At 47.2% G+C, this 70,577-nt stretch overlaps 1 protein-coding gene and 1 pseudogene across 15 annotated transcripts; both read left to right on the top strand.

The window, feature by feature from the left end:
• Positions 1–20,611: 20,611 nt before the first annotated feature.
• Positions 20,612–61,348, top strand: Zfp217 (zinc finger protein 217). 15 transcript variants are annotated; one of them, XM_087652496.1, is made up of 8 exons: positions 20,612–20,674; positions 20,754–20,907; positions 37,488–37,581; positions 48,481–50,216; positions 53,478–53,594; positions 54,264–55,769; positions 57,261–57,390; positions 59,336–61,345. In XM_087652496.1, the coding sequence occupies exons 4-7, from the start codon at positions 48,830–48,832 to the stop codon at positions 57,368–57,370; spliced, it is 3,120 nt and encodes a 1,039-aa protein (XP_087508622.1). In that variant the 5' UTR covers positions 20,612–20,674; positions 20,754–20,907; positions 37,488–37,581; positions 48,481–48,829; the 3' UTR covers positions 57,371–57,390; positions 59,336–61,345. The 15 variants fall into 15 exon arrangements, with proteins under 15 accessions (XP_087508622.1, NP_001421092.1, XP_087508631.1 ...); NM_001434163.1 differs by having other exon boundaries at positions 20,615–20,907; positions 59,336–61,348; NM_001434164.1 differs by lacking the exons at positions 20,612–20,674; positions 20,754–20,907 and adding an exon at positions 25,304–25,367 and having other exon boundaries at positions 59,336–61,348.
• On the top strand, positions 25,850–26,053 carry LOC120102108 (U2 spliceosomal RNA; annotated as a pseudogene).
• Positions 61,349–70,577: the final 9,229 nt, after the last annotated feature.

The raw sequence follows: 70,577 nt of genomic DNA, 5'->3' as shown, positions 1-70,577 counted from the left end.
ACACACACACACACACACACACTTAAGCTCATGGGTGCACACACACATGCATGTACACACACTCATACACATGCACACATACACGGGCACACATGCACATACTCATGCACATGTGCCTGCTTGTGGAGACCAGAAGAAGGTAATGGATCCCCTGGAGCTGGAGTTACAGACAGTTGTGAGCTGCTATTTGGTACTGGAAAGCAAATTTGAGTACTTTCCAAGAGCAGTCAGAGCTCTTGACCACAGAGCCATCTCCCAAGCTCAAATACTATGTAGCCCAGCTCAAGGTGGCCTCAAACTCTCAACCTTTCTTCCTCAGCTTCTCAAGTGTGTCCTTGTATCTGGCCAGCTTATTCGTAAACACAGACGTTTAAATAAGCCCAGTTACCACACATATAACATCTTTTATCTCAAAGCTGCTGGGCTCCATTTAGGAGGCTGTGGAGCTGATGCTCTGAGGACTGGTGCGGTCTCGTCCCCTTCTGCTTTCCTTCTCTGCTCCGCCAAGGTCGTAGTGAGCTCCCCTGTCTTGCTAGGAACATGGACTCGATCCTACCTGAAGCCTCACAAACCTGCTGGGACCTCACTTGAATGTGCCTCCCACCTAATTGCTAACCTTGCTCGCTCACTTAAACTAAATCTCTTTTCAAACGACCCTGAGGACAGTGTTGGCAAGTATTTCCATCGATATTCTAGACTTTTCTAGACTCTTCTGTGGCACCGACCCAACTCTGAGATGGCAAAATCAAGTACAGAAAAATAACTAAATCTGGCATCCGCAGAGCCGTTTTGGATGTAACTCAATGTTTGGATACCAAATGGAAACTTACATGATGCAAAATTACGTTTCCTTTGATTTTTTTTCCCTCAATTAGAAAACACAAAGGCCGAACACCACCACCTCCAGGCCATAAAACCATTCTTCCAGGGAGCTACAGAAAACATCAATGAGGCAGGGTATAGATCAGGGCCGAGTGCTTGCCTGTCATGTATGGAGGCCCTAGATTCCGTCTTGAGCACCAGTATGAATGGAGCATGGTGGTTGGTGCCGGACACCCTTGAACTCAGAAGAAGGATTGCTCTCAAATTCTGTTTTGTTTTTTAAAGGTTATTTGTGTGTGTGTGTGTGTGTGTGTGTGTGTGTGTGTGTGCGTGTGTGTTTCCTGGAAGAAGCCAGAAGAGGATGTTGAATCCTCTGGAGTTGGAGACCTGAACTCAGGTCCTTTGGGAAACAGTTCATGTTCTTAGCTAAGTGACTAGCCATCGCTCTAGCCCCTGCTGCCAGTTCTAAGCCAGCCTGGACTACCTGCTGTACCCAGACTACCAGGGCTACATAGTAAGACCCTGACTCAAAATAAAGGGAGGGAAGGAAACACACACACACACACACACACACACACACACACACACACACAACGGGGCGGGGTGGGGTGGGAGAGGGGGAGAGAGATCTTACTAAGGACATAGTTCAGTAGCAAACCCCCTGCCCAGCCCATGCGAAGCGCTGTTTTAGATCCACACTACCAGATAAAGAACAACAAAAACAACAGTAACACCAGGGGGAGGAGTGCTTCAGTGCCTGCCTAGCTTGTGTGAAGTCCCACATTACAAGCTGGGCTTGGTGGGATAGCTTTGGAATCTTAGCATTGGAAGTCCAGGCAGGAGGATCGGGAGTTTAAAGTCATTCTCAGCTATATAGTGAGTTTGAGGGCTAGCCTGCACTACATGAGACCTTGTCACGAAACCAAACAGAGGTCTGGGGAGGTGGCTCGGCAGTTCAGAGCAGTTATTGACGAACCGTGACCCACTGAGTGCATGCTGGGAATTAAAGGTCCTCTGGAAGAGCATCCAGTGTGCTTAACCATTGAGCCATCTCCCCAGCCCTGGTATTTCTTTAAAATTTTATTTGTGTATTCTTAAAAGTATGTTTACGGGGATGGGATGGAGGGGTGGGTTATGGGCAGGAAACCGGGAAAGGGGATAACATCTGAAATGTAAATAAGTAAAAAAAAAAAATCCAATAAAGTCAATAAAAAGTCAATAAAGTGAAAAAAATTATGTTTGCGAATGTAGGTAAGAGAGGAAGCCAGAAGAGGTCATGAGATCCCCCAAAGTAAAGGGAGTAACAGGCAGTCGTGAACTGCCTTCTGTGGATGCTGGGAACTGAACTCCCGTCTTCTGAAACAGCAGTCAGTGCTCTTTTTTTTTTTTTTTGGAGCTGAGGACCGAACCCAGGGCCTTGCGCTTGCTAGGCAAGTGCTCTACCACTGAGCTAAATCCCCAACCCACCCCCCCCCCACCCCCCGCAGTCAGTGCTCTTAACTGCTGAGCCATCTCTCCAGCCCCATGCTGATATTTATAAATGGAAGACCATCATTATAAAAGACAAAAGTGGGCCTGGGTTCGGTCCCCAGCTCCGGGGGGGGGGGGGGGGGATGTTTAAAAGACAAAAGTGTCCTCAGTTTTCACTTGCTTGCTTTTGGAGTCTCAAGCCCTCCAACCCAGGATGGTCTTGAACTCCCTACAGTGCACTGTGACGCAGGATGTCCCCATTTCAGAGTGCTGGGATTACAGAAACGCTCTACCGAGACAAGCTGGGCATGGCTTGGGATGCAGCTCAGCGTTCTGCGCACAGCAGGCAAGCACCCTAGCGATTGATCTATGGCCCCAGCGCTCCCCATAGCTGTGCTTCCCAGCTTTCTCACTGCCGTGGCTAATTGGACACAAGAAACTTAAGGTAGGAAAAGTCTATCTTGGCTCACAGTTTGAGGGATCCAGTCTGTTCCGATGCAGAAGTCATAGCAGCCAGACGCACTGCATCTCCAAGAGTCAGGAACTAGGGAGAGCTCGGGAGAGCTTCCTTTCTTCTTTTTATCCATTCCTGCGACTCAACCCAGTGGGGAGGGGGGAGACGATACTCCCACGAGGAATGTCTTCCATCAATTGTCACACAGCAACCCCCTCATAGGCGTGTCCAGAGCTTTGTCTCCCAGGTGACTGTCAGTACCGGCCATCACACAGGTTCAAGAAGAGAGAGAATATTAAGGCTTTCACAAAGCTCACGCCAGGGTCTGCTTTGCCAACGTGATGGTTAGGATCAACTTCAGCTGGAATCCCAGGAGAGACAGCATCTAGGCAAACGTGGAAGGGATTATTTAGTTTAGGCTTGTGTCAAGGGAGGCCTGTTGGGAGGGACTGTTTTGATTAGGTTAGTTGACTTGGGAAGACCGGGCTCAACTCCTCAACAGCGGGTGGCACCATTCCCTCTGCAGCGATCCAGGACAGTTTAGAGAAATCAGCATGTGTCCATTGTTCTCCTCCGAGACACTGCAACCTGCAGTCTTTAAGCTCCTGCCTCCCTAGACCTCCCCTGGAAGAATTGTACTACCGAACTGTGAGCTGAAATAAACCCTTGGTCCCTTGAGTTACCTTTGCCAGGATAGTTTATCACAGCACCAGAAAAGAAACCGAGACACCGATTTCTCTTAGGAAAGAATCCCAGCTGGAGAAGCCAGAAGACCTGGGTTCGATTCCCAGCACCCACACGTGGGCTTACAACCCACTGTGACACCAGACCAGGCTCCCTGATTCTGGTCTCTGCAGGCACCAGGCTCCCACAAGGTATAAAAACACACATCCAAATGAAACACGATCTCAATCAATCAATCAATCATCAATAGAACCTGCTTTACACATTTAGTATCATTTGGAAGTCTGAAGCCAGTGAAGTGGTTCGGTTCGTAAGGGTGCTTCCTGCTATGTTTAACAATCTGAATTTGACCGGTTGGGGATTTGGCTCAGTGGTAGAGCGCTTGCCTAGCAAGCGCAAGGCCCTGGGTTCGGTCCCCAGCTCCGAAAAAAAGAAAAAAGAAGAAAAAAAAAAAGCCAATCTGAATTTGATCCCCAGAGCCCACCCAAGTGAAGATCCTCAGACCACCACATGCTCTCTTTCCCCCCCCCCCCAATACACACGCGAAACGAATAAATGACTTTTAGAAAGCTTTTGAGAATCTTCCAAATTACTGTGCGGGTGGCGACAACGTGATCGTATTAATTCCTATTTTCCCACATTATGACAAAATGCTCGACAGAAACAGCTTAAGAGAGGAAGCATGTGTTTGCTCTGCTTCTAGCCGTTTCGTGGGTCATGGGTGGGATGGGGTGGGGTGAGGGGGTGGAGCCGAGGACTTCCCATCGTGGAGACAGGAAGGACCAGGGCTTAATGCGGGGAAGAGGGGCGCGTTGCCTGCCACTGCCTCCCAGTAGCATTTCGGATGAATCTGCTTGAGGATTAAGGTATCCGTGAAGTCCGTACTGAGCGTCACATGGGAGGTGTGATGGACTAACAGTCTTCGCCGTATTTCTCAGGGCGGGAGCCAGTCTCACGCCAAGGCCCGAGGTCAAAGAAGACCAGGAGGGGCTGGAGATGCGGCTCAACTGGAAGAGTGTGTGTAGAGCGTTCAGGAGGCCCTGGCTTTCATCCCAGCACCCCATAAATCAGGTGTGGCCCATGTCTGCAACTCTGTTACTTGAGGGGTGAAGGCTGGAAACTCAGAAGTTCTAAGTCATCCTCTGGATTGGTAGTGAGTCAGAGATCAGAGGTCGGAGATCCTGTCTTAAAAAACAAACAAAAAAACAGAAACAAAAACAAAAATCCTGTCCAGCTGAGTTAAAAAAAAAAAACAGAAAAACAAAAAAACAAAAATCCAAAGATCGAGGAAACCATGGAACACAGAAGCCACTTTGGGCCAGATGAGGAAACATACCGAACATTCTTTTCCCGAAGCCATTCCTAAAACCTAACGAATACGCGAGTGAAGAAGAGAAGGATTACAAACATTAAAAAAGAATAATTAACAGGCCAGATGTGGTGATGAACACATTTAAATCCCAGAACTCAAGAGACAGAGGCAGGCAGATCTCTTGTCAAGATTATATAGTAAGACCCCATGGATGGATAGATAGATAGAGAGATAGAGAGAGAGAGAGAGAGAGAGAGAGAGAGAGAGAGAGAGAAAGAAGACTGGTAGACAAAGTAGACAGACAGACAGACGAGAGATGAGTGCAATAGGGCAAACCTGAAGTTCCAGCACTTGGAAGGCTGAGGCAGAATGGTGACAGAAATCCTGAGGCAATCCCGAGCTACAAGGAAGGAAGAAAGAAAAGGATAAGATCCCGGGACAGGGTGCCTCAAACCTAATCCCCATACTTAGAAGCCTGAAGCAAAAGGATTACCTCTAGTTTGACACACTGTGGCTAAACAAACAAGAAGCCAACAGGGCCAGGGAGAAAGCTCTGTTGGTAAGAAGTTAACTTTGCAAGCAAGAGCTGAGTTCAGACCTCCAGAACACGGTCAGCAGGACAGACAAACAGACCCCACCACCACACATACGCACCGACCAGTCTGGCCTATTCAGTGAATTCGGAGCCAGTGAGAGACCCTGTCTCAAAAATAAGGCACACAGTTCCTTAAAACAAACAAACAAACAAACAAACAAACAAAAAACCAACAACAAAAACAAAAAACAAAAAATCGGGGTCAACCTTTGTCCTCCACACACGGGCACATGCACTTATAAACAGACACATGCACTCACACTTGTACACGAACACATGCACAAGCACATCCGCATGCATACGCTCAAGAAGAAAATAAAATAGAATAACAATTAGTAGTAGAATGTGCCTAGGACTGGAGAGATGGCTCAGCGGTTAAGAGCACTGACTGCTCTTCCAGAGGTCCTGAGTTCAATTCCCAGCAACCGCATGGTGTCTCACAACCATCTGTAATGGGACCCGATGTCCTCTTTTGGTGTGTCTGAAGACAGCTACAGTGTACCCACATACATGAAATAAATAAATCTTTTTTTTTTAAGTGTCCAAAAACAGCACAGACACCCTTTGCAGTAAGTAACATCTGAAAGATTAAGACCCTTCTGGAAGAAAGCTAGGAATCAGGAATAAAATAAAATAAAAAGCAAATAACTCCACCTATCCACCTCCCAAAAAAAGCAGGACCAAACCCATTTCTTTCTGTCCACCGCAGGTTTCTGCTTCTTTCTCATCTGTCTCCCTTGCTGTTTTATTCACTTATTTTTAGACATTTTCTGTCTTCATTTAGTTCTCCAAAATCTCCTGCTCCTTCTTAGCCCAGGGACTTTGCATATTCTGTTCCCCTTCCTCAGAAAACTCCTCCTGTCTCTGCCTCCTCCCTGATTGTCCTGCTCTGTCCTGTGTTCAGTAGAGCTTGGCTTCTCGTCTCCTGTGAGATCTCAGCTCATCTACAAACCCTGGTTTTCTTTCTTGTTTTGTTTGCTTGTGTGTTTTCTTGCTTTCTGTTTAATAACTACACAGTATAAATTAATTAATCCTGGCAGAAATCCCTTTCTACTGCCAATGTAGTCAGAAAGTACTACCCAAGGTCTAGTGTACCTCAGGCCGCCGTCCACTGTTGTAGAGAAAAATGCCCTTGAAGCCTTTCATCTTCCTGTTTCTACTTCAAGCGCTGGAATCTCGGGCCTAGACCCGAAACGTGCATTCGAGGTGGGCATTCTACAAATTGAGCACAGCCCCTCCTACTTCTGTTTAAACCTCCAGGGTCTGGAAGGCCATTTAACAGAAGTGGACAGCACCAAGGGGCACACATTTTTGTCTGTGTGAGCTCTTTCCCTCATAGAAAGAGACTAAAGATTTTAAGTCAGACCTGGTGGTGCATGTGTCTAATTTTCAGTATTTGGGAGTCAACAGGTTCAGGGGTTCAAGAGTATGCTCAGTGCTTAGTGAATTCAAGGCCAATCTAAGTCACACGAGGCTCACTGTCACAAACAGAAAAAGAGGATGGAGAGAGTTCAGCAGTTGGAACCACTGGTTGCTCTCCCAGAGGACCGGAGTTTCGGTCCCAGCACCCACAGCCATCTCTAACTCCAGTTCCAAGGACTCCAACTCCCTCCTTTGGCCCATTCCAGCATCAGGGACACACATGGTACACAGTCATACATGCAGGCAAAATGATCACACACATAAAAGATTAAATCTTGTTTTTAATTGTATTTACATGTTTATGTGTGTATATATACAGAGACCTGCCTACCTCTAAAGTACTTCAATTAAAGGTGTGAGCCACCATGCTTGGTCAAACAAAACAAACAAGCAAACAACAGCCCGAACCTTTTTGGTTGTACTGGGCAGGAGAGATGGCCCCGCAAGCTAAAAGACCTGAGTTAATCCCTGGAAACGACATAGAGATGAACAAGGAGAACCGATACCACAAAGTTGACCTCTGACCTTCACATCCCTTCCTCCAAAAACAAAAGCAAAAAACATGGCACTTGCGTTCCCATTCACAATAATTAATTGGTTGATTTAAAATTATCATCCAGCTGGGCTGGCAAGGCAGCTCAGTGGTTGAGAGGAGCACTTGTTTCTCTTGGAGAGAGCTGGGTTCAGTTTTCCTTATTCAGCCACTTTCGACGACAGTTCTGGGAATCCGATGCTCTCTTCCGGCTTCCGAGGACACCAGGCGCGCATATAGAGTACAGGTATGCAGGAAAAGCAGTCACACACATAAACATACAATAAATTAATCTGAGGGGGGAAATTATCATTCGCAGTGTTATTTCACCGTGCGGGTGCTTTCCTTTTTAAACGCGTGTGCCAGCATGCAGATCCTTAATCATAGCACACAGGAGGCGGAGACAGAATGTGAGTCTGAGGCCAGCCTGGTGAATTCCAAGCCAGCCAGTCTACACCGGGAAACCCTGTCTCAAAGAAGGGGGAAAGAGTGTGAGGGAACTCCAGACAAAGAAAGCTGGGGGTGTGGCTTAGCGGCAGAGCGTTCGTAACAGCCAAGGTGGTGGGTTTATCCACAGAAGCCAGAACAACGGGAACAAAATAAACAAAAGATTTAAAAGAACAGGAAAGCCTCTGTGTGTGTGTGTGTGTGTGTGTGTGTGTGTGTGTGTGTGTGTGTGTGTGTGTGTACTGCTCACTTCCTCTTCAGAAGGCGGTAGGGATGAATCACCAGAGAAGTGATAGGAGGATTTGGTCCAGAATAAGAAGTTTCCGGAACATTATCAAGTCTTTGTGTATGAAGCTGGGCTTCCTCCTGTTCTGCGTCCACCAGGAACAATTATGAGGATTCAGAATGAGAACACTGGAGGCTCGTAAAGTCTCCACGAGAAACGAGATGTCGATCAGCCCGCAGCTTAGCTGGTTAGCCTCCAGCTTGACCTCAGAACAAACAGCACATTCGCCATATCATGGGTGGTTAAAGACTGAAAAGCATTTCTTATATATCAACAGTGCATGAGAGACACATATACGCCTGTGAATAGGCTTTAATATATTTAAGATGTATAGAAAACAAAACAAGACTTTTGAGAATTATTTATTTTTCTGTATATGCATTTAGTCTGGATGTCTGGATGTCTGGATGTCTCTGCTCCACATGTCTGGTGTCTGACAAGGGTGTTTCATTCCTTGGGACTGGAGTTACAGGTGGTGTGAGCCACCATGTGGCTGTTAGATATGAATCCTGGGTCTTAACCAGTGCTCCTCGCCACTGTATCCCTCGTCTCTCCAGCCCCCCAGTCTCCCCTCACCTCAAAGAAAAACTTACTTGTGGCCAAGTGAATAGAATTTGCAACTGAGAGAAATCTTCCTCCAAACATTAAGGCTAGAGTTGAGGTTGGTTTTATTTTTTTTTTTTAAAGATTTATTTATTATATGTGAGTACACTGCAGCTGTCTTCAGACACACCAGAAGAGGGCATCAGATCTCATTACAGACGGTTGTGAGCCACCATGTGGTTGCTGGGATTTGAACTCAGGACCTCTGGTCCGTGCTCTAACCACTGAGCCATCTCTCCAGCCCAGTTTTATTTTTTTATTATTTTTTGTCTCTTATTTTGTTTGATCACTGCTGCTTTAAAACAAACAAACAAACAAAAAAACAAAAAAAACAACTTTTTTTTTCAGCCAGGTGTGGTCACACACGCCTTTAATCCCAACACGTGGTCTTTTCGAGTTCAAGGCCAGCCTGATCCACATAGTGCATGCTCCAGGACAACGTAGAGACCCCGTCTCCAACAAACACATACGTTACACTTTAAAACTTATTTGCTGGGGTTGGGGATTTAGCTCAGTGGTAGAGCGCTTGCCTAGGAAGCGCAAGGCCCTGGGTTCGGTCCCCAGCTCCGAAAAAAGAACCAAAAAAAAAAAAAAAAACAAACTTATTTGCTGTGCGTGTGAGTGGACACATGTGCTGCGGCTCAAGCGTGTGGGTCAGGGCATTATTGGGGAGTCAGTGCCTTCCATTGTGTGGGTTCCGGGGATGAAACTTAAGTTGGCAGGCAAGTGTCCAATCACCGTCCTGGCATCTTGTTGGCCCTCTCTGCCGTTTCTTAATATAGGAACCGCAGCTTCTCTTCTGGCTGACCTGAACTTGCTAGAGAGACACTGTGAACATGTGATACAACCGGCACATGGGTTCAAAATTAATCAGATTTTAAAAAAAGAGAACCAGGTGGGTTGCAGTTCCCTGCTCAGTCTGTTTTAGAATGGACTCTCCCTGACTTCCTAATGCTTTTTCCCTTGAGATGGTGGGAGGCAGAAAGGGAGAGAGAGAAGAGGGAGAAAGAGGGACTGATTGTGCCTCGGAGACAAGGTTTGAGGGGCGAACTTTGGCAAACCCAGCCTGGAGGCATCATTGAGGAAATAGCTCCATGCAGCAAAGTTTAGCTGTGTGATTCTGGGCATGCCGGTTGCCATCTCTGTGCCCCAGATTTTGCCCATCTGTGAGTGAGGACATTCATAGATCTGTCCCACTGGGGGCTTGTAGTTAGGATTAAAGAATACGGGGGTGACACTCAGAAGGTGTTGCCAGGAATGAAGGAGTTTACACAAGATGTTTGCCTTCCTCTTCCCTGCCCCTGAAATGCCTGGTGTTCTGCAAATGGGACCCAGAGAAACCCAGCACCAGAGAGAGGGATTTGCCACCTCAGAGGGGAGCATCACCCAGCAGAGAACAGGGGTTCCTTTTACAAGGTTTGAAATGAAATTGGGTCAGAAGACAGCCTGGTACAATGCCAAGGGCAGGGGAAAAGGCTGACTCCGCCCAACACAACCCAGCCCAGCAGGAGGGCAGGGCACAGGGACTTTTAGCTGAGTAATTCAGCCGAATTCCTCCCCACATGGCCTTCCTCCTCCTTCCTCAACAGAAATGTCCCGTCCCTCAGGTGTTCTAGCTACCCACTTGAGAGGGCTTCCCTTTCCCAATTGTCCCCCTAACACCAGCCTGAGTTTGTCATCAAACGCCACATTGTGTTTCCCATGGTACCAGTATAACCACCCACTGAGTGAATTACTAGAAAAATGATAAGATTTAAAAAGAATAATAATAGTTTTCTCCCTTGGTGACAGGGGGGAAAAGTCCACACTCTTACATCATTGTTAAAATTGTGAAATCAAAACACACAACTAGCCACACAAAGGAAATTAAAACACAGTGGGGATCATTAATAAAATGATGGGGTGGGATAGAGGAGGGGAAGGGGGAGGGGGGAAGGGCTGGGATAAAATGATACCAGAATGCACTCTGGGAGAAAAAAAGAAAGAGGAAGCCATTTCACAGAAAACCCATACTTTAGACCACTTCCTTCTCTTACAGGTAATCTGTGTGTTGAGAGAGAGAGAGAGAGAGAGAGAGAGAGAGAGAGAGAGAGAGAGAGAGAGAGAGAGAAAGAGAGAGAGAGAGAGAGAGAGAGGCAGGAGGCAGGAGGCAGGAGGCAGGAGGCAGGAGGCAGGAGGCAGGAGGAGAACAGGAAGCTTCAAGGCAGAGAGGGGCAACTGGCAGAAACCCTGTTTGTGGATTCTAGAAGTTACAAACACGGGATCCATTGGAAAGCAGGACACACAAACTCCCCGTGTCTCCCGTTCAAGATAAGAGCGTGTAAATTCAGGGGGAAATTGAACTAAGCTCTGGAATCCTAAGGGACCGATTTTTTTTTTTTTTTTTCTTGTCTGAGCCACTGATTTTCAACCTATCAAATGGGACATTCTCCTTTCTTCTGTGCCTTGAAGTCACCTGTGAAATCCTCTTAACACTACAATGCAAACAGAAGGCGCCATTTGAGGGAGGGAGGGTTTCTGCAGTCCTAGGTGAAGGTGAACTGTGGGGAGTTTCCAACACCAAGCGTTCATCTTTACTGACTTTTTACCCCAACTCACTGATTTTTACCTTAAAATTTATAATTTTATACACTTTAAATTTTTATAAAGTTTTTGTTTTGTTTTATACAAGATCTCACTACGTAGTCGTGGCTGGCCTGGAACTTGCAGAGATCCATCTGCCTCTGCCCACCCTCTGCTGGGATCAGAGGGTCATGCCGCCACATCTAGCCTAAAATTATGTGTCAAGAATAAATGAGAGTTGGCACATGGGTTTGGCTCCCCAAAGCCTTGACTGCTCACAGCTGTAATTCCATTTCCTGGGATCCGATGCCCTTTGACCTCCTCCCTAGGCAGCAAGAATGTATGAGGTAGACGAAGGCAAAACACTCACACGGATAAAATACAAACAACCTTTTAAAGAATTCGTATAAGGGCTGGGTGTGATGGCGTATAGCTCTCATCCCAGCACACCAGAGGCAGAGGCAGGGGGATCTCTGTGAGTTTGAGGCCAGCCTGGTCTACATAGCAAGTTCTGGGTGGGCAGCCAGGACTATATAGAGGCACCCTGTTTTAAAAAGCAAACTCTATAAGTAAATAATGCTGGGGATGTGGCCGAGTGGGTGGGGCGATTGCTCAGCGTGTGTATGAAACCCAGTCCACAGCATTCCACGAACCCCCAATGGAGGTGAAGGCAGAAGGATCAGGAGTTCAAAGCCTGCCTCAGCTACAAAGCCAATTATAGTTGGCAGCCTGGACTTTCATGATAGCTTGTTTCAAATATATATTTGTTTAATTTATATATGCATTTGATATATATGTATATATATGTGTGTGTTAAATATATATCATATATATTTGTTTAATTTGTATACATACTTGGGATATATATATATATGGATATATATGTGTGCTAAATATGTGTCATATATATTTGTTTAATTTATATACACACTTGATATATATATATATATATGCTTTTGGGATATTTATATGTTTCTTATATCACACACATGCATATATCATATATATATACATATATACCTATACATATATATCATACACACACATATGTATATCCAAAACCAACAATCTCCCCTTTAAGAGAAGAGATAAGATGAAGCTGTTTTAAGCGGAAAAACCAGCTCTCTCGAATTTATAGCTTGAGCTCAGTACTGAGAAACGGATCAAGAAGTCAGTATTCCCTAGCCAACACACTCCTCTCATCTGTAACCCGTCTCTAGCCAAATTCTGCAGGGCTGGGGCTGTATGTAAGGCTTCCTAGGAACACAGGGCAGCCTATCTGGGGTCCACGCCCATTTACAGTTCCACATGAAACTTGGAGGCCGGCCAGGGCTATGGCCAAATAGTTACTGCACCAGAATTAGTTAATCAGAGGCCCCGGGGGAGATCGCGATAATCCCCTCCACATGGACCAGCAGGGTATGGGGAGGTTCTGAACTTCTGTCTTATTCGGAAGGATACCCCCAATCAGCCATGCCCACTCTGCCCAAACTCCCCAGTCCTCAGCAAATCTGGGACAGCCTATGGGTTTGGGCCACCGACTGCTTTTGGCAGAGGAAAGAGAGAGAGAGAGAGAAAAAAAAAATGGTGTAAGCAGGTTTCGAAATCTTGATGATTTCATGAACCAGTCAGTGTTTCCTTTCAGAAAAGCGCCGCGGTTGGCGTTGGAGAAGAACTGGCTTTGAGAAGCTTTCTACATCTCCAGGAGCTCCTGGAGCGGCCAGGCATCCCAGCCTGCCTGTTTACATCCTCCAGAGGGAGTTCATTCACCTGATAACAAGACTCTAGAAAATAAACCGTCACGCACTCGCTCCGTCAGACTTCCTGCTTGCTCTCTCTGGCAAACGCCTCGAGGTTGTCCTCCTCGCTTCTGTTTCCTGTTCGGCTTTTCCATTGCATTTCTCTAGTTTTCTTGTCTTAGAGCTGTCCACTGAACTTTCTTTACGGTTGGCATGTGTGGATTGTTCACACGAATGAGTCGCATTATGGCTTTTCCTGACACGTACACGGTGAATTTGGTACTGCTCGCCCACCCCCCGCCCCCACCTTCCAAAATGCTCCCCCTGTATTTTTTTTTTAAAGTTTTTTTTTTTTTTTTTTTTTTTTTTGAGACAGGGTTTTTCTATGCACCCCTGGCTGTTGTGGAATTCACTCTGAAGACCAGGCTGGTTGCCTGTCTCTGCCTCCCAAGTGCTGGGGTTAAGGGGAAGAGCAGGCATCGCTTTTTGTTTTTAAAATGACCATTCGACTTTGTGCATTACCCAATGAGTTTAGCTAGGGTTATTTGCAGGAGGGTTTGGTGGGAGGTGTTTGGCCACCTTAAACTATTCAACATATAGAAGTCTACCTTTTCTTCAAGAAACTAGTCGTTTTTAACCTCAAAAGGAGAGTAGTTGTATTCATCGGAATGGCACGCTGTATGTTTCTTTAGCCTATGAAGCTACATGAATAAAACTATTTCAAATGTTACCTTGAAATCGTTTGGCCACGGTACCAATCTACTTTTTTTTTTAATTTAATAACTTTATTTGTGTGTGAGTGTGTGTGTGTGTGTCAAACAAGGCTGAGCATTCTGTGGCTGAGTCACATCTCCCCTCCGGCCCTCACTTCAATTTTAAAAACTTCCTTAAATATCCCTGAACCAATGAGAAGAGGTGTCATGGCACCGGGCTGTGAAAAAGCATCGAGGGGACCCAGTACTTTCTTTGCTAATCCGGAAAGATTAATCTTAAAAATGTAATACTACTACTACTACTACTACTAATAATAATAATAATAACAACAACAACAGTAGTAAGATAAAAAAACAAAACAAAACAAACACAACCCTGTCCCTTTTGTGTCTCTCCGTGTAAACAGCCATGCATAAACAGTCCTAGAGCTGACACAGAGGACGCCCATTGTCTCCGCTGGTGTGGATGGAAGCAGCTTTGGCGCGATAAACCCAGTGATTCAGACGTGGAATGTTGGTAACGTTGTAGGCATGCAAACAGAAATTAGTCGGCTCGCAGGAAGGCTCTGTAACTCGAAATTCAGTCAATAAAGTTAAAACTGAGAGCGCTTCTGAGGTTACCCGGAATCTATTTGCATACAGGCTTATCTTGTTTCTTAGGCAGAAGAAGGGTGGGGAGGGGAGGAGGAAGAAGGAAAAAAAAAATCCCAATTTTCACCACATGTTCTCAAAATATAGTCGCCTAAGACGACACCGGGTCGCGGGCCCAAGTGCTGACTGTAGAGAACCCAAATGCACCAAAACCGTCTCCGTGTGAGCAGCAAACACGCCGCTGGCCTCGGGTCATCTTACTGAGAAAATCGCACAACCACACTTTATGTCCGCGGGGACTGCCGGGTTGGGTCCGGACTGATTCTGTTCCCACTCGGGGTTCAGAAGTGGGCTTTGCCCCCGCGTGGGGTCAAGGTCGCAGAGGGTCCCCGGATCTTTCTGCAAGTCACACGGGGACAGATGACGCCCGGGAGTCCGCCCCGGTGCGTTTAGCTTTACACCTAGTGTAAAGTGCTTTAATCCCGGGAAGGAAAACCGGAATCGCTGGTAGTTTTTTTTTGGGGGGGGGGAGGGGGGGTAAGGGGGCGGTGAAATCGTCACGTGTGTGTTGGAAGTAGTTTAAGGACACACCAAGGATGAGTGAGAAGGGCCATACCTATCGGGAAGATACTAATTTAATTTTAAAAAGCATACTCAGTTAAATACATTTATTCATTTATTTGTTTGTTTATTCTGTTTATTTTCGCAAAGGGACAAACTTTATTCAAAGCAGAGGCGAAGGATTTTGCTTAGTTTGAGGCCATCCTGGTCTACAAAGAGAGTTATAAGCCAGCCCAGGGCTACATAATTAGACCCTGCCTCAAAAATGAAAGAAAGAAGGAACAAAACTTTATTTAAACACAAATCCACAGTACAGGTTGGTTAACTCTGCCAGGGAGCAGAGGACGTCCTGACTTGTTAAGCAACGGCAGGGCTGGTCTTAGGGTTTAGTGAGTAACGGGGGCTTCCTGAGGGGACAGATGAATTGAGTCCCTGGGACCCACATTTGGAAGGAGAGGGAAGACCTTTGACCTCACATGTAGGCTGTAGCACACGCATTGCACCCACACATACATAATGCTCAAGGACTTATTCATATTTTAATTCTTGCTGTGTTAGGGATTGAACCAAGGGCTTCCTACATGGTGGGCAAGAACTCTAGTCAGTGAGCTGTAACTCTAGCCCTACTTATTATTTTTGAGGCGGGATTTGATCTAGCCGGGATGGACTCCAACTTGTTATGTAACAGAGGATGGCTTTGAACTTCTGATTCTCCTGTCTTCAACTTCAGATTGGTGGGATTAGAGACCTTCACCACCACCCTTGTGGGTTTTGGGGGCATTGTTTTTTATTTGTTTGTTTGTTTGTTTTTTGTTTTGTTTGACATGGCTCTCTCTCTCTCTCTCTCTCTCTCTCTCTCTCTCTCTCTCTCTCTCCCTGGCTATCCTGGAATTTACTATGTAGACCAGGCTGGCTTTGAACTCACAGAGATTTGTCTACCTATGCTAGGATTATAGGCGTGGGCCACCTGGCTTGGCACATTAATTATTCTAACTGGGACAATCAGAAAGTCTGGTAGGGGCGAATGTCTCTGATCATCTTGGTAATCCATTTCCATTGTAATGGGAGTTTTCAATTCTCAGCCCGAGAGTGCTTTAAAACGTAGAAGGATACGTTGGGAGAGAAGATATTTTAATTGCTTTCAAATGTCCCAATAAATTGAGAGCCAGAGAGTGCTGCCGCAGCATTTCCTTGCCAGACCATGACAGGCTTGTTTGCCAAATCTCTCTCTAAGCTCTCTCCTCCTTTTTCTAATCTTGGGAAGTGTCGAAGATATTAAGTGCTGCTGGCTGGTCAGAAACGTAAATGTTTGCAGAAGGCTTAAACCTTCAAATGTCCTAGGAAAGACACAAACACCAGATCGCTCTTCTGAAAACCACCTAAAACTTAAGGGACAGGGGAAAAAAAACATAGGTCCTCAAAAAAAAAAAAAAAAAAAAAAAAAAAAAAGGAAAAAAAATATATATGGTGGACTTGTTTATATAATTTGTTATCTTTTAGTTCCTACTGACAGCCTCCGGATAAACTGCCAGTCTATGAGTAAGGAAATGACTCCAATTAATGAAGATAGGCAGAGAAATATCAGTAGGGCCAGGAGGCCCAAGGTTGCTATCTAACCGTCACGACAACATCTGCAGGGCTGGCAGGCACCTCTGCCAGGCGAGGGAGCAGCCGGTGAACCCAAACCTCAGCAAAGTTACTAAGACGGCTCCAGTTCATGTCTAGGAGCAGATGAGCAACTTCTCTACCCGTTCTGTATGAGCAGAAACGGAACCTACCAGCCCTGGTGAGTGTCCTTGTGTCCCAAAGCTTAGAATTAGGTCCCTTCAGGGGCAGGATCTCATGTAGCCCAGGCTGGCTTCACATACTCCAGAAAGTAGAGAGTGACCTTGAACTTCCGAATCTCTTCTTTCCAACTTCCCCGCAATGGGATTACAGGTTTGGATCACCTCGCCACGTGGTGCTAAGGGTAGAATGCAGGGCTATGCACACGATAGGCAACAATCTCAAGTCTCTGTTATTATTACTAATTAATAATAATTAATATTATTTATATTATTATTTTTCATATGAAACCTAGGGGCATGAAGGTCTCAAAAATTTGAATCATAACCAGCCTGCTGGTGCATGCCTTTAATCCCAGCCCCTAGGAGTCTGAGGAGGACTGATCTCTGTGAGTTCAAGATTAGCTTGGCCTACAAAGTGAGTTCCAGGACAGAGAAACCCTGTCTCAAAACACACAAACAAAGAAAGCTTTGACTCACGACCATACAGACTGCAGTGTCTCCCTGATGGGTTAGCACATTCTGCTTCATTGCTTGGATATGGAGAGAGGCCTGGCTCCTCCCCCTACAGAACCTCTTCCCCCACTTCAGAACACCTCCTTTCCAACCTTCATATTTAGGTGTAGCTAAAATAATTTCAATAGAATCCCCAACTACAATTCATTAAAAAAAAATGTTTTGTGCCATAGCAGGATTCAGGCTAGAGCCTGGAAGTGAGGCTAAGTCTCACAAAATACAAGATAAAAAAATGACACCACGCAGTGGGGGCGCATGCCTTTGATTTGGGCACTCAGGAGGCAGAGGCAGGTGGATCTCTGAGTTGGAGGCCAGAATAGTTTACAGAATGAGTTCCAGGGCAGTCAGGACTACACAAGAGAAATTCCGTCCGTCCGGGGGGGAAAAAAAAAAAAAACCCAACAAAAAAACAAAAAAGCAGAACAAAAGATGCTTTCCAATCCACAGATCCGGAAGGAGCTCTGAGAGTTAATTTAGAAGACCTTATCTTACTCTGACCCCATAGGTAGCAATGAATATCCTAGTAAGAGCACCAGTGGAAGGGGAAGCCCTGGGTCCTGCTAAGACTGAACCCCCAGTGAACTAGACTATGGGGGGAGGGCGGCAATGGGGGGAGGGTTGGGAGGGGGACACCCATAAGGAAGGGGAGGGGGGAGGGGGATGTTTGCCCGGAAACCGGGAAAGGGAATAACACTTGAAATGTATATAAGAAATACTCAAGTTAATAAAAAAAAATAATAATAATAAAAAAAGAAGACCTTATCTTTGTGTTGTTGTTTAAAGAGCTTAGTTTTTATTTTTTTGATTGTGTGTATGTGTTGTTTATATTGGAGGATGTGCACATAGGTACACCCAAAAAGCCCAGACTGGGTATCGAATCCCCTGAGATTGGAGTCACAGTGGGTTGCGAGTTGAAGGTTGTGGGTGCCGGGAACCAAACTTTGGTCCTCTGCCAGAGCAGTTCACGCCCTTAACCTTGGAGCTGTCTCTCCAGCATTTGAGTATTGCCCTTCAAATATTGGTGAGATCCATTTCACTTCACTCTGGATTTCTTTCATGTTGAAAGACTCGTTCACTTCTCTAGTTATGGACTGTGTCCAGTATTGGGCTTTATTTGCATTTTTTTCTTCTTGTTTTTGGCGTTTTAACTCAGGGCCCTTCCCATGTCCGAGGAGCGTTTTACCCTGAGCCACCTTCCCAGCATCTGCACCGTATTAAGTACCTAAGGCCTGTTCCAAGTAGGTCTGATTACAAAACCAATAAATGAAGAAAGCCCAAGTCTGTGACTTATGCTTCTCTAAGGGTCATAACTAAGTGGCGGCATATTTTTTGAGCATGTCATAATTCCGGAATACAGGAAGAAGCCACTACATTTGGCTTATCTTGTAAGCGAAACTGAGTCAGGGAAAACTATGTCTTACATGATATTACCTAACATAAAAATTCCAAGATCCATCCATCCACTCATCTATTCATCTGTCTATCCATATACCCATCTATATACATATTATTTATTTATTTTGGTGCTGAAGGCTGTACCAGGACTGTGAAAGGTCTAAACTGGCCTTGAACTACTAACACACATTCTTAGTTTGAGATCTAATTAACTCACCAAGGCCATTGGCTGCCCACAATTTGTGTGTTAAACCTCACGTGATTTTTTTTTTTTCTCAGAGCTGGGGACCTCACGTGATTCTTGTTTTAAATGGATGTATTTCGGAGGGGTGTGGAATCTGACGTCTACAGTCTCAGCATCGGAGAGGCAGAGGCAGGACAATTGCTGAGTTCCGGGCCATCCTGGGTTACAGTGTGGAACTCTGTAAATTAAGAAAAAGCAGATAAAACAAATTAAATTAAATGTATGTCAAGTTTGTATGTAAAATATATCTATATAAAACACATACATACATGTGTATTTTTTTCCTCCTTTGTTGGTTTGTATGCTTGTTTTGTTGTTTGTTTCTGAGACAGGGTTTCTCTGTGTAGCCTTTGACTGTCTTGGAACTTGCTGTGTAGATCAGGCTGGCCTGGAACTTGGAGATCTGCCCGCCTCTGCCCCTCAAGTGCTGGAATCAGGCATGCACCACCACTGCCTGGCATCTTTTTTTTTTTTTTATCTTGTATTTTGTGAGACTTAGCCTCACTTCCTGGCTCTAGCCTGAAACCGGGCATGCAGAAGATCCCCTAGCCACTGCTGGGATTAAAGGTGTGAGCCCTCATGCCCAGCCTGAAATTTTCTTCTTCTGAAGAAAAGATTTTTCCATTATTTCCCAGATGGTTGGTTTTATTTGATCTTGTGATACTTCTCACAAACAGGCATGTGTTTCACTGCCTGGCTTTCGTGTGTGTGTGTGTGTGTGTGTGTGTGTGTGTGTGTGTGTGTGTGTGTCTTTTAAGTGTGGAGACTACAGGCACAAGTCATTCTGTCTTATTTACAGTTAAAACAAGTAGGAACCTACCAGAAGGACTATAGACAATTCAAGGAATTGTGAGTCAGGGGATCACAAGTTTCAGACCAGCCGGGGATACCCTGTCTCTAAATAAAGAGACAAGCAAACACATAAGGATCATGGGATACAATACGTTGGGGAACAGATTTAGGCTTCCCCCACGTACAGAATGATACTTCTCGAAATAGTTTGCTAATAAAACCCTGTTGAATCAGCCGACTGTCTACTTAGAGTCATTCTCTATGAAAACCCTCTGGCAAGGAGCGGTGGTCCTTTCTGTGTAATATAGAAATTTCAAGGTCGAATATGATTCCATTTCAGGGGGGCTGAAACAGGAGAATTGCCAGGAGTTTTACTAGGCTACACAATAAGACCCTGTGGGTTTGTTTGTTTGTTTGTTTGTTTGTTTGTTTGTTTTTTTCCCCAGAGCTGGGGACCGAACCCAGGGCCTTGTGCTTGCTAGGTAAGCGCTCTACCACTGAGCCAAATCACCAACCCCAGACCCTGTGTTTTTTAAACAAACAAACAAAAACAGACAACAGAAGATGAACGACAACAATTAAGAAAACTCTCTGAACTTTACCTGAGGTAACTGTGGCTGAAGTCAAACCCAGTGTTTACAAGGGAAAAAAAAAAGTCTTCTGTAAGAATATGACATTTCCTTTAAGCTGCGTTAGCTTTGCCACCTAGTCTTCAGATTTGATCAACTATGTCACCTTGGATAGCAGTGTAATCTAGCTAGGAAATCTTCCTCAAGGTTTTATCTTCGGAGGACAGCATCTTAAACAGTTTCAGTAAATGGTACTAAAAAGTCAAGTGCTGGCTACCCAGCTTAGAATCATTTGCCTGTGAGTAGCTGAGAAAGCCGTTTTTGTTGTTTGTTTGTTTGTTCGTTTATTTTGACAATATCTCACTGCTTAGCACTGGCTGGCCCGGAACTCACTCTATAGACTAGAGTGGCCTCAGATTCACAGACATCCCCATGCCTCTGCCTCTGGAGTGCTGGGATTAAAGGCACGCCCAGCTGAGACAGCTATATTTTCAAACTTAGTGTTTATCTACTGCTCACTGTGATCTCCAGATACATAGCGTATGTCTGAAGTCTCGAAGCTCATCGGACATCTTTGTCTGGTAAACATTAGGACAAGAGGATGTGTGTAAGCGAATAGAACGGAACACGTTAAATTAAGTGGCACCGTCTTCGTTCCAGGCTTTCCTTCCCACCACCGTCCCGTTCGTGGACTTGTGGGGTGTTGTGCACACTGTGTGTCGGGCGAAATGGGAACTGCACAGCCGGAAGTGGAGTGCTTCTGATACTGCTAATTAAGGAATGTGGAACCCTTCCTTTCTGAGTCAGCACCGAGGTATGTAGAACTCTGCCCTGCTCTCTGCTTACTGCATGGAAGTTTAGAAATAAAACCGGAGCGTCTTGTCATTTAACATTTAAGAAGCAGGAAGGAGGTGCTATGCCTGTGCCAGTGTGTGTGTGTGCGTGTGCGTGTGTGTGTGTGCTTGTTTAAATGGTTGCTGATCTTTGAAAGCTTTTATGATAGCTGGCCCTTTTATCATCTGACTATATTTACAACATAGGTTCTCATGGCACAGTGCTGTCCCAAAAGAATATTGCACACACCGGTAACAGGCGGGCCTTTCCAGCCGCTAAAGTTTCATAGCATGGGAAACATCTTATAAGGTTGTTAGATCCTAGTTTTAAGTTTCTTTTTTTGTCAAATACACCTTTAATTTCAAAGGTTTTTACCGGAAGGTTTATGGAAAATAGAGAGAAACAGGAAGTGGAGAAAAGGTCATTTGTATCCCATTATCGAAGAAAAAAAAAAAAGACTATTCAGAACTAGTCTGAACAAATTTGAAGTGCATGTAAACGGAATAGCAAAAAATAGTAGACTGATTCTCCTGTAACCCAGTACCCAGTTCTATAATTTCAACGTGTTAACCACAACTGTTTCAATTCTCCTGTAATCTGGAAAAGTATTCTAAAGTGTAAATTCTAATGTATCATGTCAGTTTTCTGTAGGTCTCTGTATACATCTCTGAGCACATATAGCTTCATATAAATTATTAAAGAATTTTGCATGTGCCAAACATTTTACAGATAACTCGTTGGTTTGTTTAACCCATACTCAAATTTTTTCGTGATAAGAAAATCCCTTCAGTTCTTTCCTGTTTATTTATGTGTGTATACGCACGTAGCATAGAACACATGTGGAGATCAAGGGACAACTTTGGGGAGTGAGTTTCTTCTGCCTTTTAAGTCCCGGGGATTGAACACAGGTCATCGGGCTTGGCTCCCAATATCTTTACCAGCAGAGCAGTCTCCCTGGCCCGATTTAAATTATGTTTTTTTGGGGGGGGAGTTTTTGTTTGTTTTGTTTTGTTGAGACAGGGTATCTCTGTGTGGCTCTGCCTGCCCTGTAGCTTTGTAGACTATAGGCTGGTCTGGAACTCTCAGAGATCCACCTGCCTCTGCTGAGATTAAATCACCACTGCCACCACGGCCGAGTGGATTTAAATTCTTGTTTATTTTTGCTTTCTCTTTGAGAGATAGTCTTGATAAGAAGCCTAGGCGGGTCCTCTTGTGCTTCAGTGTCCCAATGGCTGGGAGGATTTCAGGCTTGGATCACCTCCACGGTGAATTTAAATATTTTCATGTGTACCAATATTTTTTTTTCTTTCCAAAAAAAAAAAAAAATGTGAGACTGGAGACATGGTTCAGTGGTTAAGATCCCTGGCTGCTCTTATGAAAGACCAGGGTTCAGTTCCCAGCACCTACATAGCAGTTTACAATTCTCTGTAATTTCAGTTCTTTTTTTCTTTTTTCTTTTTCTTTTTTCTTTTTTTTTGGAGCTGGGGACCGAACCCAGGGCCTTGTGTTTGCTAGGCAAGCGCTCTACCACTGAGCTAAATCCCCAACCCCTTGTAATTTCAGTTCTAAGGGACCTGACACCCTCATACAGACATACGTAGAGGCAGAATATCAGTGCATGTGTTTAAAAAAAAAAAAAAAGACCTATACAATTTTGTTTGGATTTGAGACTCAGATGACTTCCACCTCCCAAGTATTGAAGCACCACTCAGTCCAGTTTGATTTGTATTTTTAAAATAGTGTGATTGTATCTTGGATTTTCCATTTGCGATCGAACCTTTCTCAGTGGTCTATTGAAAATTAAAATAAAGTTTTGATTAAATTAATTAATTAGTTTTGGGGGAAAAAATCTGTTGCTTAAATTGTCCTAGAACTTTCTTTTAACCAAGGGTGACCTGAAATTCCTGATTCTTCTGCCTCTATATTGCATGTACTGAGATTATATATTCCGATTTTATCTATCTATCTATCTATCTATCTATCTATCTATCTATCTACCTACCTACCTATCTATTAGTTAGTTTGACTTTCAAGATAGAGTTTCCCTGCCTGTCCTAAAATCTTATTCTATAGACCAGGCTGGCCTTGAATTCACAGAGATCCACCTGTTTGCCTCCCACATTCTGGGATTAAAAGTGTGTACCTCTGCCAGGCTCTGATCTTTATCTTTTATTTATTTCATTTTTATTTATGGGTGTGTTTCTCTGCACGTGTGCACAGGCGTGCAAATGCCAGAGGAGGCCAGAAGAGTGTGGGATTCCAAGTTGGTAGAATTACAGCCAGCTTGTGAGCAGCTGTTGGTGGGTTTGGAGTTCTGGACTCTGGTCCTCTGTAAGAGGGGCAAGGTTCTCAATGGCTGAGCCTGTAGGGTTCACGTTTTGACTTAAAAATGGCTGCATACACTCATGTAGGGTAATCCTTTGATTTAGGGAAGAGTGTGAATTTTCTTCCCAGTCATTGTTGCTCTTAAGAATTCTTGAGACCTCCTCGGGGCCTATGTCCTTAGGCTCCATCCCAGGACTGTTACTGCTGGATCCAGATGTATGAATATCTGTAAGTCCCTTGCCTGTCTCATTGCTATGTGTGCAAAAGGACTGGACCAATTTACACTTCCACTTACAGAGGCTGATAGAGGTCCTGGGAAGATGCTCAAAGCAGGTGCTTTTCAAAGTTCTTATAAATCACCGGGTGGGAGGTTGGCTTGTGCTTGTCACGTGGCTGTGGTCTTCTGGAAGTAAATACAGGTTTTCTATAGCTGTAAAAACACTGGCTACGGGCACTGTCAAACAACCACGACGTGACTTGGATTAAAAGGGGAAACAGGATGACTTGTTGAAAATATGGTCATGAAACAGTTTCCACTCCTGTCTGGGAGGGGAGATGACCCTGCAGTTGGTCCCCAGGCCACTTTGTTGGGTGACCAGATCTGTAAAGCATAGTCCAGCACCCTCTCTATTGGCTTACAACCCCCCCCCCCTTTTATATTTTCACAGGTAATTTATTTCCACATGGCTGAGTTCATGAGGCAACACTGTCGAACACTTCTGGCAGTGTTTTGTAAGGGGTGTTTCTTTCCAGCCCCACTGTGTTGGGGAGTAGAGGATGAAGTAGGAGACGGTTAGCCAAATTCTATTTTGATTTCTTGGGGACGTTGCTTTTATTTTCGGACTTCCAATCATATTGCGTATTCTGTTCCTAGCATTCTTGTTTCTTTTAAGGGATAGATAATACCGCCCGCCCGGGATTACAAGTTCTGCAGAAAATCCAGCTCTCTTGGTTTGAAGGTTTATGACCCGGCACCCCTCCCCCACTCCTTTGAGGAAGCAAGAAAACTCATTAGTGCTGTGTTTATGTAAAGGGGTGGGGAGAGAGAAATGCTAAGGACGGACTAGGGGAGTTCTTCTAACAAACACTTTTTCTTTCCTTTGATATTTTCCTGTATATGTATCTTTCCGGTTCTCAAAAGGCCAGTATCTGAATTTTAATTGCCTTTTCTTAGGTGCGCAGCGGGGGTGCACACCTTTAACCCCAGGAGAGGCAGAAGCAGGTGAATCTGAGTTTGAGGCCAGCCTGGTCTAATGGTTCAGGAAAGTTGGGCCCAGTACCGGGTGTTTTGACCTCTCCAAAGCCAAAGAAATTCCTTCTAGGAAGTACAACAAAACTTAGTCTTTTAAAATGTCTCTCAGGACGACACGCTGGCTTGGTCTTTTGTAAAAGCGTGTCAACAATTTTTTAAAAAATTATTCAGTGGGGCAGGGGGATTAAACCAGAAGGCTGTTTGGATGCTGGGAAGAGGGAGAGACTCTTGGCTATTGTTTAGCTGGTCGCCACAGCCGGCCTTATCTTAAGTTCGCAAGTGAGTGTGGCTTAGTGGTAAGAGTGTAGCATTCCTACGGTCCTGGGTTCAAACCTTCTCCTCACGTCCCCCCCCTCTACCCCCCAGCATTAGAGAAGCTGAGGTATTGGCTCAAGCCTGCCACCTCAGCACCTCAAGAGTGGAGCGAGGAATATCGGGAGTTCAAAGCCAGTCTCAGTTGCACTGGCCTTGGAGGCCAGCCTGCGCTACATAAGGAAGATGCTGTCTCGAGCAAACAAACACCAAGGGTTCAGTGACCGGTTCTCCTCATCCTCAGGGTCGCCGCCTTCACGCTATTCCCCTAACTAGAGCAAAGGCCAAGGCTGAGGAGCCAAGGCATGACTGAGTCCCGGAAGTCCACGAGAACTGTTGGGCCCATTTCCGGTTGCCTGGCCCTAGCAGGTGTTTGAGTGTGTGCGGGACCCGCCCTAATCTCGCTTCCTTGCAATCTCATTGGTGGGATCTTTGCTGGCCCGCCCACCTGTTGGTATTTAAGGCCGGGCGGGCTTCATCCGGCACCAGTAAGTCCGAGGAGGTTCTTCGAGGTGGTCAGAAGATTGCTCCCTGAGGATTACCACGTTAAGGTACAGGCTTCGGATAATTCCACCTGCGTTGTTCATACCAGGACCGCTAGCTGAGGGTTGAATGTCTAGATTAGGCAAATCAAGACTTCAGTCTGACACGGAGTCGTCGTCGTCGTCGTCTCCCCCCGGCCCCCCACAAGAACATGTCTATGGGTTTTACCCAGGCTAGACGTCTTCTTGGTTGGAGTCTGTGACCGTGGTCACTGGTATTTTGTGTCATTTTTGAGTACTGGGACATTGAACCCAAGGCCTCCCCTGTGTTCTTTTTCTCTTTTAAGACAGCCTCGAACTGTTTCATAGTCCAGGCAGGCCCCTTGTATGTTCCCTGACTAAAACTAGGATTACACACCTACACCACCAGGCTAGAACCAGTGTTCTTTATGGTGGTGCTTGCTGTGCGCCAAAACCCCGAGTGCAGAGTTTTGAGTGTCTCCAAATAGCCTTTCCTTCATCTGCAAAAAGGGAGAGAACAGACTGGGAGACTTACATCCGATGGTGAAGGTGGCAGGTGGGCAGTGAGACCACGTGTAGTATCCGTTCTTACCAGTTTAATATCTGATATGTCCTCTATCCGAGGGCAATATATTAAATGGACTTTTGGAAGGAGGAGTCGGAATAGAAGCTCGCTCTGTCTACTCCACTCACCGACCTGGTATTGTAGGACCTCCAGGAACGGTGCACCCCTTTCGGGGACTTACAATGCTGGTCTAAAAAAAAGAGACTTGGGAACTTCCTTTTTTTTCTCTGGCTCTTGCTCTTGTTCTACCACTTTCTCTACGTAAAATGGTGCCATAAAATGCTCCGTTGAGAGGTCTACTTTTCCGTTTCTCTAAGCAGGTCCTTGAGGCTTGTATCCCCTGTTACTTGCTGTCGTTGCTCTCGGTTTGCAATGATTGAGCCCTGAGGCATACGGTTGTTGGACTCTTGTCACCGCAAGAACTTTGATATTGGTGGTCTTTAAATCTCTTACACGGTCCAGATCCACTGCAAGAACAAGTTTAAAAACTAGCTATCTCGAACATAGTACGGAACAAAACTTTTAAGCCTACACCTTCAAACGTACAAAACAAAAACAGAACGCCCCCACATCTCAGAAGTGTATGTCAAGGGCAAATAAAGGTGATCTAGTAGGGGCGACTCCTTACTTCGTTTGCTTCAAGACCTATTCAGGAAGTGACTGCTGACTTGTTTTCTCTATGGTCTTGAGGTCAATGCTCTTAACTAGTGAGCCATCTCTCCCACCCTATCTATCTATCTATCTATCTATCTATCTATCTATCTATCTATCTATCTATCATTATTGCCTATTTTCTTTTCTGTAAAAGGTTGGTTGGCTATTTATTTATTTATATTTGAGACCAGGTCTCATCTTGCCCAGACTTGCCTTGAAGTCTTGATCCTCCTGCCTCAGCCTTCTTAGTCCTGCTAGAATTATAGGCATCAATGGGATACTTGGCTTACCTTTCTTTTTTTTCAGAGCTGGGGACCGAATTACCTTTTTTTTTTTAAGCAGAGGGAACATAGACTTTATTAAGGAAAACAGAGAAAGGGCTCCCAGAGTGGGAGAGGTTCCAAAGGTGAATACTTTTATTATGATTTTTTTTTCTTTTTTCTTTTTTCTTTTTTTCGGAGCTGGGGACCGAACCCAGGGCCTTGCGCTTGCTAGGCAAGCGCTCTACCACTGAGCTAAATCCCCAACCCCTTTATTATGATTTTTTTAAGACAAAGTTTCATGGTGTTCACGTGGTATAACCCTCCTGCCTCTACCTCCCAAGTGCTTGAATTACAGGTGTGTGTCACCTTGCCTGGCTGTAAGAGGATTCACATACAAGAGCTAATCAGAGAACGAATTGTGTACCCCAGGCCAAGGGAGAAACTTTCCATTCCCCCGTCACAGTCTCTTGGGCATCTGGGATTTCAAGTGTCCCTAAGTCATGGTGTGGCGTTCACACTGGCACAGACCATGACTCCAGTACATGTATTCTTTTTGTTTCTTCCTTTTTGTTTTTTCTTGCCTGCCTCTGCTGCTGGGATTAAAGGTGTGTGCTAACACAGCCAGCCATTTTCTTTTATTGCTAGTTATCCTTGAAGTTGTATACCGGACCTTCGAGTTGGACACACTTAGATATCTAAGTAGTTGCAGCAGACAGAGCTGGTCTATGTTGCTGGCTGAGGAAATGGCTCACTTAATAACTAGGCTAGTTTGTTACTCTGCTGTAACTGAGACCAGAAGGCTCCAGGCAGATCATGCACATTGCCCTACGTCAGTTTTCAGCTGGTTTCTGTTGCCAGGCTGGCCTTGTTCCTTGATCTTTTGGTCCCTAAGTCTAGAATGGTCTAACTTCTGGGGCTCCCCCTTTTACTTTCTAACCTATGCAAAAACAAAACAAAACAAAACTGTTGGCACTGCACCTATTCCTAGAGGTCCTCTCCAAATTCCACCTCCTTCAGTCCCTTTCCCCTTGGTTTCAGAACTTGTCCTTGAGTATTAACCTTTCCAGAATAGGAGGTAGGTTCTGGAGCAGGGTGGGGGGTGGGTGGGGGGATGGGGGGTGGGGGGTGGGGTTGGGGAATCTGTTTTCAACTTTTAGATCTTTTATTTAATTATGTAAGTAATTTCCCATCCCGTGCTGCAGGCTCTTTTTACTTAATATAAATATTTAAGGCCAGGTGTGGTGGTAGACATCTTTATTCCCAGCACTAGAGAGGCAGAGGCAGGTGGATCTCTTTGAGTTTCAAGGTAGTCAGGGCTGCACAATGAGATGAGATTCTTTCTATAGCCTAGCCTAGGATGACCTTGGACTTCTGATCCTGTGGTCTCCGCCTCAAATTCAGGCAATTCGGGTGTGCCCCAGCTCACGTGATTTTTTTTTTTTTTTTTTGTAATTCTGAGTTTAATTTTTCAGATGCTACATTTCCAGGAAAGAGTGTTGGTTTTTCGTGTTTTGCTTAATTAATATGTTTACAGACCACTAATTTTTTTAATTATATAGAGAGAAATCTATCTTACTTATCTTAATTATATATAAAAAAAAGTTGAAAACATTTACCACTAAAAGTGTTCTGATTTTTTTTTCTCTTTCTCATTCACGACTTAGTGACTTTTGTTGGGGGGGTCTTTACCGATTTACAGCATTCACTAGGGTATATCTATGATCTCGTGGTTTTATTTTAGAAGGGGTACCTGTTTTACATTCACATGTATATGAAACTTTCTGTTAGCGACCTTGGCGGACTTAGATTATTGTGTTAAATAATTGTGTTAAACCTGCATGGGGGGGTTGGGGATTTGGCTCAGTGGTAGAGTGCTTGCCTAGCAAGCACAAGGCCCTGGGTTCGGTCCCCAGCTCTGAAAAAAAAGAAAAAGAAAAAAAAAAAAAAGCTGCATGGGACCTCTAGACTCTCATGTTGTTAATGTAAACTGCTATTTATATCCTGCCATTTGGTTGTTCAAAGTTTAAAGATTTTCCCCATTACAGCGAAGCTTTGGATGTCCTTGTGTTTCCCTCTCTTAACTGAAGTGATGGCCTCTGCCGGGGAGACCCCACGTCCATATGCCACTCTGGTTACTTGTGTTTATGTTTGATGACCAAATGCTTCTGTCAAATAGAAGCTTCTGGAGAGCAGCATTCTGGACTGGTCTTAGCCCCCCTCTATAATTGCTCTCTAGCTTAGCTGCTTCGGAGAGAGAGATGGACTGTAAATATTTACAAAGTGAATCAGGCCGGCAGGTTGGCGGAGGCCGCAGTATAGCTTTGCATCCTGGTGTCCAGAGAGTGAACGGAGTCATGTTCTGGTAGAAAAGGAACTTTTCATATAGAACCGAAGTTCTATGGTTATTGTATGGTGGAGAGGAAGAAAGGGTCTGCAGGTGACACCAATAGAGGGATCGAGAATGATGGGATATGGGGTTGGGGATTTAGCTCAGCGGTAGAGCACTTGCCTAGCAAGCTCAAGGCCCTGGGTTCGGTCCCCAGCTCCGGAAAAAAGAAAAAAGAAAAAAAAAAAAAAGAATGATGGGATATGAAGGGGAGGGACTTGGGTCAAGGTGTGGCCTGGGAAGACCTTTGCAGGGCAAGCTGAAGGAAGTCTACAGGGAAGCTGAAGCTGGTACCTGACTTGGGGTTTTTATTTCAGTTTTGTTGTTGTTGTTTGGGCTCAAATATAGCTCAGGTTGCTCTTGAAGTTGCTGTGTTGCTGAATCCAGATTTGAACACTAGACTCCTGCCTCCAGCTCCAGGTCTGTGCTGGCATTATAGGCCTGGGCTACCAGGCCCAGCTTTTGTTTCTGTCTTTCTGCGTAGCTCAGGCTGGTTTCAAATTTGCAATCCTGTCTTAACTGCTTGGGTGCTGCAGTTACAGGTCTGCCCTGCACCACGGGCTCTGGGAGGCCGATTTATTTCTTGAGGTAGGGTCTCAGGGAGTCAAGGCTGTCTTCAACTCTTGATCCTTCCCCTTCTGTCCTCCAAGTGCTGGTATAGCAGACAAGGGACATCATATCTGTCAGGATATTTGTTGTATTGTTCGAGTGCTTATGTGGGTGTGTGTGTGAGTGCGTGTGTATTAGCCCACATTCGTGGTATATGGCATGCACATGGAGGTCACAGGACAACTTTTGTGAGCCCTGGGGATTTAACCAAGGCTCTGCAGGCTGCTTTGGCAGTAAGTGTTTTTCCCTGTCTAAACTTGTGCTGCTCCTCCTGGCTCTGCCTCCCACACTGACAGCATGGATGTCATGTCCTTCCTGGCTGGGTTACTTATTACATTTTAGAAACACTTATGGCCTTCTGCTCTGTGGAGAGAGTCCTGGCTGAGACCCTGATTTTTTTTTAGTTTATTATGTGACTACACTGTTGCTTTCTTCAGTCAGACACACCAGAAAAGGGTATTGGATCCCATTACAGATGGTTGCGAACCACCATGTGGTAGCTGGGAATTGAACTCAGGACCTCTGGAAGAGCAGTCAGTGAGCCATCTCTCCAGCTCATGGTACCCTGATTTTTAAGACCTTTTCTACTACTTTCAGACACTGTTCTCTCTTGAGGAACAGAGACATGGACAGCTGCACTTAAGGCCATGGTGGGAGTCATGACTTACTTCTTGGTGACCAAGTGTGGTATTGTTGAGACAGTGTGAGAAGGGAAGGTGGTGTCCCAGGGCTCTATATGGCTCTCGACATCCAGGAAAGGAAATAGGGAGTCAAGTATGTTTTAGGCAGGGCGTGATGACATACATGCCTTTGACCCAGCACTTCAGAGGCAGTCAGGATCTGAGCAGAATCCAGCCCTATTTTACAGAGAAGTGATAGGCCAGCCAAAGGCTCGCTATTAAAAAACACTTAACGGGGGGCTGGGGATTTAGCTCAGTGGTAGAGCGCTTACCTAGGAAGCGCAAGGCCCTGGGTTTGGTCCCCAGCTCCGAAAAAAAAGAACAACAAAAAAAAAAAAAAAACAAAAAAAAAACCAAAAACACTTAACGGAACAAAGATCCATTTACTCCAATTATACTAATCCACAGCTGAGAAAAGATTAATATAAAAATCCGTACTGGAGAGATGGCCCAGTGGTTAAGAGCACTGACTGCTCTTCCAGAGGTCCTGAGTTCAATTCCCAGCAACCACATGGTGGCTCACAACCATCTATAATGAGATATGATGCCCTCTTGTGTGTACAGGAAGACAGCTGCAGTGTACTTAGATATGTGAGATAGCGTGAGGCAGCGCTATGATAACAACAGGCTTGGCTACCGAATTAATTGGAGCTGGTGTGTGCAGTCAGCAGAGCACTACAGGAAACTTGGGGACCTTGGAGCCTCTAGCCAATTAGCGCTCACAGATCTCCCCCTCACCCCATGAAGGCATGTTTTTATAAGCAGTTGGACTAGGGGAGATGACCTAGGAAAGGGGTACCAGGGGCATGTGGACACTGCTATGGAAGGTTGAGGGGAGTCAGAAGGGTGTGGGGACCAAACCAGATGAAGAGGGTTTCAGCTCTATGGGATGCTCATGATGTGTTGAATGATGAATGACCTTTGACATCCTACTGCAACCGAGCTCATCTCCCCCACCCCTGCTACCCCCAAGGCCTCACCATGGTCTTGTTAAGTCATTAATATATTATTTTTTGGTTCTTTGTTCTCCCCTGCCCGTGCTAGGCAAGCACATTCCCAACTTAGTGAGAGCCAGAGGAGCAATTTTTTTTTTTCTTTTTTTCGGAGCTGGGGACCGAACCCAGGGCCTTGCGCTCGCTAGGCAAGCGCTCTACCACTGAAGCTAAATCCCCAACCCCCGGAGGAGCAATTTTTATTTTTAATTTTTACCTCCTCTTCCTCCTCTTCCTCTTCCTCTTCCTCCTCCTCCTCCTCCTCCTCTTTCTTCTCTTTTACATTTGTTTGATGTGTGTGAGTCCACTGTCGCTGTCTTTAGACACCCCGGAAGGCATCGGATCCCTATTACAGATGGTTGTGAATCGCTATGTGGTTGCTGGGAATTGAACTCAGTCAGCTTCTATGTAGCTTGGACCATCAACCCCTGAACCATCTTTCAAGCCCCCTACTTAATTGTTCTTTACGTCAGGATCTCTGGTGGGTAGCATAGGCTGGTGGGGAATTCCTTCTTCTGGTTCACACTCCCCTACTGCATGACTACTGGGTATCCACCACACCTGCCAGTAAAGGCTAAGGCCGATTTCCGGGAAGGGAGCTACTTCTGCTCTCTAGTTCCCTTCTGTCTGTCTCCAGGAGGGAGATAAGCCCAGAAGGGACAAGGACTCATTGTTTTGCCTACCATTCTGCCTCCTGTGCTTACAGCCAACTCAAGGTACCTGATGTCTGGGCCAGAGGTAAGGTTTGCTCAGACAGGAAGCCTCTAGAGTTATGGAAATACTGCTCATTTCTGCTGACATTCTGCATTACTCTTATCTCTTAGCATCCTCATTTTTCATCATGCAGTCTGGGGATGGGAACTAGCCTGTTCTGCATTGAAACAGCAAACTGCTTCAGCCCAGCCTCCTACGGGTTTAATTAGTCCATTTTGTCCCTATTTTTGAGACAGCATCTCATACAGCCCAGTCTAGTTTAGAACTTGGTATGTAATCCAGGTCATCCTTGAATATTTTTTTCTTTCTCTTCTCTTCCTCTTTTTTTTTTAAATTTATTTTATGTATATATGAGTACACTGTCGCTGTCTTCAGACACACCAGAGGAAGGCATCAGATCCCATTACAGATGGTTGTGAGCCACCATGTGGTTGCTGGGAATTGAACTCAGGACCTCTGCAAGAGTAGTCAGTGCTCTTAACCACTGAGCCATCTCTCCAGCCCATCTTTGAACTTTTGATTCCCCTGCTTCTACCTCCTCAATGCACTGTCACACTTTTAATTATTCATTTATATGGATACTTTAATTATTAATTAGTTGATTGAGACAGAGTCTCACTATAAACCAAGCTGTGACCTCAAGCTTACAGAGATTCACCTGCCTCTGCCTCTGTCTCCTTAAAGGCTTGTTCCTTCTGGTCCTTTATTTAGCCTTTATTATTTGGAGATTGGGGTCTCAGGGTGGCTGGTCTGGTCTTGTTTAAGACCTTCTGAGCAGCTGGAGTTAGTGCCCGAGCAACCAGGTGAGGCTTAACCACACCCTTTCTAGGAAATTGAGCCTGAACAGAGATTGAATAATAGTTTAGCATTATTTAGGATAATATTTAGGATTAGCTCTTAAGTGGTGGAGCCTGAGGATCTATGCTAGAGTGAAGGGGGTTGTGCCTGTCCAGCTGCCATGTCAGATGCCCTGGGGAAGAAGGGAAGGTGGGTTTTTGGTAAAGTGTGAGAAGCAATGGCAGAGGCAGGACCCGTGGGAAGCCCTGGTCTAAGAAGACTGCTGGTTGGTATGTGCAGGATTTGAAGTGAGGATCCTGCCAAGACATGCAACTACAAGAAGAGCTAGGTGGTGGCCAGACCCAGAGGCCAGCAAGGCCAGCTCTAGAAGCCACTCTCTTGGTCCACGCAGTAGGAAGCCACTGGGCAGGGTGGTGACAGGCTCTGCTCTCTCCACTGTGAAGTGTGTCTGTTGTTATGGATGGAGAAAGCGAGAAGGCCAAGTTACGTGAAAGTTGAGGAAGATGTACCAGGTCACTGTGTATGATTGGAGCAGGAACGGGGCACCCTATACCTGGTTGGGGTTAGAGACACAGAAGTAGAGTTGGGGTTTGAAATATTCTTGAGGTGCATGGGATCGATTTTGGGGCCCTGTGCCTGTTGGGTGAGTGCTCTGCCATTTAGCTACACCCCCAGCTCCAGAGTTGAAAATACAGAATTTGCTGATAGATACATGTGTATATATAATTTATTAGAGCTATTTGTGGGGAAGAAAAGTTTATTGATTATAATAGGAGGTGGCACCATACATACTTGGAAGTACCTAGAGTACTCCTGTAGCTTTAAATAACAACACTAATACATTTATTATATTAATAACAATTATTTATATAATAAGTAAATCATCATCTTCATCATTAACTGGTTCTTTGAGATGGGGTTTCTATAGCTTTAGAAGTCCTAGAACTCACTATGTGTATACAGGCTGACCTCAAAGTCACAGATCTGCCTGCTTCTGTGTCTGCCTCCAGAGTGCTGGGATTAAAGGCATGTACTGCTATGGCCTGCTGCTGGTATTCTAAGACTATATTATGAATTAGCCCAGGCAGGACTCAGACTAACTGTTTGACTGAGAATGACTTTGAACTTTGGTCTTTCTGCCCCCACTTCCCCAGGACTGGCTTTACAGCCATGGCTACCATGCCAAGCTGGAGACAGGACCCAGGGCTCCTGCATACAGGCAAGCAGTGCCTGAACCATGTTTCCTCCTGTTTTTGTCTTGTCTGAGGCAGGATCTCATGCAGTCAGACTAGCCTTGAATATCTTCCTGCCTCCAAAATGTTTTGGTGTGAGTGTGTGAACAGAAAATGGCTCTCTTCATTGAGACGGTGGCCATGATTGGATTTCAGTGATTGTTATTTTTCTCTGTCCTCCCTTGCCCCATTGGGAAAACCTGTTGAGTCGAGGAAGTTCTGAGAGGGGCTTCCCTGGGAATGTTCTATGTATAAATCTTCAAGGCAGTTTCCAGGAACATTCTGAAAGAAGGCAACCTTGGGAACCAGGGGTATTAGAGGAAGAGGCAGTTGTTGTCTGTAAGGGGTAAACAAACGTGTGGAAGGGCAGATGTGCTTAGAATCAAATGGTGTTCTCAACCCAATCAAGGTTGATTTAGTCAATCAAGTCGGATTATATCTCAGCCTCTATTTAAATTGAGCTTTGCGCTTAGCCCCTCCCTTCTTGGTTTGCTTGTAAAAACCAGCAATCACATCTCCTCCTGTATTGTTCCGGGCCAGGTGGACTGGCTGGCTCCTGCGATTTCCAGGTCCCAGGTCCCGGCACCACCTTCCCTCCTGAAAGGTAATTTCTGCCATCTACTTTTCTCTTAACCTTACTGGGTATTTTCAAAACGGGTGACTTCCACAGGGCTGAGATTGAGGAAGGGAAAGTGGAGTGCCCTCCCTCGGCTTTGTTTGTTATCTCTCCTTAACTTAGTGCTTCTAGTCTGGGGAACAGCACTGCCCCTGCCTCCCTCTCAGATGCCCTTTGTAGTTTGTAAATGCAGGTTCCAACTAACTTTCTGTTTCCTGCTGCCTGCAGTTTTTCTGGTTTTCCTGCCCTGCACACTGAGTTCTTTTGAGCGTCTGTGCCGTTTCTGTGCAGCTCCGGGGATTTCGTTCCCAAGCTGTTTTTCTGTAATCTGTTCCACAGTGAAACCAATACTTGGAAAAGACTATATATTTCATCTGCACTTCTAATTGGAACTTAGTCTCAAAAAGATAATTCCCGTAGATGTAGATACAGAAAACCAGGCTTGCTCTTGTTTTTGTTAGATTTTCGAATACAGGCAAGGATCTGGATAGAAAATCAGATGTTAGTTTAAGGAAGCGGCCTGCTAGCACTAAGATGAAATCAGAGATAATGGCGAGTGAGTTTCTAAGTGCACTTTGGGAAATGTGTCTGGTGTGTGTGGGTGTGTGTGTGTGTGTAGGAACTGTGAAAAAGACAAGAGGTGGCTGGGGTTTGTTGGGTTCAGGAGGTGGATTAGGACCTGAGTGTGGCTACACGTGCATATTCCAGCAGCAGGGACGGAGAAGCCGGGTCCCACTCTGTGTGTGTGGCTGCGTCCTCCAGCACCTGATTCCTTTAGAGGTAGCGCAGTCTGGGAAGTGAGTGATGGCGAAGCAGGGTTCCGCGTGGGCGGGGCCAAGGCCGTGGAGACCAACGTTCGATTTTTCAGTTTCCACTTCGCCCAGGAGTGGGGCGTTCTTAGCTGCTTATTACGAAACCAAACGTCCCTTCGGTTCTCCTGTGACTTTCCGACTTTTAATTGTGTCTAAGGACCCACGCTTCCCAAATCAGAGCGAGACACGAGCCTCCGCATTCTAAGGCAGAATTCCGATCCCTCCATGTCCCTTGGAAAACACGGTGTGTGTTTGCAAGCTCAGCCGTCACTGGCAGAATTTTGCAACGATTTCCCAGTTTTGTTGGCACATCTCCAGGAGGGAAGGTTCTTTGTAATTCTTTGCTCAGACATCAGGATCTCATAGAAATATCTTAGCAGATAGAACAGGGAAGGCAAATCTCTTTCAATTTTAAGAGCTACAACATAGTAAGCGCCCCCCGCCCCATTTGTGGTGGGTGGAGAGGGATGAGAAACAGTAACAGACCATCTGATGCCAAAATGGCTTAACAGAGTATGGCTTTGTGAGGGCATGGAGGACCCCCCCCCCCCTTCCTTTGCTCTGAAAATAACTCAGTAGCTACAAGGTCTGAGAGCCCGGGTCTCATTGTTCTTAGCCTAATGATTGTTTGTCAAAATATTTGATTGTTTCCCTATTGCCGCTGAGAAGTTTGGACTTTCCTTTCTGTTCCATCTCCACACTAGGATTTTTAACTATCAGCGCTATTGTGTTTACAGTATTCAAGGCTTCAGAGTGCAAAGGTTATCCATTAACATGTAGACTGAGGCTCAACCTCCATCCACTTTACTTGGTCATAGTTTTCTTTGTTTTGTATCAAAGCTCTGCCCCCCCATCTTTTTTTTGTTTTTGTTTTTTTGGGGGCAAAGTTAAATGAAGTATCCTGCTTATGAACGTTTGCTGAGCTGTTGCCTTCTGATCGTGAATATTTATAAGGCTTTAAGCAGTACTTTAGAGAAAGATACTAATCTGTGGTGAGAAAAGGAACCCCAGCACTAAAAATGATCAATATCTTCTGTGCTTGAATGAGAATCAGGGCTGGCTTAAGGATCTACTTCCAGCGATGCTAATTAATTGTGAGTAAGTAATTGATTCACTTCCTTTGAAAAAAAGACTAACGAGACCATATGTGGGTTGGTAGTTATATGTAAAATGACAGCAAAAACATTCTCCAAGGCAGATTCTTGCCCCTTGCTAAGCTGTCTTCTTGAATTCTTCTTCCTATTTATTAAGGACTGCGTTGCTTGCCAGTTCCGGTCGGTTCTTTTTTGTCCCGTTCTCCCCCCCCCCCGCCCCCATGCTTCTTTTGATTTAGGAAATGGGTATGAATGCTTTTCTTGTTGTTTTCCCACTTTTTGATACACAGAGGGCCAGCTTGAAAAAGACAAACAAGTTGGCCGTTCCGTGTTAAGCAATAAATCTATTTTACATTTGAATTCATTTGCATTTTGGAGCAGAAAAATTATTGGATGTGATTGTGGCCGCCATAGTTCCTCCCTGGGGCTTGCTTAAAACGGGGCATCAGTCCCAGGCCTTTGGAGTCAAACCTTTTCCTGTCGTGTCTTCCTTTATCTTTATACGAGTCAGGAATAAAACAGTAGGGAAACGCTTTCAGTGAGTTAGGTATAAAGGAGTGTGTGTGTTTTTTGTTTTTGTTTTGACCACACTTTTAAGCCTAGTTTCACCCAAGTGAATTTCTCTGTAAACTAAGATTTATTAGGTACCAAGTCCAAATTCAGCGTGAAACTATAATAGAAGCACAAGCCCAGGGTGTTAAGGGGGAAAAAGCTTTTTGAGGAGAACTAATTTAGAGAAATTTATTCTTTTAGGTCCCGGACCTTCCTCATTGACTCTCTGAAAGTGTTTACCTTCAGAACACCTCAGAACACCGCTATCCTGTGAGTTCCCGAAGCCAGTGGCAAGGTTGGTTTAATTTTTTTATTTTTATTATTAATTTTTTTTTTTTTTTTTTTTTTTTGCTCCTGATTCTGGGCGACCCGGGAGTTGGGCAATCGGCCCCTCCCCTCTCCTCCCCTCCCCGGGCGCACCTTGCAAGGGAGGGGGAGGCGGCGAGGGAGGACTAGCTGTGCGCCTGCGCGCTGCGTTTGCAGACCCCCCCCCTCCAGAATACCTGTCACTGGAACCGCCCGGGCGCGAGCGCGCCACGTTAGGCCGGATGGCGGGACGCGGCGCGGGGCGCGCGTGCGCGGGAGCCCACGGGGTGGGAGTGGGGTGCGCGCGCCGCTCGGCGGGGCTCGCGCCTCGGGGGTCCGTGGGGGGCGTGGCCAGCAGCGGTGGGCGGGTCAGGGGTGCGCTTGCGCACACGCGCGGGCACAGAGGGGGCGTGGCCGGCGCGGCTGGGGGCGGGGCGTTGGGCGGCGCGGCCGGGGGGGGAGGGCGCAACAGCTGCTGCGAGCACTTTCTGCCCCAACAGTCCCCCCGCCGGACGCCGGCCGCCCGCGCAGGGACCCCGCGCCTGCACTGTCCCCGCGCGGACGAGTAGGGGGCGCCCGCGCCGCTCCCTCGCCCCGCGCCGGAGGTGAGCCCGGCCCCCCGGAGCCGCTGTGGGGGTGGGGGTCCCGGCGCCCGCGGCCGTGGGAGGTGGGCATGGCGCGGCCCCGTCCCGGTCCCCGCGCCGTCGGGGCTAGCGGCAGACGCACAAAGGCCGCGCCGCCTCTGCCGCTCCTTCAGCCCGCGGCTGGGCGGTGCAGCCGGACGGCCGCAGGTAAAGGGGCGCCGGGGCCGCGTCCCCACGGCCGTGGCCGCGCGTGGGGCTGGGAGGGACGGCCGAAACAATGGTCCGCCAGGCGCGGCGTGGCCGTCGGGGGTCCGGGCCCCTTGTCCGAGTTGCGTCCTGTCAGCCAGGGAAGGTGTTCGGTTTCACGCCCAAAGTTAGAACGCCCCGCAAACTCCCGTGGGAAGTTCGTGCGGGGCGGCGGGAGGCGGAACCGCACATCCGAGGGCGCCGCCCCGTGCGCCTCAGTTTAGCCTCGACGCTAGCGGGTGCACAGTGAAGGCGCCCCCGCCTCAGACCCTGGGCGCACGGGAAGCGCATTCTTGGGCGGGGAGGGTGGGGGTGGGGACAGCGGGCGGGCGGGCGGGGATTTTTCCCGAAAGGTTTGCTTCCTGAAGTGAGCCGTAGTCCCGGGGGCCCACTTCTGGGATCCCCAGTGGGGGCCAGTCCGCAATCGCTCAGTAGTAGAAACTTTTTAACTTTTTATTGTTTGGGTCGGGGGCGTGGGGTGGTCGTTCCCAGCCTCAAGGATTGTGTCCTGTGAACCTTAGTTTCTCTTTCTGAGAAACAGGCATTCCTCAGCACGCGTTGATTAAGGGGCGCCTGCCTGGGGTTCTGGATTGTAGGGCACCACCATGTGTACCACAGGATCCCGCGGCCAGTTTCCTCGTTTGGGATGGGTTGGAGCCATTAAGTTGTATGTTTTAAGAGGCCTAGGTCTGATTTAGTTCAGGTTGATTCAATTATGTCTTCATCGCTTTTGAGTTGGTTGAATAACTTGACATGAGATTAAGGCCAACAAAAGAAGAGGCAGGGTAGCCACAGCTGCTGGCCATGCCTGGCGACTAGGTAGGGGCCTCAGGGGGCCTTTCACCTCTCTTTGTAACTGAAGGAGGTCCAGAGCCTTCTTGACTACTTTTCCCAAAGTGAATCGACCACCTTCATTTAATACCAAATCAGATTTCAAATGCTAAGTTTTGCTTGAGAAGGATGAGTTAACAGGTCTAGTTTCAAAAAAAAAAAAATTCTCTGTAGTGACAAGTGCAGAGAACTAACCTAATTGCTTTCTGTTTGGAGAATAAGCCTATCAAACCACTAGTTTGTGCTTAGTTAATGTGCTGAGAACTTTTAAGGTGTGTCTGTCCTTAATGGTAGACGACTTTTTCGTGTTTATTAAGATACTGGGTATTTTTTTTTTTTTCAAACTTCTGGAGTCTAGTGGTGTATTTCGGCTTCTTGGTTATTTTGATTTTAATTCTGAATCCTAATGATTGATTGAGTCAACCCTATCGTCCCTCCACATGCTTCCTGCTCTCCAGTTATGTAAGTATAAAATCCAAGAGGCAGTAACTCTGCACACTGAGTTGTCAATAGTTAGTGTTAGTCATCCTGGGGATCTACATGCTTTGTCTCTTTAGACTCTACCTTGGTCTGTGTGCCGGAGGAGGAAGCAGGGGAAGGACCTGAGGGGGGGGGGGAGGACACGTTTCTTTAGTCTCCAGCTCCTTTGATCCTCACAACACCTCCACACTTTGCAGTCTGATCTCCTTTTAGTGGAAAAACTGTCGAGATTGACACTTGGTGATTGTCTTGGCTTCGTATTATTCCCTTTCACTTCTTACTTTAAAAAAGGAACTAAGATACCGCGGAGAAAAAATTTTCCCCTTTATGCTGAAGAATCTATTTTAATAATAGCTCTCTCTTTTTCTTTCCCCCCAGGTGGTAGGGGAGGAAGAGGGGGAGAGAAAGTTCTGACTCTGGCTTCTTCAAGGGGGGGATTTGCATTCTCTTTGTTAGCCTCCATTTTTGGCAGAGAAACTCGGGGTGGATGGGAGCCCCTAATCCTTTTCCAGTAGGCTTGTTTTGGAGGAAATCTGGAAATAAGACTTAATCATCAAGTATCTTGTAAACTGATGAAACAATTGAGACCTATGGTGGCCCTGAGTGACTCAGGCTCTGTCTCCTGGCAGATCAGTGCTAGTCACTTTTCTCCCTAACATCGCTGCTATGAAATGCTGTTTTGCCACAGCAGGGCTGCCATCCCCAGCCCAGGAGCCCTCTTCATTCTGAGCTGCCTGATTAGAGCCTCGGGGGTTCCAGAAGATGAGCTTCTTTTCACTCTATCAAATGGCATTCTTTTCTCACTAGTTCCAAACATGATATTGGTTGACAAGAACTTTGGAGTAGTCTTAATGACCCTTGACTGCCTAAAACACAGGACGTCATAAAAGATCTGCTGTCTGAGTGCTGTGAAAACAATTGACTGGGCCCTTGCAGTACTGTCTAGGAAGCTGCGCTTCCAGGCAGCTAGAAGATAGTTATTCCGAGATTGTTCCATCTCTATATGTTGTGCAGCCTGAACTCTGGATTTTCGAGGTCACTAGCTATAATTTGTTTTAAATGGCTGGTTCCTGATTCCCCATTGCAGTTTCATCCCGTGGCCATGTGTGTAATTAATAATCTGGGAAGTGGAAGCTGAGTGAGGCATCAAGAAGGGGCTTTTCCTTCCATTTTTGGAATCAGAAGGATCAACTTCAGGCAGTTTGGGTGAACTGTTGAGTATTTTAGTATCAAAATGTAGTTAACTGATCACAGCTGAGCATATGGAATAATTTTTAATTTAGGGTGATTAAAAAGATGTGTAGAACAGCTACCAAAATTGAATTAAAGGGTTCCTCTCCTAATAAATATTCTGAACCAGGAAAGGCTTAGCTACCTCCCGTAAGGAAGCTGTGATAGTGGAGCAGCCTCCACTGGCACACCAGCTCCTGATGGTTCCGGGGGATGGATGGGTGTTAGCTAGTTTAAATGCTCATGGAGGAAGCCAGGCATATTATTACAGAGACTTGGGGAAATGTCTTTCACCTTGCTGTGTAGGGCAAGTCTGGTGGAATATCAATTAATGGCCTCCTTGTGGGGGCACCGTAGGAGCTGAAGAATTGGCCGTTCAGTTAGGTGATCTGGATTAAGGTTCTTGGCCCGCCAGTAACATAGCCACGCAAATTTGCAGTGGTGTGTGGGCCGGAGGGTTTTGAATTCAGACCACGAGGGCAGATAAAAATCTTGCCTTGAAGGAAGTTGGTGGGGATGGAGGGGGATGTACCACCATTTTCTCTAAAACCTTCCTCTCCTATGAGCAAGCTCAGCTCTTGGATATGTCTCGCTTCCAGAGAAATGGGGTCTATGGGGGGGAAGTCCCTGTCAGCCAGCTGCTACCACAAATTACCCCTTTATGTTGAGCTCCCTTAGAGAACTTTCATTTGAACGTCTGTTGACTGCAGCTTTCTAAACAGTCAATTGTTTTCTGCCTAGGCTAGGGACATTATGGAATTACTAGAAATTTGGGGCCAGTTTGGTAATTTGATGATAAAGGTGAGAAATGAATTCAGTGAACCTGGAGAGGCAGCTGAGCAAAGGTGTGTGTGCAGGAGTGAGTCCTTTGGGCTTTTGCCCTTCTGCTTTACCAGTTGACTGGCCTAACCTACCCCCAAAGGCTAGTTGGTCGGGCTGGTTTTTAATGGGTGACTGTGAGGATGTTCAGATTTAAGAGTCCTGAATGGCCAAGGTGGCTGGGAAGCAGTCGGTCACATAAAGAAGTGGTTTGTTTGTCTCTGGATGGTCTAATACTCAGCAGGACACCAGTCAGTCAGTCTTGGTGGCAGTTTGTGTTTCCTAGTAGCTGATGAGTTAACTCTTAACATGTAAATCTGTCCAGCAACGAGTGGTCTCAACTATGGAAAAGAGTTTTTGTTTTTATTTAATTGGAGATGCAAACAGGTAACTGTAACATTTATTTAACTTTGTAAATACAGGAGGGGTCCATGAGGCTGAGGATAGCGCCCACCTGGGCTTTAAGGGTGTCCTGAGCTAGTATCCTACTTGAAGTTGGTTAAACTGGCTCTAATTTAGACTCTGCCCATTTAATCTTCTGGAAGAAAGAGCTGGAGTGTGTAATTCTTGGGGCCACATAATGGACATACAATTTGTTGGGGTGTGTGTACGTATGTATTTATGTGTATAGATCTGACATGAGCACAGTGACTCATTGTAGTCTCTAGAGTTGATGAGACCCGGGAAATGTGGGGTTTGCTTCCTGAAGTCCTTTTCCTCTATGTCAGATCTCAGAGCACATGGGTGACATGTAAGGTTGCTCTGAACAAACAGAAGTTATTGGAGAAACTTGAGACACCAATGCTCCATCTTGCCTAATTGAAGATTACCAAGAGTATTATTTGCCCCATAAGCTGTTGTAAAACATATCAACACGGGGTGTTGGAAAGCCACTTTACAGATATAAATATCTTTAGGTTGATGATGATAATAATAATGAAAGTAAAACTGGATCCTTGAGCACACCTGAACTGATTCGGGATGAGTCAGGCAGTTTCCAGTTTAATTAAAAAGGGGTGGAGTTTATGTTCAGCAGTCCTCCAGCCTCATCCTGTTGGAGTTGAGTATTCTGTAGGACTTGGAAGATATTGGGCTGCATTGCCCTTGGCTTAAAGTAGTGTTGAAGTTAGTACTTGGCCTGTGATTGATTGGGTTATGATGCTGAATTTAAACAATTTCCATCCCAACCCCTCCTTCCCCCCCAAGAAAGGTGGCCTGGCCACTTCAGCTTTTTCCTTGTAATATTAGGGAAAGATCAAAAAAGTTCAAGATTGGGCTGGAGAGATGGCTCAGCAGTTAAGAGCACTGACTGCTCTTCCAGAGGTCCTGAGTTCAAATCCCAGCAACCACATGGTGGCTTGCAACCATCTATAAATAAAATAAATAAATCTTAAAAAAAAAAAAAAAGTTCAAGATTTAGGAGCTGTGGAGATCGCTCAAAAGGTCAGGCCATTTGCCACCAAGCCTGACAGACCTGCATCTTGATTCTTGGGACATGCATGTTGGAAGGAGAGAACTGACTTCTAAAATTGTCTCCCCTTTGATCTCCACATGCACCCCCATACATACGTAAATTAATAGTTTTTTTTTTTTTAAGAGGAAGGTTTTTATTGTTACTATAGACTGGCATAGAAGTTAGTCCTTTTACAGGGTTCAGAAAAAAGAGTAGGTTAAGAACCCTCGCCACGGGGGTTGGGGATTTTAGCTTTAGTGGCCCTGGGTTCGGTCCCCAGCTCCGGAAAAAAAAAAAGAAAAAAAAAAAAAAGAACCCTCGCCACTTTGCAGAGGACTTGAGTGTGGATCCCAGTACCCACAACTGTTCATAAGTCAAGTTCTAGGGGATCCTGCATGGCATTACAAGTGGTACACACACACTCTCTCTCCCTCCCTCCCCCTCTCTCAGGCAGACACTTAAGTAGATAAGTCTTAAGGACCCCTCCCATCTCAGCTTTATTTGTGTAGGTATTTGGCCTCCACGTGCTTCTCAGCACTGTGTGCACCGTTAGAGGCCAGAAGAGGATGATGTGTCCCCTGACTTGGAGTCACAGATGATTATGAGTTGCCATGTGAATGCTGGGAATTGAACCTAGGTTCTCTAGAAGAGTAATCGGTAGTGCCTTTTACTATTGAGCCATGTCTCCAGCCTAATTTTGTACTTTTTTTTTTTTTTTTTGGTTCTTTTTTTCGGAGCTGGGGACCGAACCCAGGGCCTTGCGCTTCCTAGGTAAGCGCTCTACCACTGAGCTAAATCCCCAGCCCCTAATTTTGTACTTTTAAAGATGGAAATAAGTGCGGATTAGGGGTGGCTGCAGCGGCACATGGGGTAGAGGTGGATCACTATGATTTCCAGGCCAGCCTGGTCTACAGAGCATGTTCCAGGACAGCCTAGGCTACCTGGAGAAATTCTGTCTTGAAAAACCAAACCAGAGACTGGAGAGGTGGCTCAGCGATTAAGAGCACTGACTGCTCTTCCAGAGGTCCTGAGTTCAAATCCCAGCAACCACATGGTGGGTGGCTCACAACCATCTGTAATGGGATCCGATGTCGCCTTCTGGTGTGTCTGAAAACAGCTACAGTGTACTCATAAATAAAATAAAAAAAAAAAATTAAAAGAAAAACCAAACCAACGGGGAAAGAAAGAGAGAAATTGGCCAGAGCTTAGTTGTGTGATTTGAGTGCCTTAAGGCGTTCATTAGAAAACCTATTACCTGAGTGAAGAGTGAAGCAGTTGGAGGCCATGGCAGAGTGCTGCCTGTGAGGAGAACCCTAAATGTTGTTTTAGCAGTTTACTGCTGCCTCTCGACTCTGGGGGGATAGCCTTCACCAGGAATGTGAGCTCTCATACTCATGGGAAGAGTATAGATGTGTCGTCTAAAGTCTGTGGACAGCTAGCTATGAGCATGTTGTGTATGGTGTTTCTCAGTTCAGGAGTTGTCACGAGTGGCACTTCTCCTGATTAGCTGTTTTGAGCAGTTTATCAGGCCTTGCAGTATTTTATAATATAATTGATAAATTTGCAGTCAGGTACTGGTAGAATTGAGTGTCCCTTTAGTCACATCAGTGTGTAGTTAGTGGCTTTGAGGCTATCAGACATACTTGAGCAGTAAGAGCCGTATCCTACAGAGTGTCAATGGTCGTTGTATATTAAAGAGTAACCGAGTCATTTTTATGGCCATTAAGCCCCAGCATGCTGTCAGAACGTAAGGGCATTCGGAGAGGGATGGCCAGCTGCATGGGTATGGGCTTGAAGGCTCGGTGCTTCCTTTACAGGAATGAAGATTGAAAGATGTTTTTAAAACAGACATTTTTTGCAAAGTACTTTTTAACAAGCTTTTGTGGTTAGAATCCTTGCCTTCCTGGCATCCAAACAAATTTAGATTGCAGTGACGTTCTTCAGTTCTGTCAAGAAGCAGGGCTTGAAGCAGGCCTTGGGAGTCCTGGTGCCTCCTACAGCTCGGGGGAAGGCTAGCCCACTTTGGGAAAGCTGCGTTTGCTTGCACACCGAGGCAGAGGGACCATTGTTAGTAATTCAGTAGAACAGCTGTCTGTAGGCTCTGACAAGTCTGTTGCAGTTCTCGCAGGGTTCAGCAAGTTGGTTTTAATCAACACGTACCCGTACCCGCACCTTTGTCGGCGTAGATGAGCAGCTCCTCAGTGAGGATCGAGAGCACCTGCGACCAAGGTTGGCGGCCCCTCAGGAGGGGACAAGCTCAGGGAGGGCACTGTTGCTTGTCAGAGCCATGGTGCGGCCTCAGACCTACACATGGTGTAGGCTGGTGCTCTGCAGCTGACCACACTTTGGCCTGCCTCAGCGCAGGGCTGGCTGGCAGCACGGTAGTATGGGGAGAATCTGGGAGGAGCCAGGTTTGGCGCATGCTCTCTTAATTCCAGTAGGGGGGCAGAGGCAGTCTCGGTTCAATGCCACGCATGTCTACCATGGAACTGGGAGTTCCAGGACAGCCAGGCTGTGAAGAGAAAGCGTGTCTCAAAAACAAACAAAAAATCTTGGCGGGTTGGTGAGACAGTTGATTAGTTCACAGCCCTGGCTGCTCTTCAGAGGACCTGTGTTCAGCTTTCAGCATCCATGGCAGGTCATTCAGAACTACCTGAACCCCAGCTCCAAGGAAGCGGACATCCCTCTCCTAGCCCACCCTCAGCACACTAGTGTGTGTACACACACCAAAGAATAAATGTGTCTTAAATACTGGTATAGCTTGGTTGAAGAGAGTGGTTGGTCATGGGGTGTAGCCTCTGATTTTCCGTTCATTTTAGCATCAGATCAGAGGCAGCCAGGACTATAGCCTGAGAGATGTGTCCGGCTTCAGTCCCTGGTTTCTGTCAAAGTTCTGGGTGTCTTAGTCCAGTGCCAGTCCCAGAGAAAGAGCAGTGGGCAGCCAGCAACTCTGTCCTTAGGATCTTGAAGGTGTTATTTTTTATATTTGAAAACCTTTTTAAAATCGCTTTTTAAAAAGCGATGGTAGAGAAAGCTAGTTTACAGCAAATGAGAATTTAAATTTTGTCTTATCTTTATTTTTAAGTCTGTATTTCCTCATAGGCTGGTTTTAGAGGTGGACTGTAGTCTTGAGCATGCAACAGCAGAACGAACCATGGTAGATGGTACAGGCAGGGCTTGTGTGGAGCAGACTTGCCCTTGAGTCTGGAGTTGCTATCACTAAAGCTGTCTAGGACTTGAGTTGAGCATAGCTAAACTATCAAACTGTTGTGGAGACCTCAGGAGGGGAAGCTTTCAGCTTTGCTCCTCCCCATCTGACTGCCTGGGACAGACAGATGCTTCCTGTGGCTGTAAGTCATCCTACCCCCAGGTTGGTCATGGTTTGAGCCAGGGGTTGGTTACCTTTTAGAGTGGTATTCTTCTGAAAGCTGAGGCTTATGATCAGTACTGCCCTCCCTCCTGGTCTCCCATCCTGTGCCCCAGTTCAAGCAGGGTTGCTCTTAGCTTTTTTGAGAAAGGGTTTCACATTAGTTCCTGGCTGGCCTAGAACTTACTATTGGATATTGCTATTGCTTTTCTGCCATTTTAAAATGGTCATTGTAGAGCTTCAAAGAAGAAAGGACACCTGGTAACTGACTGACTGTACTCCAGGTGCAGTCAACCCTCTGGCATGGAACAGAAGCAGGTCGTGGGGTGGGGTCCTGCCTTTCCAGACTATGCACCTAATTCTTCAGTGAACGCCTGCCTGTGCTGTGGGCGTCTGTCTGCTCAGTGACTGTAGAATCTGAATCACTAGGCCCAAGCTGAGATGCTGCACTGCTTTTGTGGTTGTGTGGAGCCATGGACGGCGTAGTGCTTGTCCTCTTTGCTGTAGTTTTAACCACAGAAAGTGCACCCTGGCTTGAGTTCACTTTGCCTTGACACCTTGAAGGCCCTGGCTTAGGCTGGAACTGGGTTCTCAGGTCTCTTGTTATGTCATAGGATGGGAACACTCCAGGTCCTCGTCCTCCATTGTGATAGCAGCGAAGGCAGAGGCTCCAGTGTAGCACAGCCAGCAGCTTGCTCCTTGCCAGTCTGCTCTGCAGTCTCTCACAGCTGCTTCCCCGGTAGAAGGGGACGAGCCAGCTTCATGACTGCTGTGGGGCGGGTGGGGTGCAGAGAGGAGGAAGAAAGAGTACTGTAGCAGGTGCTCTGGTGCCTTTATGTTTCCTTGGGCCAAATTCAAAAACTTTGTAGAAGAAAGAGGCAGGACTATTTCAAATAAACCCTCTCTGTGCTGTGAAGGACACTGAGGTTTTTAGGGATTAAATCTTCAAGAGTGGAAATCAGAGTCCACAGAGTAGCTAAGCCACTCCCTTCTCCCTGGCCAGTGGAAGGTGGAGACAGACAGGTAGGAAGTGGATTTTGTGAAGGAGGAATGAGCCATACAGAGTTAGGTCCGAGGAGGCCTGTTAGAAAGAAATGTGGACACGGGGAAGTCAGTGGCCTCTGCATCTGGTAGGTCGTTGACCCTTTGAAACCCAACCCTGCCTGGCAGCATCTGGTACCCGAAACCTCAGGGTCCTGGGCCAAGGACCTAATGCAAGGAAAAGTTCCTGAGTCTGCTGAGGCTTTGGACCAGTCTCATTTTGTTAGATCCATTTTCGTAACTTCTTTCTTTTGAGACAAGGACTCGTAGCTCTGGCTATGTAGACCAGGCTAGCTTTGAAATTTCAGCTCCAGCTGCCTCCTCCTCGTGAGTGCTGAGATTGCAGGCATGCGTTTGTGCTTTGCCATGTTTGTGCTTTTGCAAACTCCTGTAGTCACTGTAGGAGACACGCATGCATCTTGGGGGCATCTGACTGAGACAGCAGAGTTGTGACAATTTTATCCTAAAGCTGTCTTGGCCTGTCCGTTTTTGAGACGGTTGTACGTTGTGTACGTTGACAAGGCTTGCTTTGACCTCACTATGTAGCCCAGGCTGGCCAGCCTGTCGTTGCCGTTTCCTGTTCACACTTGGCATTTATATTTCAGTAGGCAGAGCTCTGGCTTAAAGGTCTCCTGACTGGCTGCAGTTCTGCTCACTTAGTAAGTCTACCCACTGGGAAGTGTGCTAGTGAGGAAATTAAGAAGCATGTTCAGCAGGATGTTATGGATTAGTCAAAGGGTAGGCAGTTGGGTCCCTTTTTGTGGAAAAGATCATGTGACTCATGGGCCAAACCCTGTTCCTGAGCCTTCTTCACTGAGGCGTGTTTTTTCCTTTCAGATTTTGGAAGTCCCTTGTCTTCACATTGCCGGGATCAACGTCTTGCTCAACTGAGCCACTCACCCAGTGGAGATGGACAGAACTGTTGCCCTCATGCTGACTCACGTCTGAATCACAGCCCAGGGCAGCCTGGATGCCTTGTTTGTGCAAAGACCCACCTCTATCACTGAGCTTCCCCCAAGCTCTGGAATATACACATCCCTCTGAACTTAGAGTTGCTCTAATTTTGACGCCCAGGGCTTCTGGAGGTTTGAGTGGTGATATCTCACAAGTGTCCTTATTCTAACTCCAGAGATCCTTAGCAGACAGCTGGATCGTCCATCCACTCAGACCTGAAGTGGCCGGCAGCATGCCGACGCAATCCCTCCTCGTGTACATGGACGGGCCGGAAGTCCTTGGCAGTTCTCTAGGTACCCAGATGGAGGTGGATGATGCTGTGCCCATGAAGGGACCGGCTGTGGTCCCCTTCCGAGCTGCGCAGGAGAAGAGCTTGGCCACAGCTGAGGGACACATGCCCCTGGACTGCATGTTCTGCAGCCAGGTCTTCTCTCACGCGGAAGATCTCAATCAGCATGTGCTCCTGCAGCACCGGCCCACCCTCTGTGAGCCGGCTGTGCTGCGTGTGGAGGCCGAGTATTTAAGCCCCCTGGACAAAGGTCAGGTGCCCACGGAACCACCAAAGGAGAAGAGCAGCAAAGAAATGGAAGAGCTGAGCTGTGATGTATGCGGACAGACATTCCCAGTGGCTTTTGATGTTGAGAGCCACATGAAGAAACATAAGGACTCCTTCACGTATGGGTGCAGCATGTGCGGGAGGAGATTCAAGGAGCCGTGGTTCCTGAAGAACCACATGCGGACACACAATGGCAAGTCTGGCACCAGAAGCAAGCTGCAGCAGGGCACGGAGAGTCCAGTCACCATCAACGATGTGGTCCAGGCACATGCCCCTGGGAACATCTCCACTCCCTACAAGATCTGCATGGTCTGTGGCTTCCTCTTCCCAAATAAGCAGAGCCTCATTGAGCACAGCAAGGTTCATGCCAAAGAAACTGTTCCTAGTGCCAGCAGCACAGCCCCTGATGGCCACCAAGAGGAACCCACATCCCCGAGGGAAGAGCTGCTGCAGTTTTTGAACTTGAGACCCAGATCAACTGCAGAGAGTACAGTGAAGCCCATGACCTCTATACCTCAGCTTGACCCATTCACCACCTACCAGGCATGGCAGTTGGCTACCAAAGGCAAAGTGGCCGTTGCCCAAGAAGAGGTGAAAGAGTCAGGCCAAGAAGGAAGCACGGACAACGATGATTCGTGTTCAGAGAAAGAGGAACTTGGAGAAATATGGGTTGGGGGTAAGGTGGAAGGTTCTGGAAAGTCCAAGACAAATAGAAGCAGTTGTTCAGGTCTCTCCCAAGACAAAGATAAGTCTAGACATGGTAACAGTGAAGTGCCTTCAGGGGACGCTGACTCCAAGTTGCCCGGCAGCAAGGAGAAGCCCACACACTGTTCGGAGTGCAGTAAAGCGTTCAGGACATACCACCAGCTGGTCCTGCACTCGAGGGTGCACAGAAAGGACAGGAGGGCTGATGCCCCATCACCCACCATGGCTGGGGATGCCAGGCAGCCTGGGACCTGCTCCCCAGAACTCCGCACCACTCTGGAAGAGAGTGGGGCCGGGGACCGAGAAGGAGGCTCTGAAGATGGGTCTGAGGATGGGCTCCCTGAAGGGCTCCATTTGGGTGAGTACTCTGCTGCCTCCTGGGCGGTGTTTGCTGCAGGGACTCCAGGTGCCAGGTTCTTATCTCAGTGCTTTGTGGTGTCATCCATCATGTAGTCTCAGAACCATCTCAGGCCCTTCTCATTGCTTTTTTTTTTTTTTTTTTGGTTCTTTTTTTTCGGAGCTGGGGACCGAACCCAGGGCCTTGCACTTCTAGGTAAGCGCTCTACCACTGAGCTAAATCCCCAGCCCCCCTTCTCATTGCTTTAATCAGGAGGTGACTTAATAGGCCGGTCCAAAGCATTGTGAAAGGACTCTGCCTTTTGCTCCCAGAAGACTTAGTTTTTATAGCTAGTACACCAGTGTGTAGAGACCAAGGATGCTGCTGGCTTCTTCAGGCAGTGCACTGAGGTTGTGACCTGATGCAGAATGCTAGGAATTATGGGCTGAGGCCCAGGACTTGGATCCCCCTTCCTGTTAGACAGGACTGCCTATCCCGGGCCTGTGTTGATGCCTTCTCCTACATGGGTTTTTAATGGTCCCAGGAGGATGGGGAAGCCTCCTTAGGGTTCACTAGTTGCACTGTGGGACTTGCCCAGTGCATTCTGATCACCTTGGTGTTTGTGAGGCCAGTGTTCGTGAGGGAGCTTCCAAAATGGTCTTTTGGTGAAATCCAGGAGTGAGGGCCCACGTCAGGCCTGCTCTAGGAGTCTGGTGTGTTCTAATGGTGTTTATAGAAACAAGCTGCTACCCAGTCTCGGATGGGTGTGAGCCTCGAGCCTTTGCAGTAGATTGACTTACCTGTTCCTCATCTTGCTACCCACCCCACGTGAACCATTGTTTCATGTCACTGAATGTGAGGCTCTGCTGCTTAAAGTAACACCCCGATGTGTGGGCATGGGCCACACTTGCCTATGTGTGTGGCCACTGGGTAGTGTGGTTGCAAGTCCTCTGTGAGACCAGAGTGAGTCTGAACAGTCAAGTCTGTCAGCACTGCATGTGAACCAGCATCCAGTTCTTTTTCTGGTCACTTGTGTACTTAAGGAATGTTGCTTTTATGACAAGTGTTCAGTCAGTTGAGTTTCCAGGCCGTGGGAACTCTGAGTTTAGCATATATCACTCTTTAGTCCCAAGAACTGTAAAGACACATGGTGTCCATGATGCCGTGAGACGCTTGCAGATGGCCTCTGCACCAGTGCAGTTCTGCAGCATCAGGGCTCTACGTGGTGGACAGTGTGGTGGGGTCCTGTGGTAGGCTGGCCTGGCTGGCCACAGGTGGGCGTGCTGGAGTCTTCCTGTGGTTCCCTGGTGACCCATTATCATTGCCCAACCTTTCCTTGAGATTTCCCTGCTTGCAAAATCGGATCATCCGCCTCTGGCACTCCTCCTAGGATGAGCTCAGCATTAGTTATGGCGCTGTACAGAACAGCATAGCCCCAGTTCCAGGCTATAAGAACGCAGGTGCCAAGCGTTGAGAAGGCCACAGCCTGTGTGTTAGAGAGCGAGCCTGCATGTCCCTAGCCATTCGCATGTGAGGTAACAAAGCCTACACCCTGACACAACTGGAGGCTGGGTGAGCTGTGGGAGAGCTGTGAGTATAGCTGTGAGTGCAGCGGACTAAGGGTCCTGCTGTGCCTTCGGACAGTCTGCTCTGCTTTAGGTGAACTTTCAAGAAGTTCACAAGGGGGCTGGGGATTTAGCTCAGTGGTAGAGCGCTTACCTAGGAAGCGAAAGGCCCTGGGTTCGGTCCCCAGCTCCGGGGGGAAAAAAAAAAAAAAGAACCCCCCCAAGAAGTTCACAAGGAGAAAGGCTGCGATGCAGTTTCAAGCCTCTGATACTGTGTCAGGAGCTAACCGGGCTTGGTGTAGTGGAGGCCGCCCAGCGTCATCCATCACACCTGCTCTTGCCAGCTCTGTGAATCAGCTGCCTTTGGGAGGTAGTAAGAATGCAGCATTCGGCAGAGAAGGGGAGAGGCCTGTAATCAGAAATGAAGGTTTTTTTTTTTTTGGTTCTTTTTTTCGGAGCTGGGGACCGAACCCAGGGCCTTGCGCTTCCTAGGTAAGCGCTCTACCACTGAGCTAAATCCCCAGCCCCAGAAATGAAGTTTTGAAAGGCAAAATTTAGTTTAATTAATTTGGTACCCTGGTGGGGTTTTTGTGTACCTCATGACTGACCACCATGCTGCACCATGGCCCTGATGTAGACTTCAGGGGAGTTACCTCCCTGATAGAACTGACGGAGACTACTGGAGCCATCACTTGCAAGCTGGTGGGCTGGAGAGTGGAAAGCCTCAGCCAGTTTACTTAGGGTCTGTGCTCAGTGGGTCCTTCTCACCAGACACCTCAGCTTTGCCTTGAGATAGACTCTAGTGAGCCAAGCCTCTTTTGCCCAGGGGACTCCACCTTCCCAAGCGTGGCTACATTTTGGTCAGCTTTCCTAGGTGCTTGCCCAGAGTCAAGTAGGGATTGCTCCTGAGTTTATTTTGTGCTTGCTGCCCTCTAGTGGTAGCTTCCTTAATCTCAGGTTGTCTTCTGCTGGTAATAGGTTTCACGTCACCTCCAAATACTGGTTCTGAGTTCCAGCAGTTCTTTTGGCCACTGGGTGCACATCTACCTTAGGCATGAACCAGGAGTAGGCTATGGGAAGTGGCGAGAACAGAAAGTACCTGTCAAGTTTCATCTATTACATGGTCTTTTTTTTTTTCTTTTAAAGATTTATTCATTTATTATATATGAATACACTGTAGCTGTCTTCAGACACACCAGAAGAGGGCATCAGATCCCATTTCAGATGGTTGTGAGCCACCATGTGGTTGCTGGGATTTGAACTCAGGACCTGAGGAAGAGCAGTCAGTGCTCTTAACCGCTGAGCCATCTCTCCAGCCCCAAATGGTCATTCTTATGATGAAAGTACATACCTCATCTTTACTAGGGCACTAGGCTACATTCAGAATACACAGGGTAGTGCCAGGCCTAGCGGCACACACCTTTAATCCCAACATCATGGAGGCAAGCTAGGGTGGGTGCGTCTTGAGTTCCATGCCAGTCAGGGCTACATAGTGACACCTTGTCATAAAACAAAACAAAAGCACAAAGTCTAAGACCTGAGACACTGCCTGACGCCCTCGGTATGTTATTTGAGCCTGTAAAACTTCTTCACAGAGCTAAAATAACAACTTCTGTAAAACTTGCTTTCCCCCAATTGTTTTGAGACTCCTGGAGTCTGAATTCCTGAACCCTGCCCTTCATCTGACTGACACCAATATTTTTGTTTCTGCTTTAAGATAAAAATGATGATGGAGGAAAAGCAAAGCCCCTCACGTCTTCGAGAGAGTGTAGTTACTGTGGGAAGTTTTTCCGTTCAAACTATTACCTCAATATTCATCTCAGAACGCATACAGGTAAAGGACTTGGATTTTAAAGCATGTGTTGGCTGAAACAATTCTGTGCTGTTCTGTGGCTCAGACGGCTTTAGTGTGTGTGTTTGCAGCTGTTGTGTGTCCGACATCACTGCAGCTTGAACCGTGGGTCCTGTTTTGAGGTTGGTTTATGGCTACCATACCTTAAGGAGAGCTTGTTAATATTTTTATGGTTCTTTTTTTTTTTTTTTTTTTTTTTTTTTTTTCGGAGCTGGGGACCGAACCCAGAGCCTTGTGCTTCCTAGGCAAGCGCTCTACCACTGAGCTAAATCCCCAACCCCGTTAATATTTTTAAATGCCATGTTTTAAGACCCTCTTGATTTTGGAGTAAGGTACGGGTGTGTTTGGTGCTGTCGGATGCAGGAGTAGAGGTCGTGCGGGTGAGAAGGTTGCAAGGTCTCCTTGGCTTGGGTGCACTGCTTAGTCCACTGTGCTAGAAACAGTGCATGTGTGGTTGGGTCAGTTTGAGCGTGCTCTCATGGGGAATCAGGTTTATATTTTAAAGTGCATTGCACTAGGGCGTTGGTGCCCTGGCTGTGAGGATTGGCAGGTAGGGAACAGCCCATGTTTGGTGTCATAGCTTGTTTAGCTTGCAGAGTTCTATTGGCACCTTTCCTAAACTTCCTGATACAGTGGAATATCTCGTTTTAGGTGAAAAACCATACAAATGTGAATTCTGTGAGTATGCCGCAGCCCAGAAGACATCTCTGAGGTACCACTTGGAGAGACACCACAAAGACAAGCAGCTGGGGGATGCCCCTGCTGAGTCCAAAAGTGAAGGCCGAAGTCAGGAGCCGCAAGATATGCTACTAACGGCTGATAGTGCACAGACCAAAAATTTAAAGAGATTTCTTGATGGTGCCAAAGATGTTAAGGGCAGCCCACCCGCCAAGCTACTTAAGGAGATGCCTTCTGTCTTCCAGAGTGTTCTGGGCAGCACTGTTCTCTCACCAGCACACAACAAGGATACTCAGGATTTCCATAAAAACGCAGCTGATGGTGCTGAGAAAGTGCGAAAGAGTCCTGCCCCTGCTTATCTGGACATGCCAAGAAAGAAAACAGGGGATCCCCGGGCCAGCAGCCCTGCCTGCAAACTAGAGGGGGTTGGGCCCTTAGCACGAGAAGCTGGCCACGGGGAGAAGATGGATCGGGAGGCTGACTACAGACATAAGCCCGGTGCTGACTGCCAGGACAGGCCTTTGAATCTATCACTCGGGGCACTCCACGCCTGTCCTGCAATCTCTTTGAGCAAGTGTCTCATCCCTAGCATTGCCTGCCCATTTTGTACTTTTAAAACCTTTTATCCGGAAGTCCTTATGATGCACCAGAGACTTGAGCACAGGTACAACCCCGACACGCACAAGAACTGCAGCAGCAAGTCTGTGCTGAGGAACAGGCGGACAGGGTGCCCCCCTGCTTTGCTGGGGAAGGATGTACCCCCCTTGTCTGGTCTGCACAAGCCCAAGGCCAAGCCTGCCTTCTCATCACAGGCTAAGGCCCTGCACCCAGAGAAGGTTCGGCAGGGGACCTCGGGGCCAGGCAAAGCTCCCCAGACTTCAGGACCGGACAACAGCACTTTAGCCCCAAGTAACCTGAAGTCACACAGGTCACAGCCCAGTGCCGGGGGCCCCAGTGCCACCAGGCAGCAGCAGTCAGAGCTGTTTCCAAAAGGTGGCGTCCCTGCTGCTATGGATAAGGCGAAAAGACCTGAGCCCAAACTGAAGGCCCCCCCGGCTCCCCCGGCTCAGTCCCCCCTTAGCAGTGGTAATGGCAACGGTTCGGCTGAGTGCCCATGGGGGCAGCAAGGAAGAGACTACTACTGTCAACGGAATGCTGGCAGTGCCACGTCAGAATACAGTGAGCCACATCCCAAAAGACTCAAGTCCCCTGTGGTGTCCCTGGACACAGAGCATCCTGGGCCCAATGGCAGAAGGGGCTTTGAGCTCCCCAAGTACCATGTGGTCAGGAGCATCACTTCCCTGTTACCACCAGAGTATGTGTGCTCACCGCCTGTGCTGCCTCCCAAAGCCCGTTTCCTGAGCCCTGGGGAGGTGGAGTCGCCCAGCGTGTTGACTGTGCAGAAGCCCTACGGTGCCTCTGGACCCCTGTATACCTGTGGACCCGTGGGACATGCAGGAGCCAGCCCATCCCTTGAAGGTATTACTGTAGGCGCTAGGTCGGGGTTTAAACACCTCCCACAGGAACATTGAGTTCTGAGGTGCAGGCAACCGTTTTCTCATATCTAGTAGGAAGCAGGGGATTGTGGGCCATCAGAGCTTAACTTTTATAGATTATGTCTTGAGTTTCTCTTAAGGAAATGTAGAAAATAAAAATAAGCTAAAAGTTCCTTTCCTTGTTGATGCCCAGGTGCTAGCTAGTCATGGTGGAACACGCCTGCCATCCGTCCCAGCACTGGCTAGTTGTGACAGCTGGACTGGAGGGGAGGGGTGGTCGAGATTAGCCTGGGTTACTTAGATCATTCCAAGAGAAAAGAAAACCTGAGTGCCACTGAAGCCTAGCTTAGGGTTGTCACACCCCTTCCCCTTTGCACGTTCATGGCTGACACTCTAAGCCTATGGTGGAATTTGGGCTTCCTGTGTGCTCGTCTACTCATGAGTGGGCCCTTAGCCTGTCAGAAGTGGAGAGAGTAGGAGCTCCTGACTGAAGAGACTCCCATCAGTTGTGTGTGAGTGGCAGTGGTGCACTGAGTGTGTGCTGTGGTGTTTTCCTGGCAGATTGTTTTGTATGTAGTGGTCACCTTTTGGAAAATTGGAGTTCTCATAGGGAAACATCTCTTTCCCGGTGTTTGGTGGAGGTTTCTGGTGCTGTCCTGTGCTCGGAGGAAGGGGGCAGATTTGTCTGAATGTGCGGGTCTGTGTTGAGGGTTTGAGTGCTCCAGAGAACCCTCACTGTACAGCGCAGGTAAAGCCCCGAGGCCATCAGTGCAGTGCGTTCTGGGTGCATCCTGCTAGAGACAAAAAGTGTTCTCATCCACTACAGTGAATTGTCTCATTGTCATGAAGTAGTAACTTGTGCTTTATGGGTGCTGGTGGCAGGCATTCTGCCATCTAAGCCACGTCCTGGTCCCAGTGTGTGTTTGCACCTGTGGTTTAGGTGTCTGATGTCCATGGTTCGAGTTGCCCCCTTTCCTCTGAGTTGGTTTCTGCATGTGTAGGCCCACGTGCTTGTGAGGATGTAAGGATGAGTACATAGACAGCTCCTCCCTTCCTCCAGACCAGGCTCGGGTTCGCTGAGGAGTGCCTGGGCCATTGCTGGTGCTCAGTTAAGGTCTTTTATTTTTGAGATAGGACCTCACTATGCAGCCCTGGCTGGCCTGGAACTTACTGTGTAAACCAGAAGAGCCTCAAACTTCAAGATCCCCTTTGTTTTGCCAGGTGCTAGGGTTAAGGGCAAGTGTCACCAGGCTTGGCTTTTTTTAGGTCTGACGTTGTGTAGCCTTGGCTGGCTTCAACTCAACATGCGCCTGCTGTCTCACCTCAGCTCTGGGGTGAAAGGCGTGGAGCAGCGCTGGTGCCCTTTCTTAGTCTAAGGTACTACACTGGGGAGGTAGGGTTGTCATCAAGGCGTGGAAGCCCCTGTCGCTGGTGGCGGGATCTGAGTCCCCTCTCTCTCTTTCTCTTCAACTAGGAAAGAGGCCTGTGTCATACCAGCACCTATCTAACAGCATGCTGCAAAGGAGAAACTGTGAGAATTTTATTGGAAATACGCATTATCGACCAAATGACAAGAAGTCTTGAGTTCTCGTTCTTGGGCAAAGGTGAGCGTTATTATCCTTAAATACGTTGTATGGATTTTACTGGGACAATAACCGAAATCATTTTCTTTTTGAACTTTTAAAAGTGACTGTTACTATTCTAAAATTACATTTGTTTGTGGAGGTGCTCAGTGTGGTTGGGTAAATGTGGAGGTGTGAGGGAGCTGTTTCTCTCTCCCACGGTGTGCGATTGCTCCGGCCCTCGGGTTCAGCATCCAGGGCCATCTAACTGGCCCTGTTGTTTTTAATTCATTAATGATTATTTTTTGTTTTGTGTGCATTGGTGTTTACTTACTTGTCTGTCTATGTGAGGGTGTCTGCTTCCCCAGAACTGGGAAAATAAACAGCTGAGAGCTGCTATGTGGTTGTTGGGAATCTGACCCCATCCTCTGAGAGAGCAGCCAGTGCTCTTAACCACTGGGCCATCTCTCCCAACCCTCCTTCCCCTATTTTTGTTTTTTGTTTTTTTTTAAAGATGTTTGAAAATTTATAGTATTTGCTGGACGGTGGGGGCGCACACCTTGAGTCCCAGCATTTGGGAGGCAGAGGCAGGCAGGTCTCTGAGTTAGAGGCCAGCTTGGTCTACAGAGCCAGTTTCAGGATAGCCAGGGCCACACAGAGAAACCCTGTCTTTAGAAACAAAACAAGGGGGCTGGAGAGATGGCTCAGTGGTTAGGATCACCAGCTGCTCTCCCAGAGGTCCTGAGTTCAATTCCCAGCAACCACATGGTGGCTCACAACCATCTGTAATGGGATCCGATGCCCTCTTATGTGTCTGAAGACAGCTACAGTGTACTCATATGCATAAAATAAATCTTTCAAAACAAAAGTGAAAAGACAAATTAGAATACTGAGGACTGTAGGTGACTGGTGGTTAAAGCATCGGGATGGCTCCTGAAGAGAGAAGCTAGGCCCTGGGTCAGGGCCCTGTGCCGACTGCCAGTCTGCCTGAGTCCCAGACCGAGATAGGCTGGGGTGCAGTCTGTGAGGAGGTCTGTGAGGAGTCTGCCTGAGTCCCAGACCGAGATAGGCTGGGGTGCAGTCTGTGAGGAGGTCTGTGAGGAGTCTGCCTGAGTCCCAGACAGAGATAGGCTGGGGTGCAGTCTGTGAGGAGGTAGGTTCTACAGAGGTGCAGGGGGCTGCTCTCAGTCCAGAGGGGATGTGAGCGTTGTGAGGCTCTGACCTGTCCAGGCAGAGGTGTGTGCTCACTCGGGCGTACGGGCCAGATGGACACACACTTCCTGAGCGCAGGGAGATGCTGCCAGTACTGCCTGCCTGTCCTTTTACGGGTCACAGCCTGGCACAAGGATGTTGGCTTTCCTGGCCCCTTTGTTTCCTTTTCCTGTGTGAGTGTCTGACTGAGCACCTGACCCTCACTAACCAAACGGAGCGCTAACACCGAGCCACGTCACCAGCTGTTGAGATTTTCCCTCTTTTTGGCAGGGGGAGGTGGGGGGCAGGATGTTGCTGTAAAGTCTAGGTTGGCTATGAACCTGGTAATTCTGCTTCAGTTTCCTCAGTACTAGTGTTACAGAAGCGAGCCATCACACCTGTGTCCCCCTCTCAGTTGGTGGCAGTTGGAGTTGCCAGATGGGATGTACCAAGTACTGGGTTCTGGTTCCTGTGTGATAATGTCGTTCTCCTGAGTAGTCCATTGACACATGACTTGGTCCAGCTGCGGAGGTTGGAGAAGTAGGCCTTCGCTGCTCCTCCCCTAGTTGCACTCACGTGTGCTGCAAGATGGAGGGTTTTGTTTATCTGCACGGGTGCCTCTGGATGGAGATCACAAGAAAGGGTGTTGGGGCCGTCTACCATGGGTGCTGGGATCCAAATTTGGCTTCTCTGGAGAGCAGTGTGGTAGCCGTGGATCCATTTCTCCGGCGTCGTTCTCACGATCCTTCCTTCAATGATTGTGTGTTTCTAATCACGTTCACCGCTTTCCCATTAGGTCCCTGGATGCAAGAACACACTTTCCACGGAATCACACTTTGGTTCATCTTCTGAGAGCACGTGAGGATAGCTACTGAACAAGCTGTGACTGAATTGTACATAGACCCGCGAGGAGCAGAGAAGGAACACTACATTCTCTAACGTCTGTTAACCTTTGTACCAAATAGCAATAAAAACTAGTGGGAGCAGTTGGGCTGTGCGCCAGGGGACTGCAATCTATTTTGTCCCTAAATATTTTTTTAAAGAATTGACCAAATAAGTTTTTTGCATACTTGAGCTCGGCTGAAAAGGAATCATTTGGGTGGGGTGGGTGGGGTGGGGAGTGCTGTAAAGCTTGCACCTCAGGTAACTGTAAATACCAACTGATGTCGTGATGTCATCCTCGTGAACTTTCTTAAGTACTGTGTGTTTCTCTTCCTCATGGAGCTCAATGACTTGAGCATTTTCTGCTTCTTTATGCTTTTTCATTTAAAACGTGTTTTAAAGCATATTCTCACTGAGTCTCTTGTCTGTCGATGGAAGCATTGACCCTCAGAAGATGTGCTGTGCAGCCTGAGGTCAGCAGGCATTAACCTGGTACCTTTACTATAGCTGTTAGAGCTCATGTGTACAGGTCGTCCTCGAGCCCCAGCTGCTGCTCTGGGGATGTCGTGGTGCTTTTGAGTGGGTGTTGCCTACAGAGAAGCTGCCTCTGTAGGGCGGGCGGCCAATGTCTTGGACAAGTCAGGCTCCATGAGGAGCTATCTAAGTTCTTCTTTTCTTTTTGGAAGATTGGGTTTCTCGGAGAGTTGCCTGATTTAAGTCTAGATAAATATGCCACATCTCCTTGTGGGAATTGCATGCTGGGAGGCAGTTTTAAAGAGTGGAAAGTTTGGGGAAATACTTTAGTTTGTATTTGAATGAGTCTGATGTGTCTGGCGTTTGAGCATGGGCACCTTGAGTGTGGGTGAGGACCTGCCAGCGGAGCCTCCTGGGAGGCGGGGAGAGAAGATCCGCTGGAGACACGAGTCTCCCATTGTTTCACAGGGTGACTTCCTCAGTGCACAGGCAGCTCAGGATGGGAAGAGGAGCCACCAGCTGGCTCACGCGCATTTAAACTTGAGTTCCTCTGATGTCTGAGTTAGTCAGCAGTTCATGGGTTTAGCAAACCCAAAATATTTTATTAAGAAACTGTTTCAAAAATAAATTTGCACTGCTCGTTTTTTCTTGCCCCACCCCTCTTGATTGGACAAAAGGGTGAAGAGCTCAAAAACCTCGACTTCCCCCCCACTCCCTTTTCATAGTGCACCATGAAGGGGCCCTTGGGAGATGTCTTACCTCTGTGTTGAATGGAGACCTACCTGGGTTGAGATGTGCCTGCTCTTGCAGAAGTGCTTTCGTATCAGGAACGTGTACACTAGGCCCTGTTCCCGTCCACAAGCTGAGCCATATGTACGTAATCTAGACTGTTTTTTTAGGTCTGCACTTTCATAGCCTATTTTTTGAAGATTAACACATTTGCAGGGTGATGACTCCATCTTTGTCTGAATGCAGTGAGTGTAAGAGGAGGCTCGCTCTCAGAGACCGTACATGTGAATCTGGAGGGGTTATACAGTCGGGGCCAAAAGTTAAAACCTGTATTTAAAGAAATAATCACCAAATCTATTAGAAAACAAGTCTGTGTGAAATGCTGAAATGTCGGGGCTTTCAGATTCCTCTAGGTACATTTTCTGAATGCGTTAATGGGAATTCCAGGTTTTTTCTTTAAACAGCCCTTTGTGCTTCCGTGTGTCTGGTCATCAGTATTAACTCTGGGATACTACTGGCTGTGTGTCTTTCCCTGGGAGGCAACAGTACGCGTGAGGAGGTACACTCGTTGCATTTTTGTTAACGTATTTATTTCATTCCAGTTTGATTTATTTTAATTGTTGATACTTAAGTTGTCAGTAGACAAGCTTTATTTATGATATATTTCAGCTTAAAGTTATGTTATTATATGTGGATGTAAATATAGACTTGGTGTTTTACAGTTCCAGTGTTCTGGTTTTCATTGTGTTCCTGGTGTGTATGCCTGTTTGTGTGCGCGGGTGCCTGTGTGTGCGTGGGTGCCTGTGCGTGTGTGCGCGTGCGTGTGTGTGCGTGCATGCGCGTGAACATGCAGGGGTTACTTTGTGTGTCCTGGTGATCAAACTCAGGTGTTAGGTTTGCCTGCAGACATCCTTAACCCATTGAGCTATCTTGCTTGGGCCCTGGTTCCTGTTTTAAATCTATTTTTTCCTTGTTTATTTTAAAAGAATACTTTTTTTTATGTGCCCATGGAAGTTAGAAGAGGGTGTTGCATTCCCCGTAACTGGAGTTGTAGATGGCTGTGAGCCACCATGTGGTGCTGAATGAGGAACCCTGTCCTCCATAAGAACAAACAGCTGCGCTCACCCCTGGAGCCAGACCCGTCCCCTGTCACTCACTCACTCTCAGCTTTTTAACAACTTTGTGTTGAGGCACAGACAACATGGCATGAGTTGTGGGGGTTAGAAGACAACTGAGGGGTTGCGTCTTGGTTTCCACATGTAGAAGGACTCTCGCTCTCCTGGGCCCATGCCTGCGCTCTCCCTGGGGCTGGCGGTTGGGAATCACTCGGCTTTCCTGCGCCCTTGCTGGGTTCATTTGGCGACCGCTCCTGTAGCCCACAGCCCAGGCTCCCATCAGACTTTGCTTGTGCTTCAAACTTGCTGTCTTGCATCTGTTTCCCAGTCCTGGGGGTGGGTGTCTGCTTTCCCCTGGGTTGGAAGAAAACAAATCTCAGACAGAATTTAATTTTCTGTCTGAACTCTATGTGAGTGTGACTTTTTAGAAGATTAAAAACTGATTGTGTGAGCGTGTTGCCTGCATGTGTGTGTACCCATGTATGCCAGAAGAGGGCAAGGGATGCCCAGAACTCTGACTTCCTTAAAAATACCTCCTTCACCTAAAGCCAGAGGAGCTAGACACAGCCCTCCACCTGTCTGGGGTTTGGTTTTTGTCAGTTTGGGCTTTTCTTGCCCTCATCTCCAACCCACGTCATTGTGAGCTGGCAACTTAAATCTCAAGGTGGAATTGGGTTGAGTTTTTCTGGTACAAGGGTGAGTGAGTTCTCTCCTCTGCCTGTGTTAGCCTGTGAGGGTACCATGCCCAACAGTGGGTCCAGCAAGGCAAGTCAGAAAGATCATAAAGCTCCCCCACCTTTCTGTTTAAGCTTTCAGTGGCCAGAAGTGAAAGCTAGGGACGTGGAAAGGATATTTGAAAAGTCCCGTGGGGCTGGTGAGGTGGGTCGGTGGATAGAGGCAGGTGACTTGCTACCAAGCTGGTGACTTGAGTTGGATCCATGGTACTGTACTACTCATGGTGGAAAGAGAACCAACTCCTGAAAGTTGTCCTTTGGCTTAGACACACACACACACACACACACTTTGTTAGTGATTCTTTGGTGAAAACATTTGCCCTCCAAACCTGATGACCTGAGCTCAATCCCTGGTACCTACATACATAAACAGACTCACATAAATAAAGTTAATAAACTGCAATGAAGAAGACCATGAGAGTGGGGCATGGTGGCTGAAAGAAGGGGGGTTGTGAATCCCAGGCCCGTCTGAAAGTAACAAGAACAGGACCCTAAACTTACTTTGTGACTCTGAAAAAACACTGTTTGAACTAACTAAGACTAAGCTTCTAACTGCCTCCTGACTTAGCCCCTGGCCCTTCAGGGGTGACCCTGGACTGGATGTACTGTTGTGGGTGATGTTGTAAGCAGCTGGCCACTCTGAAGCCCAGAGTCTCATATCTGGCCAGTGGCAGTGTCTCCTGGTGGCCCAAGGTTTGTTCCAAGTATTGTGGTCTCACCCCTTTGTTGTGAATAGACTGGATTTCATCTTGGGTTCTTGTATTATTATAAAGTTAAAAATATCTGTATCTGTGTGAGCACCCGTAAGGGGCCAAAAAAGGTTCACTGGAGGCAGAGCTCTAGGAGGTTATTGGCTACCCCATATGGGTGCAAATGTTCCTTACGACTCCCCAGCCCACCCTTTTTTTATATTAAAAGACTTAATTATGTCACGTGCATGTGAATACACTCTACCCATTGGGCCATGGGCCTTGGATCCTTTGAGGCAGCTGGGATCTGCCCTCCATGGTTGCTGGCAATTGAATCACAGGTCCTCGGGAAAAGCAGTAAGTGCTTTTAACCCACTGAACTGTTTCTCTAGCCCTAAAGTTCTTAATTATGTGCGGGTGTCTGCAGGTGCCACAGAGGCCACAGCGTATTCCCGTCAAGAGAGCAGCAAGCATTCTGAAGGGCTGAGTGCGCTCTCCAGCGGGAGGAATGAGATTAGAACTCCCTTTGAGTGGGGAGGGGATAAGTGCCCCTCCCACCGCCCACCCTTGTTACTTTTGTCTTTTATGGTGTGGGGGACACACACACACACACACACACACACACACCCCTCAGTGAGTCATCCTGCTCTCCAGCTACTGCCTGTCCGCAGTCTGGTCTGAACACATGGGTTCTGTGTGATAACTGACTTCATGACCTCAGCCTACCGTACGTAATGCCAGCCTTACTGTGCATATCAAATGGGGGCCTTCACATTGATTTCTTTTTGAAATTGTCTACAGCAGGGCTTTGGAAGTTGTTGCCCCAGAATAGCAAAGTCGTTAGAAATGCAGATAGTCAGGTTTCTCGGGACCTGCTGGGTCAGGCACCACGGGGGTGGGGCAGCACCCAGGTCTTTTGCAGGCAGGGCTGCACTGTCATAGGATCCCTTCTGAGAACAGCCATGTAACAGGGAGGTGGCTGGACTCTGAACGGAGCAGAGAGAAGCTCTCTCGATCATAAACGTGTGAACTATGTCACCCATCCTGCAGCTAACTCAAACATACACATCTTTGAAAACTTGCCCCAGTGATCAGTTGAACAGCTAAGCTGGGAATGAGGAAGTGGTCTTTGTTCCCACTGGAGACATTGGTGGTGACACTTCACAGCTTCAAGGGAAAAGCTTGCAGGTCTTGTTTTGGTATTTTTCCCTAGAGGCACCAGAAACCCAATTTAATAAAAAAACAAAAAACCAAAAAAAAAAAAAAAAAAAAAAAACCCAAAAAATACCAAACCAAAAAAAAAAAAAAAAAAAAAAAACCAAACAAATGAACCAGGTTGCCAGAGTGCTTACCTAGAATGTGAAGCCGTGAAGCCCTGGGCTCTCTTCCCCAATCCCACACAAATTAGGATGGGGATGAACTGTAATCTCTGTGGTTGCAATGTCCAGCCTGGCTCCAGGGATGGGCCTGACAGAGCAGTGAGAGAGTGGAGAGGGATACACGGACACACTGGAAGGCTGGGATTGGGTGGTCTGAGAAGCTGCAGCACTCTGCTAAGGGGAAGCTCGCACATTAATTACCAGACTGAGGTAGAGTTAACAGCACCCGCACAGCTGATGCAGGAGGTGGGTCACGGGGACATGTTTAGCTCAGCTCAATAGGACTGGTTTCTGCAGGGAGGCCAGTAACATCCTGGGGGAGAAAACTATGGCGGACATGTCCAGCATACATCCATTAGACTAGGAAGGCTTTGCCTCCTCTCGGATGATGTCCTTGACACCTGATGTCTGTGCTAACAGCAGGCATTCCAGTAGGTCCTTAGTCAGGGCTCTTTCTGCTCCCCACCTGTTAGGATGCCTCCACCTTGCAAGTGGAACCATCCCTAAATCCCAGCGTGTGGGTGGTGGAGGCAGGAGGACTGGGAGTTTAAGCCTGGTCTGTCTGAAAAGGAAACACACCAGTCACCCACCAATAAAAACCCCAGTAGGTCATCCTGGAGGGGAAACTTTCTAACCCCGAGAGGAGCCTCTTGTCCTTTGTGCAACAATGTGAGAATTGAGCCTGTCTCCTCTTTTCCCCACTGTACCAAGACTGTCAGTCTTTTTTTTTTTTTTTTGGTTCTTTTTTTCGGAGCTGGGGACTGAACCCAGGGCCTTGCGCTTCCTAGGCAAGCGCTCTACCACTGAGCTAAATCCCCAACCCCTCTGTCAGTCATTTAAAAGATGATTTCAGGGTTCTGTTCCAAGCACACTGCAGCTCACAACACCCTGGTTATTCAGTCCCAGGTCACTGTGCCCCCGTGAGTGCTTTGTCTGCGTGTATGCACGTGCACCCATATGCCTGGTGCTTGAAGAGGACATAAGAGAACGTCAGATCCCTTGGAACTGGAGTCAGATGGTTGTGAGCCACCGCACATGGGCGCTGGGAACTGAACTCTTCCTCTGAAAGAGCAGCCATCTCTCCAGCTGTGTGTGTGTGTGTGTGTGTGTGTGTGTGTGTGTGTATTTGCCAGGCCTAGTGGCTTAAGCCTTTAATTCCAGCATCCAGAAGGCAGAGGCCCATAGATCTCTGGGTTCAAGGCTAGCCTGGCCTACAGATCTGGCTAGTTCCAGTACAGCCAGGGCTATACAGAGGAACCCTGTCTCAATCTACCCCACCATTCCCAATTGTTCTTAATTTTTTTTTTTTTTTTTTTGGTTCTTTTTTTCGGAGCTGGGGACCGAACCCAGGGCCTTGCGCTTCCTAGGCAAGCGCTCTACCACTGAGCTAAATCCCCAACCCCCTAATTTTTTATCTCCTTGTGGGGGAGGCAGGGTCTTAGCGTAACTCAGGCTGGCCTCCAACTCACCATGTAGCTAGGGATAGTCTTGATTTGCCTCCACCTTGAATGACAGGTTGTGGTTCAGTTGCTATCTTATTCTGTCCAAATTATATTCAAATCTTACAGCCATGCTATAGGGATGCATTTAAGTTTCCCTTATGTGTCCGACGTTTTTGGTAATATGTCTGTCTGAATCTTAGCAAGTGGTCAAAAAGCTTTCAGTCCAAGTGAAGGGAAACTTCATATCTTTGCCACATGGTGGCGCTGGCATCAGGCACGAGGCAGTGTGGCTGCTCCTTCCTGGATCTTGGGGTTCTGTGTGACTGTAGTGAGTGACACTGGGGCTTTGGGTTCTCAAGAGGATGCACAGTGGCTCTGGCGGCCGATCTTGTCCTTGAGTAGGGAGCATTTTTCACAGCCCTTGCCAGCCTGATGAAATTGCTCTCGATTAAAAAAAAAAATCTACCAAGTCAAATGGGCTGCAAATGGTTGAGATCACCAAGCAGCATTGAAGTCCTGATAATAGAAAACAAGGGTCTGCTTTCGCCCTCCCTCCACTGCCTTTTCTCCCAATTGGATGACTGTGCGAGAGTTGTGGGAGAGTGTATGTGTGTGCACGCATGTGCATGAGTGTATGGGAGCGAGTGTGAGTGAGTGTGTGTGTGTGTGTGTGTGTGTGTGTGTGCGCGTGCGTGCACGAGGCGGTAAATTTTGCAGAGCTTCAACTCACGCCTCATCACCAGCTCTTGCTTTTTGAACCTTCTCCATTCCAAAAGGCAGTTGGGCTCCAGCACTTGGCGTGGTGGGAGGAGGGGGTGGGAGGACCAGGCGGTCAAGACCAAAGTTGACTACAGAACATCTTTGAAGCCAGCCAGAGCTACATTGCTACCGGTGTCATAAAAGCAACCTCTGTTCACACACACACACACACACACACACACACACACACACACACACACACACCAATCAAACCAAACAACAAAAAGGTATAGTTTAGTTGGTGAGTGCTTGGTAACAGGCAAACCCCGGGTCCCATCCTCAGAACCACGTTCCAGACCGCTTTCATCTTCAAGAGTTCAGCTTGGCACAGCAAAAATGTCATTTTTAGGGCCTCAGACTCACTGCATAGACATTATGTTTGCTTCTGCCTCCCAGACGCTGTGATTTCAGGCATGGACTGTGTTGCTAAAGTTCCTTTCTTCTGCGAAACATCCTTCTTCACTATTCCTGAGGACCCAGTGACAAGCCAAGGTGTCATTCCATCCAAGTTCACTCTGAGGGTGAGGAATTAGCAGCAGCAGGAGTGTCTGTGACCTTAAACAGCCTCGTGATAGGTCTGCACCCAGCAGAGATGGAGACTATCAAGGGGCCGCATAGATTTGAGTCCCATTCTGGAATCCTTTCCCACCTATGTAGTCTAGCCTCTCCCAGAGCCTCACCCCATGGACAGTTAGAGCAGGATTGCATACAGCTAGCTGGGCAGGGTGGCCCAGATATACAGGTGTGGGTGTCGTGAGCCTCCCTGCTCCGTCCTTTCAAGAGGAGGAAACGTCTACAGTCAACAAGCCCAGCTGTGACGGTCTTTGGGTATGGTGGCACACGGTCTAGTCCTCAGCCTTCAATGCCAGTCTGGGCTACAGAGAGTTCAGTCTTTGTCCCAAAAACAAGAGGGAGCTTAGGGGGTTAGGAGTGCTTGATACTCTTGTCGAGGACTTGGGTTTGATTCCTAGCACCCACATGGCAGCTCAAACCACCTGTGGCTTCAATTCCAGGGGACCCAGTGCCCTCTTCTGGCCTTGGTGTGCACCGGGAGAGCAAGTAGTGAGTGCAGAGACACATGAGGCAAAACACACACACGCATAAAATAAAAACGAGTTAAAAACCCTTAAGTTATTTTCTGTTAAGGCAGTCCTTTAAGGAAAGGAAATGAAATTGTATCTTTGTCGGGGGTGGGGGTGAAGGCCAGGGCATGTTAGCAGGAGTCAGAGGACACCCTGCAGGAGACAGTTCTCTCCTTCAAGAAGAACCAGTGCTCCTAACCACTGGACTACGATCTCTGCAGCCCTTCAAGGTTTTTTTTTTTTAAAGATTTATTCATTTATACGTAAGTACACTGTCGCTGTCCTCAGACACACCAGAAGAGGGCATCAGATCCCATTACAGATGCTTGTGAGCCACCATGTGATTTCTGGGATTCGAACTCAGGACCTCTGGAAGAGCAGTCCATGCTCTTAATCACTGAGCCATCTCTCCAGCCCTAAAGGTGGTTCTTACCCAGCTACAAACATTCAATTATTTTCCTGCTCAATAGAAGCCTGGAGTTTGGGGTTCAGATCCAGGGCATCCGGTCCCTGTGGTCTTTTTGGGTACATGCATACATGTGTACTTACCCAAATGGAGACGCACATCTATATATAATAAAAATAACAAAGCCAGTCCTGAATCCCACCCCCATACAGCAGATGTTTCCTGAACCCTTATTTGTGCTCAGCAACCTGGATGCTTCTGTGCACTTGACATTTTGTTTTGTGGCTTATAATTATTGTATGTGTGCATATGGTACCTTGTGTGTGGGTGCATGTGACACGGCACACAGGAAGTCAGAGGGCAACTTTTTAGAGTTGGTTCTCTTTTTTCACTATTATGTGGGCTCTGGGGGAGTCTCTCTCAGTTTGTCAGGCACGTGGGGCAGGCACCTTTGGCTCTCCAAGCAATCTGGCTGACTCCTTGCTTTCAATTTTTATATCCGAACCTCACAGAGTGTGGAGTCCTCTGTTCGTTGGTATGTATTGGGAAACTGACGCCCAGGGTTCAAAGTATGACCTCAGCAAAGAAGTCTAGATACACTGAAAGGAAGTCCTCGTCAGGTCGGGTTGCTTTTCTCTGGAGAGTTCCGGAAGGTCAGGCTTTGGTTGTAAAGGAAGCAGATCAGGGGAACTTCCTGACTTCTTGTAGCAGAGAAGCTCTGTCCCCATTCCTCGTGTAGGTTATGCAGCTTTTGGCCACACGGGGGCAGCCTTTGCTAAGGAGAGCGACCCACTGCAAGTTGGAGACAAAGGCCGGAAGAGCAGCCTGGATGAGCTGTCTGTGGGATGTAGGATTCTATCCAGGTTCAGGAAATTAATCAGCATTCCTGGGCTGTGGTAAACAGATACAGACCAGGTCTCGGCTGAGACCATCAAATCGAAGGTTCTCATCTGCGAGGCTGTGGAGACAGAGTTCACAGCAGACCCTCACTTTGGGGGAGACTGCACGGGATGCCTTGAAAACTTTGTCACAGGCAGAGTAAGCGTTTTGCTCTGGTGTACTTATTTCAAAGGGAACGAAAGACCTTTTTGTGTTGGGGCAGTTCTTCACAGATTTCCATAATCCGTTGGCCAACGACACTGTACAGTTGGTGTCGCAGGATACCCTGTTTTGATTTCGCCAGATGAGGAAGGTTATTAAAAAATACAGCAGCAAAATTAAATTAGTGCTAACTGTTACCATTCACAAAAGAGGAACAAGGCAGCCTGGAAAATGTCACCAAACGTCATTAAACAGTGAAAGGTAAAAAAGCAAAATACCGGAGAGGTGGTTTTAGTGGAAGAAGTCATGGCGCTATTGCAGAGGTCCTGAGCTCTGCTCCCCTCATCTTGGGAAACTCACAACTGCTGGTAACTCCAACTCTGTCGGATCTGACACCCACTTTTGGCTTCCAAAAGCACCTGAACTCATGTGCACATACATGCATGCTTATGATTCAAATTAATAAAAGTAAATCCAAAAAAAAGGGCAGTTGTTGTCTGTAAATACATACCCCCATTTACAAGAAGTCACATTGGACCCAGAGCTCTGAGATTCTATGACTAAATCTGGGCCTGGACTTAGCCCCATATTCCACTGTCACTGATCCCTGAGCATCTGACTGCTACTCTAGTAGGTGTAGAGGTTCTCAGCCTTCCTAATTCATTGACCTTTAAAACCATTCCTCGGGGTTTGGGGATTTAGCTCAGTGGTAGAGCGCTTGCCGAGCAGGCGCAAGGCCCTGGGTTCGGTCCTAAAAAAAGAAAAGGAAAAAAAAAAAAAAACCATTCCTCATGTGGTGGCCCCCAAGCATAAAACTATTTTCATTACTACGTCATAACTGTAATTTTGCTAGTGCTGTGAATTGTGAATATCTGATAATTATCTATTATGCGACCCCCGTGAAAAGGTCGTTCAACACCCCGAAAAGGGCTGAGACCCACAGGTTGAGAATGGTGCCGCAGGGGATGACTGGGCTGCAGAAGAGAGGAGGGCTCTTAATTTCCTTCTCCCTGGTTTTTATTTAAGTCCCAGGAAAAGGCTCATTGGTTGGTCTTGGTTACACAGCTGATGGCTGAACTAGTCACGGTATCCAGGAAGATGATGCGCCCTGATTTGTTGGGTCACACTCCTCAGGTGATGAGCCATCCCCCAAATTTAACTATTGGAACTAGGAGGAGTGGGTCCCACGGAAATACCAAAGCGCTACTATTAAAAGATTTAGAGAAGGCAGGAGAGGGGTCTCATCGGTTAAGAACACTACCTGCTTATGCGGAAGACCGAGTTCCTAGTCCTTGTCAGGCAGCTC

This window comes from Rattus norvegicus, chromosome 3, assembly GCF_021556685.1.
Source record: "Rattus norvegicus strain SHRSP/BbbUtx chromosome 3, alternate assembly SHRSP_T2T, whole genome shotgun sequence".
Lineage (NCBI taxonomy): Eukaryota > Metazoa > Chordata > Mammalia > Rodentia > Muridae > Rattus > Rattus norvegicus.
This window is presented reverse-complemented; position numbering and strand designations above follow the sequence as displayed.

Bases quoted from the DNA above. Each gene is read 5' to 3' on its own strand.
- Zfp217 (NM_001434163.1), top strand. From the start codon at position 48,830: ATGCCGACGCAATCCCTCCTCGTGTACATGGACGGGCCGGAAGTCCTT. The intron at 53,595-54,263 runs GTAAAGGACTTG...ATCTCGTTTTAG, and splicing joins TCATCTCAGAACGCATACAG to GTGAAAAACCATACAAATGT. The intron at 55,770-57,260 runs GTATTACTGTAG...CTCTTCAACTAG, and splicing joins AGCCAGCCCATCCCTTGAAG to GAAAGAGGCCTGTGTCATAC.